The sequence below is a fragment of the Dasypus novemcinctus genome, chromosome 5, assembly GCF_030445035.2.
Source record: "Dasypus novemcinctus isolate mDasNov1 chromosome 5, mDasNov1.1.hap2, whole genome shotgun sequence".
Classification (NCBI taxonomy): Eukaryota; Metazoa; Chordata; class Mammalia; order Cingulata; family Dasypodidae; genus Dasypus; species Dasypus novemcinctus.
In genome coordinates, this window is record NC_080677.1 from 58,052,100 (window position 1) to 58,124,188 (window position 72,089).

Genomic DNA, 72,089 nt, shown 5'->3' on the forward strand with positions numbered 1-72,089 from the left:
GTATTATATTTTTGTTATCATTCATGAGAGAACATTTTCATAGTTGTCCTATTAACCACAGTCCATCATCTACCACTGGATTCCCTGTGTTATGCAATCCCATACTTTGTATAATCTGTTCAAAGTGTTTACTCAGTGGTTCTCACTTTCATCAGACAGTTGTGCAGTCATCACCTCATTTTTAGAATGTTTTCAATACTTCAAAAGGAAAAATCTCATATCCCCACTGTGCCTTAGAATTTATATATCTTCTTTGCCATTGCTGCAAAAATATTACAATAATACAGTTAACTATCATTCATAAGTTACATTTGTTGTAATGTTCTCTATTATCACCATATTCTTTCCACTTTGTAAAAGAACATTCTTATACTATTAATGACAGTCTTCATACACCACCAAAATCAATTATACATTCCCTAGATTCTCTAGTTCCCTTTCAATTGACATTTACATTCACAGACTACTCCTTTCAGCCACAATCACATTTATAAATTAGCAGTATTATACTCATTATAAAGTGTTATCACCAACTCTCTTCATTTCCACTCTTTTACAATTAACCTTATTAATAATGCAACATACATTAAGCATCAGCTCCCATTCTCAATCCACATTCTATCTCCTAGTAATCTATACTTAAGAATTTATCTCTGTTAATTTACACATTGTATTTAGTTCATATTAGTGAGACCATACAATATTTGTCCTTGTGTGTCTAGCTTATTTAACATAATATCTTCTAGCTTCATCCATGTTGTCATATGTATCCTGATTTGATTTCTTCTTACAGCTGATAGTATTCCAGGGCATGTATTCACCACCTTTTGTTTATCTGTTCATCAGTTGATGGACACTTGGGCTGATTCCATATTTTAGCAATTGTGAATAATGCTGCTATGAACATTGGTGTGCAGAGGTCAGTTTGCAGTCTTGCTTTCAGTTCTTCTGAATATATTCCTAGTCACAGGATGGCTAGATCATACAGCAGTCTATATTCAGCTGCTTGAGGTAATACCAACTGTCTTCCACAGAGGCCAGGCAAGGGCTTTTAAAGAAAAAGATTACATAAGTTGTTTGTGACTGGTGGATATTCAGGGTACTCCAAATGTCCTTCAAGTTTAGATAGTTTACTGAATTCTTTACCTTGTGGTTTGTTTATGGAATCTAGATGACCCTTGGCTTTTCAGGAACATTGTTACTTGTGGCTATGCAAATTTTAGCAGTTTGTGGTATCTGACTGAGATCTGTATAGGAGTAACCTCCTGAAAAGCTACTGGACTCCATTTTTTTTTTCTCTGTATTATAAAGGATTTTATATTACAGAAAAATTATAGAAAAAAATATAGGGGGTCCCCATATAACCCACCCCATTCCCCTTGCACATTTTTCCCTATTAACAACATCTTTCATTAGTGCAGTATGCTTATCACAATTGATGAACAAATATTGAGGCATTACTACCAAACATTGTCAATTAGTTTACGTTGTGGTTTACACTTTGCGCCATACAATTTTATAGGTTTTGACAAAATGTATAACGTCTGTAGTCATCATAGCAATATCATGCAGACAATTCCAAAGTCCCCAAAATGTCCCTTGTTACACCTTTTCTTTCCTCACCTCAGAACCTCTGGTGATCACTATCTTTATATCAGCGTTATAAGTTCTCCCGTTACTAGAATAATAATATGTATATGTTGGTCCACAGTTGTAGTCCACTCTTATCCTTGTTCATTCCTCAATCTTGAGTATTTTGGGATGGTGATATCTACTCTATTTCTGATTGAGAGGGGGCTTAGATTCCCAGGGGGCAGATGGATGGAACTGTTTTGTTTGCAGTTACAGATACTCTGTTTTTTGGGATAGGTGTTGTCCATCATCATCCTTTTGTCAGTGGTCCTGGACAAGTCCAATGAATGGGAGAGTAGGTGTTGGCTGCAGTTCTGCTGAGATTCAGGGCTCAACTGGCATATGAACAGACCAAAGGTTTAAGTCTCTGGGACATATCTTTACCAGGTATAGTGCTAATTATAGCTTCAAATAAAAGGGGCAGAAGGACCATGTCCAGGGAAATTATAAATGAGTCTAACTCTGTTACATTGGGGAAACAGATTAACACATATTCCAAGGTAAAGCTTACCAACAGGGTGCCAATTTCCTGGGATTATACGCCCTGCCTGTGGTGTCCAGATGTCTCTAGAGCCCTCAGGAGCACCCCTGCTTGAGGCATTGCATACTATGGCAGTTAGTGAGATATGCCTGAGATGTGTGAAAGTGTAACCCACCTCACTTTGAAGTCTCTTAGCCTTAAAACTCTTTCATATTGGGAAGCGGCTGTGGCTCAATCAATTGGACTCTCATCTACTACATGGGAGGCCCTGGGTTCATGTCCCAGGGCCTCCTTGTGAAGGCAAGCTGGCCTGCACCCGTGGAGATCTGATGTGGTGCTGTGGGGACAGTTACCAAACATTGTATGTCCTCTCATGGCCCACTGGGTGGACTGTGGGAGAATGTGGGCTATAGTGTGGACCATTGACCATGAGGTGCAGCAGTGCTCAGAGATGTATTAACCAAGTGCAATGAACGTCTCATGATGATGGAAGCGGTTGTTGTTATGGGGGGAGGAATGGGGTGAGGGGGGTTGGGGGTATATGGGGACCTCATATTTTTTTAATGTTACATTTTAATGTAACAAATTTTAATGTAACATTAAAAAAATAAAGACAAAGAAAAAAAATAAATGTAAAAAAAAAAAGATGCAACAAAGGGAGACAAGCAGACACACAAGAATGCACAGTGAATGGACACAGAGCAGAGAGCAAGCAAGCAGCAAGGAGGGATAAATAAATAAATAAAAATCTTAAAAAAAACCAACAAAACTCTTTTAAATTCAATACTTCCCCCATTTGGTCTAGGTCTTTTTCCAAGTGCTTTGCTAGTTGGTGCTTCATAATAATCCCTTGGTGCGGGGGAGACCCATCCCTGACAGTCATGTCCGAGGCTGAGGGCTGCAGTGAGCCTATATGGTGAGTTTGGCTTCTAGAGTGGCCACATTCGAGTAACAAGGAGGTTTTCAGGATGTTACTCTTAGTCAATATATATTACTAGGCTGTTTCAAATTTACAAGAATAAGATTCATTAATACAAGCATTAGTATCAAGGGTCTGGCATATTGGTCTGTCCTCTTTCACAAGGCACTGCCTATGTACTACAAAGATTCTTGACACTCCTTTAGGGAATGTAGCAGGACTCCCCAGGATGAGAATTTAATATATTTGTCATTGTGTGGATCTTCACCGACAGAGATAACACCCCGTGACCATATGAACACATTCATATTCCATAGAGGCTTGTCCCAGGGGCATCCTTCCCCACACATGCCCACCACCAACACCGTGCACCAGTGATCCTCCCCTGTCAGAGTGGTAACTTCCATGTAATCCCAAACCTCTGCCAAAATAAAGCTGAAACAATTTTTTCTTGCATTCTAACTTTCATCATTGTAAAATCTGTTATCTTTTATATACATTTACAATTTCTTCTGTATGTTCCCCCAGTGTCTTCCTTTTTTTTTCTCACTTTATTTTCAAAGAAGCTTTAAGTTACAGAAAAGTGCTGAGGGCTACAGAGACACCCAGTTTCTACATTCATGGCAGAGTTCAGTGCCTTGCCAGTGGGACCTACTTTGGAATTTGTGCTCCTGAGTGTAATGAAGTTGGACTCAGATGTGAATTCTCTACACATATCTCTTCTGTCCTGTTTATTGAACCTGTGGTTGGCGCTGGGGTTGGTGTATGCCCAGGAGACTTGAATCTCTGAACTGTTCATGTGCCAGCTGGGCCCTGAGACTCAGAGGTGTTGCAGCACCTACTCTCCAGTTCATTGGACTTACCCAGGTCAGCTGACAAGGAGGTGAGGATGGTCAACCAAGGAACTGAGAGAGTCTACAGCCGTGGGCACAAGAGTACCATCCACCAGCCTTGTGGGATCAAAACCCCCTCTCAATTGAGAGATGGAGTGGGTTTGCCATCCCAGGGTCATCAGGATGGAGGAATAAAATACAGACTAGAGTGAACTTACTGGTATTCTACTATAGAATTATTGTGATTCTAGCAATGAAAGAAATTATATCATTGATGTGGAGACAGTGGCCACTGGAATTCCTGAAGGCAGGGAGAGGGAAAAGGAGGTGTGACATGGGGGCATTTTGGGGACTTGGAGTTGTCCTGAATGACATTGCAATGACTAATACAGCCATCATATATCCTGTCATAACCTACAAAATTGAGTAGAAGAGTGTAAACTACAATGTAAACTGTAATCTATGCTGTGTAGCAGTGCTCCAAAAGATATTCATCAGAAGCAATGAATGTACTATACTAATGAAAGAAGTTATAGGTGTGGAAAAAGTGTGGGATGTAGTGAGTGGAATATATAAGAACCTCCTATATTTTTTAATGTAACATTTTGTGTGATCTATGTATCTTTCAAAAATAAAATATATATTTTAAAAAGACCAAAACAAAAATATATATAGGGGATTCCCATATACCCAACTCCCTCCCCCTCTCACGTTTTCCCCCCTTAATAACATCTTTTATTAGTGTGGTACATTTGTTACAATTGATGAACAAATATTAAGGCATTGCTACTAACCACGGTCAATAGTTTACATTATGGTTTGCATTTTACCCCATACAATTTTATAGGTTTTAACAAAATATAAATGGCCTGTACCATCATTGTAAAACATGGAGAACAATTCCAATGCACTAAAAGTACCCTATCTTCCACCTATTCCTCCTTCACCCACCCCACCCCCCCTTGGAATCTATGGTAACCACTCAGTTTCAATTTTTCAAGAATAAGGTGCATAGTTACATGCATTAATACTGAGGGCATGTCATATTCCATTTTCTTTTATAAAGTTACTGCCTGTGTACTTGAGAGATTCTTGCCTCTCTATTTGAGAACATAGCAGGATTCCCCAGGATGATAGTTTAATTTTTTAATTTGCTGTGTGTGTCTCCACCCATGGAGATAACACCCAATGACAAGAAGAACACATTCCTTTCCACAGAAGCATGCCCCAGGTACACCCTCCCCCCGATACCCTGCACCAGTAACCCTCCCCTGCCATATTCACCAAAAGAACATTTTCACCAATGTAGTTTCAATCACAGACCTATACCTCCCCAGAATTCACCTTTCCTTCCTCCAGTTCCACCCCTAGTTCCACGGATAGTCCAACCCACTCTCCCCAAATCTGCTCACCCTCACATTCCAGCAAAGTCGAGCCCACTCACATTCCTGAACTACCGTCACTCCCATCCACTGCCAAACCACCCTTTTCCACCTTATTATAGGTTCTGTCCAAATTGAGCATTGGCTTAACATTCTACTCCCTTTCTGTCTCCTATTAACCTACCATTCAGACTCTATCTCTGTGAGTTGTTCAATATATTTAGGTCATATCAGCGAGGTCATGTGATATTTGTCCTTTAGTGACTGGCCTACTTCACTCAGCATAAGGGCTTCAAGATTTATCAAAGTTGTTAATACTTCATTCCTTCTTACAGCTGAGTAATATTCCATTGTATGTATATACTACATTTTGTTTATCCATTCATTTGTTAATGGATCCTTAGGTTGCTTCCAACTTTTGGCAATAGTGAATAATGTTGCTACAAACATCGGTGTGCATATGTATGTTCATGCCCCTGCTTTCAATTCCTCTGAGTATATACCTAGTAGTAGGATTGCTGGATCATATAGCAATTCTACAGTTCACTTCCTGAGGAACTGCCAAACCATCCTCCAAAACGGCTGTACCATTCTACATTTCCTCCACCAGTGGATGTGTGTTGCCTTTCCTCGACATCCTGTCCAGCACTTGCAGTTTTCTGTTTATTTCATTTTTAAAGAAGTTTTAGGTTACATAAACGATATATTGAAAACATATGGAGTTTCCCTGTACCAGTAACCCTCCCTTGCCATATTTATCAAAAGAACATTCCCACCATTGTAGTTTTAACCACAGACCTGCAAATCCTGAGTTCACCTGTTCATAACTTTATAATATACTTTAAAGTCAGGTAGTATGATTCCTCCACTTCTGTTTTTCTTTTATGATATGTTTTTGGCTATTCATATCCACTTGCCCATCATAATAAATTTCCCAATTAGCTTTTCCAGTTCAGTAAGAAATGACATTGTAATTTTTATTGGGATTGCATTTAATCTGTAAATCAATTTGGGTAGGACAGATATCTTAATGACATTTAGCCTTCCAATCCATGAACATGGAATATTCCATTTATTTGGGTCTTTTTTATTTCCTTTGACAATGTTGTATAGTTTTCTGTGTACATGTACTTTTACATCATTAGTTAAGTTTATTCATATGTATTTGATTTTTTTTGCTTGCTATTGTAAACAGATTATTTTCTTGTTTTCCTCTATAGATTGCTCATTAGTGTACAGAAATGATACTGATTATCTGTACATTAGTGTACGGAAATGATTTTATGTGTTTATTTTATATCCTGCCACTTTACTGAATGCAGTTAGCAGCTCTGGACACTTCGTTGATTTTTTTTTTTTTTTTTGCTTTCTACATATAGTATCATGTCATTTGTAAATAGTGGGACTTTTACTTCTTCCATTCCAATTTGATGCTTTTTATTTTTCTTGCCTGTGTGCTTGGGCAAGTACATCTAATACAATGTTAAATAAGAGTGGTTATAGTGGGCATCCTTGTCTTGTTCCAGATCTTAGAGGGAAAGTGTTTAACACTTTACCATTGAGTATGATGTTAAACTGTAAATTGTGGGTTTTTCATATAAACCCTTTATCATGCTGAGGAAGTTTCCTTCTATTCCTATCTTTTGAATTGATTCTTATCAAGAAAGGATGCCATATTTTGTCAGAAGCTTTTTCTGCATCAATAGAGATGGTGTCATTTTTTTTTTCTTTTGATCTGCTAAAGTGATGCACTACACTGATTTTCTTATGCTGAACTGTCCTTGTGTACTTGGGATAAAACCTACTGATCATGGTGTATAATTTGTATGATGTGGTGTTGAATATGATGAGGAAGTATTTTGCTGAGGATTTTAGCATCCATGTTCATTAGAGTTTTCTTTTAGCATCCATGTTCACTAGAGGGTTCATTAGAATTTTCTTTTCTTATGATGTCTTTATGTGGCTTTGGTATTAGGGTGATGTTGGCATCATAGAATGAGTTAAGTTATGTTCCCTCTACTTCTGTTATTTTGGAAGAGTTTAAGCAGGATTGGTGTTAGTTCTTTCTGGAATGATTGGTAGAATTCACCAGTGAAGTCATTTGGTCCTGGGATTTTTTTCGGATGGGAGGTTTTTGCTGACAAGTTCAATCTTGCTACTTGCAATTGATCTGTTGAGTTCTTTTGTTTCCTCTTTCATCAATGTAGGTTGCTTGTGTGTTTCTAGAAATTTGTCCATTTCATCTGTCTTTCATGTTGTTGGCATACAATTTATCCTCTTATGATACTCTATTTCTGTGGGATCAGAACTGATATCCCTCTCTTATTTTTTATTTTATTTGTATCTTTATTTTTTTCTTTGTTAATCTAGCTAAGGGTTTGTCAATTTTATTAATCTTCTCAAAGAAACAGCTTTTGGTATTAATTTTTTCTAGTGTTCTTCTTTATTCTCAATTTAATTTAGTTCTGCTCTAATCTTTATTTCCTTCCTGCTTGCTATAGCATTAATTGGTTGCTCTTTTTCTAGTTCCTCCAGGTATGCAGTTAAAGCTTTGATTTTAGCTCTTTTTTAATGTAAGTGTTCATGGCTATAAATTTCCCTTTCAGCACTGCTTTTGCTGCATCCCATAGGTTTTGATATGTTGTGTTCTTATTTTCATTAGTTCCAAGGCAATTACTGATTGATTTTGCAGTTTTCTCCCTTACCCACTGATTATCTAAGAGTGTATTGTTTAACCTCCATATCTTTCTGCCCCTTATATATATCCTCCTTCATTCTATTCTGGTCAGAGAAATTACTTTGTATAATTTCAGTCTTTCTAACTTTGCTGAGACTTGTTCTGTGAATTAGCATGTGGTCTATCCTGGAGAATGATCCATGTGTGCTTGAGGAAAATATATATCCTGCTGTATCTGGGTGTAATGTTCTGTATATGTCTATTAGGTCTAGTCCCTCTAATGTATTATTCAAGGTCTCTGTTTCTTTATTAACCCTCTGTTGAGATGTTCTGTCTAATGTTGATAATGGTGTATTAAAATCCCCCACTATGATTGTAGAGACATCTGTTTTTCCACTTAGTTTTTCCATTGTTCACTTCATGTATTTTGTGGCACCTTGGTTAGGTGCATAAATATTTGATTGCTCTTTCTTCTTGATTACCCCCTTTAAAAAAATGTATAGTATTCTTCTTTGTGTCTTACAATAGTTTTGTGTAGGAAGTCTATTTTGTCCAATAGTAGTATAGCTACTTCTGCCCTTTTTTGGTTATTGTTTGCATGTAAAATCATTTTCCAACCTTTCATTTACAAACTCCTTGCATCCCTGTGTCTATGGCGGGTTTCTTGTAGACAGCATATAGATGGGTCATATTTCCTTATCCATTCTGCCAATCTGTGTCTTTCAATTGGAGAGTAAATCCATTAATAGTCAATGTTTTTACTGTCAAGGCAGTACCTACATTAGCCATTTTTACTTTTGGTTTATGTATGTCTTATTTTGTTTTTATTTCTCTTTTTATACTTTATACTTTATTTCTCTTTTTATAACTTTTATACTTTATAATCTTCCTTTCTACGCTCTTCTCCAACCCTCTCTCCTGTTTTTTTCCTTTCAACCTGCAGAACTCCCTTTAATATTTTTTAAAGGGAAGGATTCTTGTTGATAAAATCTCTCAATTTCTCAAATTTATTGGTGCCTAGGCATCTGTTTATCTTCATGGGCTTATTCAGTTGGTTTGAATCCTTATTTTTAAATGCCAGCTCTGCTGGGTACAGAATTCTCAATTTTTTTTTCTCTTAGCATCTTAAGTATGTCATACCACTGCATTCTTGCCTCTATAATTTCAAATGAGAAATCAGCATTTAATCTTCTTGAGCTTCCCTTATATATGATAGCTCTCTTTTCTCTTGCTGTTTTCAGAATTCTTTTTGTCTTAAGAGTTTGACAATCTATGTATGTGTCTGAGATAGACTTGTTAGTGTTCATACTGTTTGGAGTGCACCGTACTTCCTAGACATGCACTTCCATTTGTCTCATAAGAGTTGGGAAATATTCAGTCATTATTTCCTCCAACACTCCTTCTGGCCCCTTTCCTTTCTCTTCTCTATCTGGGGTGCCTATAATGCATATGTTTGTGCATTTCATATTGTCATTCCCTTCCCTGAGTCCCTGCTGATTATTTTCTCTTTTATCTATCTGTTTTACTATCTTTGCAATTTCAGAAATTCTGTCTTGATATTGCTAATTCTTTCCTTTGTCTGTTGAAATCTGTTATATTCTTCCTGCATATTTTTAATTTCTGGCATTGTGACTTTCATCACCATCAGGTCTGTTACCTTTTTATGTTTATTTACAATTTCTTCTGTATGTTTCCCATGTCTTCTTAATATTTGTTATCTCTTCCTTCACTTCATTATGCTGATTCATGATATTTGTTTGGACATCCTTGATTAGTTCCATGGTCTTTCTGTTTCTTGGTGTGGCTTGTAACTTTTTGTTGGTGTCTAGGCATCTGTTTATCTTCATGGGCTTATTCAGTTGGTTAGCTTCTTTCTAGTCTAGGGTTTTATCATTATGTTCCATGTTAAGGGTACTTTTTGACACTTGGTTCCACTTATTTTATATCCTTGTAGTTGTCCATGTTCCCCCAAGAAAATGTTAAGACCATAAAAAGGGAAAGAAACAAAGAAAACAAATAATATAAAAAGGATCAAAGAGGAAAAATAATTAAGGAAAATAATTAAGTAATAAGAGTGAAAATCATAAATAAGGAATAAGTATAAAAAGGTTGGAATAAAAAAAAAAACAGATAAATAAAAGACCAGGGAAATGGACTTGGCCCAGTGGTTAGGGCGTCTGTCTACCACATGGGAGGTCCGCAGTTCAAACCCCAGGCCTCCTTGACCCGTGTGGAGCTGGCCCATGCACAGCGCTGATGTGCGCAAGGAGTGCCACGAAACGCAGGGGTGTCCCCCGCATAGGGGAGCCCCACGCGCAAGGAGTGCGCCCGTAAGGAGAGCCGCCCAGCGTGAAAGAAAGTGCAGCCTGCCCCAGAATGGTGTCGCCCACACTTCCCTTGCCGCTGACGACAACAGAAGCGGACAAAGAAACAAGATGCAGCAAATAGACACAGAGAACAGACAACCGGCAGAGGGGGGGAATTAAATAAAATAAAAATAAATCTTTAAAAAAAAAAAAAAAAAAAAGACCAGAAAGATGAGATGAGATGAGAAAGTGGAACCAAAGAAAAGTAATGGAAGAGGGAAAAATGTAGGAAAAAAAAAAAGAAGGAAAAAAAAAGAAACAAAGGGAAAAAAAACAGATAAAAGAGGCCTCCCTCTCAGGACACCAGCAACTGTCTCAGGGTGCCATTGCTCACCAGTCTATCACCCTGCTACCTGCCCTCCTCAGGTAAGTTACCTGGGTGTAGAGAAAAAATAGTAAAGGAATAAATAATGTAAAAAATATAAAAATAACCTAAAATAATCCCAGTCTAAGTTCCTTGTTTTGAGGCTGTTTTTCCCCAACATCCCCCTCCCCCAGGGAGTGGGCTGGGTACCTGACAACCAGCTGGATAGCTCTCTGGCTCCTCTTCTGACTAGCTGGGCATCTGATGGTTGCCTCTCCCCGCCCCGTTTCCTTCAGGCCATTTGGGCTTCTAAAGGCTTGCTGTGTACCTCTCTAGGCTTCTGTCTCCCTCAGGCTGTTAGGTGCCTGTCAGCCTACCCCCTCACTAATCTAGTCCCTCTATCTCCCAGGGTGGGTGGGCATGACAGCCCACCTGATTAGCACCCCTCCACCCCTGGAGCTGCTTCAGCACCAGCTGGCGTATTTCCTTTTCCTGGGAACCAGCTGAGATCCAGTCTGCCAGCCCTATCTCCCCCGCTTCCCCCTGAGCCAGCTGGGTGGTGGCCCCCATAGCTGTTTACCCCACAATTCCCCTACCTCAGGAGCATCCTGGGCACTGGTATGTGCCCCTGGTCACCTGGTAGCTTTCCTTACATTTGGAGCCCTCTCTGTGCTGGTCTTTGAGCCAAATTTCTTTCCTGGCTTCCTTCTCCCTCTGAGCAGGTTGTGTGCTCCCACAGCTCCCCTCTCTCCCAGCCAAGTGGACCGCTCCTCTCTGGCTGCCCTCTGAATATCCCAATGGTCCCATGGCTTCCCTTCAGCCAGGTGAACCTGCCTACCTTCCTGCAGTTTCTGGGTGCAGCCTACCATTCCCTACTCTGCCATCTTGGATCTCCTGGACTCCATTTAAAATCTCTTAGCCATAGTAACTATTTTGTTTAATTTCTTTTCACATATGTATACAGTAAATTGTATCTGTTTCTCAAGTTTAGAGTTTTCAAAGTATACATGTTGATAGCCAGCTCTTAGTCCTAAAGTCTTTCAAACAGGAATCCCTGTTGAGCCAAAAACAACAGGTTAATGGAGTCCATGAAGGGTTTAGATTATACAATTGGGGTGTCATTACAGGAAAATAAGTGTTTTCAAAAACTCTGTAGACCCAATAGAACACTTTTCCAATAGAAGGAAAACCACTTTTTTTTTTTGGCTCTGGGCAAAGGGTTCCTAAATTAGAAAATGCAGCATTTTCTTCTAGGTTTATATGTGGCTATGATATAATAAAAGGTAGCAAGACTTGCCCCCATGTGTTTTTGTGCATATCTGCTCCTCAATCAATGGAACTCTATATATAGACATCTTAATAGAAAGTATAAATAGAAATAAAAGAAGCCAATAAAAATGTACATGCATTTTCTATCTAACATATGCACATAAAAATATAAATATTAGGTTGTATTGTCTTTTATTGATTCATCAAGAGAAAAAATCAAATGCTCATTTGCCTCAGTTTCTTCAAATAATCTTGGGACATAATTTTGTCAAATTTGGAAAAATGTCTGTAAATAGGCATACATATGTCTGTAGACAGGTGTGTACATATATGTGTTTTGTAAGACTAAGTTTTAAAAACTTTCATCTTAAACCTTAAAAATGTGGTTTTCCTGATATGTGTAAGAAAAGAAGCTCAATTTTTAAATAATTCAAATAAGAAAAATGAAGATTTAGAGTGTTTATGATATGTTCATTTCCATCAGGATCATCCTTGTTTTCTCCCAGCAAAGACAAAGTGCGTGTGTGTTGTGGAGCTTCAAATTAGAGTTGTTGGTTTTGTTTTGTTTTTGGTGGGAGACAGGTTTTTCTTGGTAGTGCTGAATTGCCTGGAGAATCGCACCTGCCCCCTGCAGCCAGCAGTGAAGACAGTCTTTACTAAGGACTCAGAAGTTATCCTCCTTGTGAAATATTAAGAGTCAAGCTCCACAAAAAATATGATCAATTCATTTGTTTTAAACCTGAGCATCTGTTTTCTGGACACACTATACACTGTTTTCCACAAGTATTATAAATTTGGCTACTAATATTGAAATGAAAAGATTGTCACTTGAGTGGAATATATCTGTGGAATATTGATTTGGTATCAGATATTTTTCAGGACTTTGTTAAATCTTCAGACTCCTCTTGACATTCAGAATATTCTTAAGCTAAAAATACTTTCGTTTACAAAAATGTTGAAGGCAGGAACATTTATTTGCATATCGACATGAGAGTATCACTTGAAAACCACTTCAAAACTAGAAAGTACAGATGACAATTGTGAACCAGTCTGCTAATTTCTTCATCAAGCCAAGATTACATGATTTTTGGTTATGCAAAATATTTTCTTACAATGTACAGATATACTGTTCCATATCCAAGCTTATTAAGAATGTTTTTAAACGAATGACCCCCAGTTAAAACTATTCTTTTCCTTTCCTACCTAGAAATGCAATTGGAATTTGATTCTGTAGATGCATTTCATATTTTAAAGTTTAGCAAAAATCACTAAACAATTACCTGAGCTCTTCATGAGTGAGAGTAAAATTGTATATTGCAATAGATCACATTTGGGGTTTTAACATTTTTCCCTCCTTAAATTAGCACACATTAATGTGAGAAACCAGACTTTGAATCCATTTATTTCTAGACATGTAAAGTGCTTTGAGAGGCTGAACTATAGAAGTGATTTTCCAGTGGTTAATGATACCACCTGCCTGCTACCCCACCCCAAGTTGTCAACATCTCCCAGAGATTGGAAATTTTTGAGTTATGGAAACCTGTTAGGGCGCGGGCCTGTATGATTCTGAGTTCCAGTGGCAGAGAGCAGCAATTAGTATAGAGAGAAGGGATTGTATTAGTTTTCTATCACTGCTGTAACAAATTATCAGAAACTTACCAGCTGAAAACAATGCAAGTTTATTTATCTTAAGGTCTCACCAGGCCTGGTCAGCAGAGCTGTGGTCCTTTCTGGAGGCTGTGGGGAGAAAGTTTCCTTGCCTTTTCCAGCTTCTAGAGGCTGCCCGCATTCTTTGGCTTTGATCTCTTTCCTGTTTTAAAGGCTTACAAAAAAATAAGATCTTCTCATGCTGCTGTCTTTCTTGTTCTCTGCAGTTGGGGAAAGGTCTTTGCTTTTAAAGGCTCATGTAATTACACTGGGCCTATAAACGAGGGTAATCTCCCCATCTTGAAGTCCTTAACATGAATCACATCTGAGTCATCTTGAAATCCATTTCTATTGCATTCTTTTTCCTCTTGGTTATGGGTCACTTTTTTCTGCTTCACATGTCTACAAATTTTTTATATATACTTTTATATACAAAGACATATAAAGATATATAGATTACATAAATGTTACATTAAAAAATATAGGCGATTCCCATATGCCCCGCTCCCTACCCCTCCCACCTTTTCCCCCATTAATTTGTTATAATTGATGAACACATTTTGGAGCACTGACACTAAGCATGGATTATAGTTTACATTGTAGTTTATACTCTTTCCTGCACAATTTTGTAAGTATGACAAGGTATATAATGGTCTGTGTCTGTCATTGCAATGTCATTCAGAACAATTTCCAAGTTCCAAAAATTACACCCATTATTTCCCTCTCCCTCCCCTCAGAACCTTCAGTGGTCACTGCCTCCACATCAATGATATAAGTTCTTTCATTGCTAGAATCACATTAAGTCTATAGTAAAATAACAGTAAGTCTACTCTAGTCCATTGTTCATTCCCCATCCTGAGGACTCTGGGATGGTGATGCCCACTCCACCTCTCATTGAGAGGGGCCTGTGATCCTATAGGGCCACTGGATGGGACTGCCCTGCTTGCAGTTGCAGACTCTCTCTGTTCCTTGGGATGGTTGCTGTCCATCATCATCTCCTTGTTAGTTGTCCTAGGTGAGTCCAATGAACTGGAGAGTAGGTGATGCAACTCCATTGAGACTCAGGGCCCAACTGGCACATGGACAGCCCAAAGATTTTAGTCTTTAGGACACAAAACCTATCAACTCTAGTACCAAGTATAGGCTCAAATAGTAGGGGCAGAAGAGCCACGTGTAGGTAAACTACATATGAGTCCAACTCTGTCACACTGGGGAACATAAATTCCAAAGTAGGGCCCACTGGTAAGGTGCCAAACTCCTGAGCTGTCCTGCGTATAGTGTCTGGATGTCTTCAGAGCCCTCAGTAGCCCCACTCTTTGAGACAATATTTGCTTTGGCTGTCAGTGAGATCCTGCTGAGTTGTTGCATAAGTGTAACCTCGGGATGACCTCCAGTCCCACTTTGAAGTTGCTTAGCCATATAAACTCATTTGTCTTTACCCTTTCCCCCTTCCAGTCAAGATCTTTTTCTGGTCGCATTGCTAGTTGGTGCTTGGTAGTAATCCCTTGGTGCCAGGGAGGCTCATCTATAGAAGTCATGCCCCATGCTGGGGGGAAGATAATGCTTTTACATGCTGAGTTTGGCCTAGAGAGGGGCTACATTTGAGCAATAAGGAGGCTTTCAGAAGGTAACTCTTAGGCACCCTATAACACAAGGCTATGTTTCAATTTCAAAAGTAAACGTTCATAAGTACAGTTATGAATATCAAGGGACAGTCAATGGTCCAACCTCCTTCACTGGTTACTGTCCCTATACTTGGGGGATTCTTGCTGTCCCATTAGAGAATGTGTCAGAGCTACCCAGGATGGGAAGTTGATATTCTTTCAGTTATTGTGTGACTCTCTACCCACTGTAACAAAATTTGAACACATTTATATGCCTTATAGGTAAGCCCCAGGTGAACTTCCTCTCATTCATTCTCCATCACTGACACCCCACACCAATGACCTTCCCCTGCTACAGTTGTAACCTTTCTGTGATCCAAAACCTCCTAAAACATGAGATCAACAAAATAACCAACCACAATTAATGAGAAAATGAAATAATAATGATAGCTTTTAAAATAACAAATAAAATACAAAAAAAGCTTGAAATAATAAAAAAATTAAATTAAAAAATTTGACATTGTATCATTTATCACTGTTATCTTGTTTGTACAATGACATTTTCTTCTGTTTATTCTTCCAGTGTGTTTTTTCATTTTGTCTTCAAAGAAGTTTTAGGTTACAGAAAAGTCATGTACAGAATATAGGCAATTCCCACATATCCAACATTTTCCCCCTTTCCCCCTTTCCCCTATTGATAACATTTTACATTTGGATGGTACATTTGTTATGATTGATGTATAAATATTGAAACATTGCTACTAAATATGGTCAATGATTTCCATTATGATTTACATTTTGGACCATACATTTTATAAATTTTGATGAAATTTAGCATGGCCTGTATCCATCATTTTAAGATGAAATAGAACAATTCCATTACCCCCAAAAAGCCCCTTGTTCCATCTATTCTAGTCCTCTCTCCCCTCCCCTTGGGAATCATGGCAACCACCAAACTTCACTCCTTGAAGAACAAGATTCATAGTTACTTGCAACAACAATGAGATCTTGACATAATGGCCTGTCCTCCCGTCCTAGGCACTGCCACTGCCTAATTTTCAGCCATTATTTCTTGTCCATTAACAGATGAATGGATAAACAAGTTGTGGTATATACATACAGTGGAATATTACTCAGCTGTAAGAAAGAATGCAGTATTAGCACAAGGGATAACATGGATAAATCTTGAAGATGTTACGTTGAGTGAAGCAAGTCAGTCACTGAAGGACAAATATTACATGATCTCACTGATATGAATTAAGCAAATTAAGCAGATTTACAGAGTAGAGTCTGGTTTACAGGAGACAAAAAGGGAGAAGAAGGTTGTGAGCCAATGCCTGTATGGGCAAAATCTATAATGAGATGGAAGGGTATAGTTGTGCAGTGTATGAACATGACAGTAGTGCAGTGACACTATTGTGTTGGGCAGTGCTGGTTTGTGAGGGGGTAGAATGTGGACAGTAAGTTGGAAATGGGAGGAGGGTTGGGGTAGGGAGCAGTTGAACTCTGGATTTGAAGGTATGTGGTTGAAACTACAACATTGAGAATATTCTCTTGGCTATTATGGCAAGGGAGGGTTACTGGAAGTGTTGGATATGGGGGACATGTGGGGCAGGGTGCACCTGGGGCAGGCTTCTAGGGAGCGTGTAGTGTTCATCTTGTCATAGTGTGTTGTATCAGTGGGTGGAGACCCACATAATAAATGGTAAGGTATTGTGACTCCCATCCTGGAGAGTCCTGCTGTGTTCTCAAAGAGAGGGGCGGGAGTCTCTCAAGAACATAGGCAGTGCCTAATTAGTTAGTTAGATTTCTGCTTCTCTACCTAATTCCTGATAAGAGTTACCAATTTTATACTTGTTTATGTTGGGAGAGTAAGCCTAAAACCAATTACTCAGTCCAGGCCCAAAGCAGAAATCTCCTTGTTATATTTGGGTATTATTGCTTCATTATCTAAACAATGAGAGTCTGGAGCCTGTCCTTAGTGTTTGACTACGTATTCTTCAAAAAATGTACAGTCTGAGAGAGGATGAGGGTCACAGCCACCATTTCTGCTGTTGGGTATGAGAAGTAGAGAACCAGATGTGAGAGAGAGAGAGCAAAAACTTAATTCTTTCCCTGTGGTCTCCCTTCATTCCTTTTCTCTATTGCCAATTCTCCCTTCGTGTTATTTACTTGGGTCCTCCACTGATCTCTCTGTTCCTCTATATTACCTGCATTAGAATGTTATTTCACATCTATTTGTTTGGGCTAATTTTCTGCTTCTTACACTGACATCTTAGATATTTACTATTTTGGCACTTGATATCTGCCCAGGTTACTCCAGATTTTCTTGTTTCAGCTTGATACATGCCATGTTTCCCTGGGATGAGTCCATGTCCAAGCACTCCTGAACTCCTGATATCCTACTCACCCTTCTAGAGACTTTGTTAGTGTTAACTTTCTCCCTTGGCTAAACTTGCCTATTAGTTTGAACCTCATAATATGATACTGTCCCATTTTCTGTATTGGAGAGCTAAACTAGTCACACCATTTCTGGGACAGTTTGTATGGCTAGCCCAGTTGTTCCTTTCCTCTATCTATCCTCCCAATTCCCCATACTAAAATAGTGTTACCTGGACTTCCACATCATGCCTTATTTGCTTCCTTTCATACCCCCTGCTGCTTTGTGCCATTGGGTCAAATTACTTGGACTAAAATCTTGTGGATTTTTTCTAGCTTAGTGTGGACAACCATATTTACATAAAACAATTCTTTTTTTTTAATTTTTTTATTCATTTTTTAAAAAATATGAGGTCCCACTCAACCCCACCTCCTCCTTCCCTCCCCCCCCCCCCCCCCACACACACACACACAGCAGCAACACTCTCTCCCATTATCACGACACATCCACTGCACCTGGTAAGTACATCTCCGGGCATCGCTGCATCCCATGGTCAATGGTCCACACCATAGCCCACACTCTGCCACGCTCCATCCAGTGGGCCCTGGGAGGATCTACAATGTCTGGCAATTGTCCCCAAAGCACCACCCAGGACAACTCCAAGTCCTGAAAACGCCTCCACATCTCATCTCTTCCTCCCATTCCCTGCACCCAGCAGCCACCATGGCCACCCTTCCCACAGCAATGCCACATTTTCTCTGTGGACCTTGGATTGGTTGTGTCCATTGCACATCTATGTCAAGAGGAGGCTTAGATTCCACATGGATACTGGATGCAATCCTCCTGTTTTCACTTGTAGGCACTCTAGGCTCCATGGTGTGGTGGTTGACATTCTTCAACTCCATGTTAGCTGAGTGGGGCAAGTCCAATAAATCAGAGTGTAGGAGTTGAAGTCTGTTGAGGCTCAGGGCCTGGCCATCACATTGTCAGTCCAGAGATTCAAATCCCCTAGATATATCCTAAACCCCAGCACCAACCACAATTCCAGTAAAGTAGCATGAAAGTCCTGTGAAAAGAGATCCCATCTGTGTTCAGCTCCATCACACAGAAACACCAGCTCCAAAGAAGGGCCAACTGACATGGCAGCAAACCCCATCTGCCATGACCATAGAACATGTGGGTCTCTTCAGCCCTCGAAAGAACCAATACCTGGGGTTGTATCTACTTTATCTGTCTCTGAGACTCTGCTCAGGTGTGCATAACGGCACTCCTTCTGACATCCTCCAGACTCTTTTTTAGAGACTCATAGCCATATAAACTCATTTCTCCTTTCTATTTCCCCCTTACATTAGGTCAAACAGCATTTTAAACTCCTGTTATTATATGTAGACAGGGATATTCTGCTGGTTCACATTGAACCTTTAATTCAAGGTCATTTTCTAGTTGCAGGGAGTTGTATAGGGCATGTGTCCAGGGTGCGTGGTGATGTTTGGATGTGCTCATAGTGGCAACGGTTGAAGGCAGCAGCTGGGGGGCTACTGGGTTCCTGGCCGGGGGTGCTCTGTTGTGGTCCCTGGGGGAGCAGCGGCAGTCCCCTGGGTGCAGCGGTAGGGACCGGGAGGGAGTGGGGGTCCAGCAGTGAGCCCCTGGTGCTGGTGACTATGCTTGTGAGCCTATACGCCTAGGGTGGGAATGGGGCCTAGAGCAGCACTGTGCCTGGGAGTTTCCTCCTGACAGCCTTCGTGTTGCTTGAATGTGGCCAGTCTCGAAGCCAGACTCAGCATGTAGATGCGGTGCATTCCCCCAAGCATGGGACATGGCACCGGGGATGAGCCTCCCTGGTGCCGAGGGATCACTACCAAGTACCAGCTGACAATGCAACTAGAAAATGACATAAAACAATTCTGTGGATATAGGCAAAATTTGGGGGACCTAGTCTCAAACTATTAGTACAAACTTTATTTAATAGTTTCTCCCTAGCGGCTATATATAATAACTTGATAGATAAGATAATCTAAGGAGGTTACCAAGTGGTAAGCACTCTAGTTGTAACTCCACATATTTCTATTGCACTTAGGAAAGTACATCAAAAAATACATGATAGAAAATGACATTGTAAGGATATCCTTGTACTCATTACACTTTACATAAAATTAATGACTTGTAAAAGTCACTGTCTTATTATAGGTAACATATTACTCTCCTCACAAATTACAGAAGGTTAGCTTAGCCTAACCCAAGACTGAGAAGCAGACCTATAGAGAACAAACTGGTGGCATTTATGCATAAAACTTAATTCCTTCTTTCTATGATCTTTCTTTTTCCTCATCCCTTTTTTGAAATTATTGTAGCTTGGAATTGGTCCAAAGGAAGAGGGAGATCATATCTTGTCTACTTTTCCCCCAACAGCAGTCATTCTCAAATTTTAGGGTAAACAAGATTTACCTGAAAGGTTTGTCAAAACACAGATTGGTGGGCTTCCATCCCTGAATTTCTGATTCAGTAGGTCTGGGGTGGGGCCTTAGAACCACCATTTCTAACAAGCTTCCTATTGATGTTGCTGTTGAGAAACATCATCCAAAGACATTTAAGAATTTCCTAAGCCTGAGAACTCTTTGGGGACTGATTCTCTCTTTAGATATTTCAGATAGGTATGGCTAGTGACTCAGCTTCTGTTGACCTTCTTGCTGAAGTCCCTTATGCTCAGTGTTTCTATCATTGTCTGCAAGATGGAATATATCATCTAAGGCTTAACAATGCTTAGGTTCACATGAATAGTGCTATGGATTTGCAAGTATTTATTTTAAAGTGTTATTTTGCAGATTTGGAAAATTCCCTAGAGAAGTTATAGTTTAGGCTCCATATAGAAATTGGAATCCTTCTTTGCACTCATTCTTGAGTACTGCCTTATTGGGAGAAAATTTTTCAGCTCTATTTTGTAATTTCAGTCTCTGTGAAGGTAAGAATAACTTAAGGTAAACTGTCACTAAATCTTAATGACTGTTGATACATTTGGTCACACATATGAGGGATTTTCAAATCATAAATTAGGAAACTTTTAAACAGCTTTCAAAGGATGTAGGCCTTAAAGTTCAAAAATATTTCAAAAGGATATTCACTATTAATTGGAATAATGATTGTCTCATCTAAACAAAATATTGATTTGATAAGGATGTCACATTACATTGAAAAGAGTGTTTGGGTCAGAATCCTACAGTGAATGTGCTCTCTTTTATCTCCGAAATCAGAGCCTTGACAAAGTTTACTCTTGGCATTCTATGTCCTTAGAGTAATAAATCACTTTGGGCTCAGCTTTTTTCACCTGATATTGTGATATTGTGAAATGCAGCACCATTTCAACAAAATCATTTTGAAGCCTTAGGATTATGCACTGAAAATATTTTTGGACAATGTGAGTTCCTAGATATTTGAAGGACTTATCTACTAAATATTTAGATCATGCAATAATAGAATTTTTAAAGCAACTTTATTGACATATATTCACATACCATGCAAACCTTCCAGAATGTACAATCAATGGCTTTTAGTATAATCAGTGTGGTACAGACATCACCTCAAAATTTTTAGAAGGATTACGTTATTCCAGAAAAACTCCACACCCCTTAGCAGTCACCTTTCCATCTTTCCCCAGACCTACATAACCACTATCTAATTTCATCTTTAAAAATTGATTTATATGTATATGTTACATAAATAGAATCTTACAATATATAGTACTTTGTGTCTGGTTTCTTTCACTTAACATAATGGGTTTTTTTGGTTGTTGTTTTTGGCCTGATATTAACATCTTATAATATTAACATACATTTGTTCAATTTCAAAGAAAAACAGTTTTATATATGCAATATTATCCATATTCATATCTCACATGAGGCTCTACTATCTTATAGAGTCCCTCGCTACATTTTTAAGCTTTCCTTCTAGTAATACACATGACCTTAGACTTTCCCTTTCAACAACAGTCATACCAATATAATAGCACTGTTAGTTAAAAACGCTAATAGAAAAATGTGCTTTCACCTTTTCTATTCATTTCCACAGATAAACAACTTTTTACCAATTCTGCAGAGGTTAACCTTTAGCTTTCCATTGGCTAACTTCATTCTAATTTCTGGTGACCTACATTCTAGTTAACTCCATGGTTTACACAATGTGTTTAGTTCATAACAGTGCAATCATACAGTATTTGTTCTTTTGTGTCTGGCTTCTGGAGAGCTGGTTATATTCTATACTTGATTTGACAAACTTAAGTAAAAGGAAAAAAAACTATCAAAATTGGACAAGACCAACTGCAAAGGATCAAGTAGACCACTATAGAACAGTGAGAAGTTCAATTCATTGGAGAAACATTGTTCTAAACATATATAGATCTAGCTAAAAGGCAGCAAAACATATAAAGCAAAACTTGATAGAAATAGAGGAGACATTCACAAATTCACCATGTCTTTATTTCTAGGACAAGTAGTAACAAAGTTAATGATACAGAAGATTCGAACAAATCAACAAATCTGATTTAATAGGCATATATAGAACCATATTCCCAACAAACAAATACATATTCGTAAGTACATATGAAACTTTCATACAAGACCTTTGCATACTTCAATGCTATCAAGATAGAAACCATACATTAAAGAATAAAACTTACAATCACCATCCATTTTGAAAACATACCTAGGGCTGAATAAAATTTTTGTATATAAAACAAAGCATATTAAGTGTTTTGAAGGTAAGTTACATATTCTTTAATGCTTATAATAGAAGGTCTGAATTTGCTAAATGTTCAATTCAAGATTTTAGAAGAAAAAGATGAGTAGAATAAATCCACAGAAGGTAGAAGAAAAAAGAAGAAATTAATAAAAATAGAAAAAGATAATAAATATTTTTTAAAAGTTATTTTAAAAATTAAAAAATTTATTAGTAAAATAGACAGGGTACAAGTTAAAATACTATAGATAATGTGTTATCAAATTTGAAAACATGGGTGAAATGGATTGATGACCAGAAAACAAACTTATCAAAATTGACTCCAAGAGGAAATCCAGAATCAGTAGTTAAATCTTGCCACATTAAAAACAGCAAGCCTAATTTATCAATGGATTTTTTACATTTTTAAAGAATACAGATGATCTGTCTTCCAGATAATAAACAGGAAACTCTCCACAACTTTTATAATAAAAGTATAACCTTTATAGCAAAATATAGATAAGGACTATATGTGAAAAGATAAAATACAGACCAATCTTATTTATGAATATTAATGCCAAAACAAAAAACACAATATTAAACCAAATCTAGCAGTATATTTAAACTATAATATATCAGACCAGATTGGTTTATCCCAGGAACACAAAGGTATTTTAACATTAAATCAATTGTTTTACCATACTTTCAGATTAAAGGAGAAATACCATTTAATCATCTCATTGAAGCAAAAAAATCATTCAGTATAACTGAACATCCATTCATGATGATCATGCTTTTGAACTTAACCAGAAAAATTATCAAAACCTTATACAAACATGATTCTTTGTAGTGAATTCTGGAAATATTGCCTTTAAAATTAGGAAGAAGACGAGGATTCCTAGTATCACATTTTCTTTTCAATATTGTGTTAGAAGTTTCTGGCCAATGAACTATAAAAAGAGAAAAATGTTTGGAAAGGAAGAGACAACTATAGGAAATATAAAGAAAACTCAAAGAAATACAGATGTAGCTTATTTGAATTAATAAGAAAGTTAGCAAATCGACTAGATATGTGATCAAATACAAAAATCAGCTGTATTTGTAATCTCCAGCAACAAATAGAAAAAGCAACTTCTAAAAAGACACTATTTTCAACATACTTATGCCTGAGTAACAAAATATGTGAAAGGTGAGTGCAGAGAAGATCATAAGATTTCACTGAAACACTGAAAAAAAGAGAGATCCCAATATACAGGTTTAGGAAGAACCCATATTGTTAAGATGCCAATTCTCCCTAAAATGAACTAGGGTGCCAGGGCAAATCCAATTTTTAAAAAAACTTGGTGGAAGCTGAGGAGTTTATGGAAGGTCAAAGCCAGAAATAGCCAAACTGGTCCTCATAAGATGAAGAGAATTGTCCTACTAATTATCAGACCTATTAGGTTAAGCTAAGATAAATGGTAATAATGTAATGATACAAAAGTGATCAGTTGAATAGAAAGCCCAGAAATAGATATTACATATATATATAAAGATAACAAAATATATTACATATATATATATATATATATATATATATATATATATATATAAAGATAACAGTGTTTTTTAAATAAGTGTTACAACAATAATTATCTATAGCGATAGCGGGAGAAAAATCAGAATCCTCTCACAACTTAACCAAAAATTAATTTTGAATAAACTAAAGATAATTAGGAAAGATAAAACTTTACAAACAAGAAAAACATGTTTAACTTTATGATTTTAGGGTAGAATAGGTTTCTTAAACAAATTACAAAAGACCAACCAGGTAAGAAGTATTTGACAAATATTCAGCGGCAGATCTAAACTCCCTTAACTGCAATTCCAAAATCCATAGCACCATGAAATTTGAAAGTTCATTTTCACATGTAGCATTACTTGGTGGCAAAAATGGACATGAAACTATTTATTCATGGTGTTTCTTTATATCAGGCCTCAGTATTAAAATTTTAATGTTTGAATACAGAGTTCTCTCCAGATTTGGATGAGAGTATTCATAAAATACAGGATATGCCCAGTATTATCTTTGTGGAAAAAAAAATCTGTAACAATTCTGGTCCTAAGAGCCGTCAATAAAGGATTGTGGGGCTGAATCCTAACAGAGAATGAAGAGCACAACTCAGGATAGTAGTTACCTCTGGGTAGTGGGGTGAAGGCAAGAGGATGGAGTGTGAGAGGAACGCACAGGTTCTTTGCACAGTATATGGAGATAGGAACATGGAGGTAAATAGCTTGGACGGTCATTTGTGAGTGTCCATTTTACTTTGTTTCCAACTTACATATGTGTTACATATATTCTGCATGTATTATATTAAAAACCATTTAAAACATGGATTAAGAATATTTTAATTCTATCTAGTTTCCCAAAAAAAGTGCTTTCCCCTCCCTCACTCTATTAATTTCATGACCTACTAATAAGTCCTACTCACTTTTTAAAAAGCTACCCTGGAACAACCCTTGCACAGGTATACCAAGTCCTGAATGCAAATATTTGCCATCTTTATTCCTAAGCATTAGAATGGTTGCTTCATGGATGGGCTGTCTTCATGGTACAAACAGTTTGAGCTGGATGCCATCAGAAATAAAAACATTCTTCATTGTCATCTTGAAGGTTTTGATTTATTCCTTCTGTTTTCAGATATGGACTAATTATCCCATGGGTAATCTCCCCTTTTTCATAGCAGGGGCCTGATTGTTATACCTACTGTGTTGTGAATATAATGTCACTGTAGAGAATAAGACAGCCTTGAGGGGAGAAGGAGAAAAGCGTCAAGGCGATTAATATGATCTAGTTTGACAACTTTGATTCTGCAGTAGGCGCTTCTCCATGCTGTTCAGACACTTAGGCTGGGGGATGGCACACTGTGTGTGTGTGTGTGTGTGCGTGTGTATGTGTGGTGTTGAAAAAGACAACACTGCCATAGCAGCGTGCACAGCTGCCACCGCTCAACAGGAAAGGTGTTCATCTTCCTCACATCTCCTGTGCCTTAGTTTAGCCAAATAATCCTCCACATGGTAAACTGAAGTAATCAGAACACAGGAGATATGGCTTCAAAAAGAGAGTCTGGGGCCATTCGGATAACTCCAGGTCCCCCCTCATGAGGTGCTTTGGGGCCTTTGTATGTAAGATGTGTAGACACATCTATGGAACTTAGGAACTTTTGCCCAGACCATCAGAAATAGATTTATCTGAAGAATCACCCCGTCTCCAGGAGATTTCCTGGATGAAATGCAAAAGGGAGTTTCTGGGTGATAGGCCCTCAGGGCATAAAATCCCACAAGATGGGGATATTCTCAAAGAAAAGTAGAAAAGTAGAGTAGCCCTCTTAAAGAGAAAGCCCTCCTATCTGGCAGCAACTATTATCCTTTCCATTTCTGAAAAGGAAGAAGTGATTATACAGCAGATGCTCATGAACTTACGGACTTATTATAAGAAATAAATTTCATTTTAATAATGCTTTAATACTCTGTTTAGCTTTTATTTGAAAGGGTCAGATATCTTTCCTAATTTAGAATCTGATTTGTTAAAAACAATTTACAATTAATATTGTTTCTTTTTTAAAAGTACCTTAATAAACCGGTGAAAATTAAATAGAAATAAATATTAGATGATATAAAAGAACAACTAAAAATTCTTAACCTCTTAATCACCAACTACGTACAAATTCTCTAACTTCTATAGATTTTAGTGTGTTTTGTTTATACAGACATGCTTTTACGTTACTTCATCTATGCTTCCATGGGGTTCTCTTTTAATTTATCAGAATCTCATATAATCCATAAAATATTTGAGGCTACATTAACAAGTTTCTAAATTCAGACTCTGGGTTCAAATCTCAGGGATTGGAATGACCTTGATCAAATTATTTAAACTTTTTGAGGTTTTCTTAGCTATAAAAGTCTATATAATTAAAGGCATTTGATTTCATAGGATTGTTAAGAGAATTAAATAGGCTAACTGATATAACGTGCTTAGAATCATCTACTTGGTACATAACGAGCCTCAGTACTTATTAGTTACCATTATTTCCCCATCTTATTTTTGGTAAATGCTTAATCTTCTTCCATATTGTCAATTTTGATGATATATTGATGATATATGGCTTTGTGGGAAAGGTTTAATAGGAAATTTTAGGCCTATTTCTTTAAAGCCTAGTTTTAGGATAACCAGTGCAAGGAAGCCAGTAGACAAATATTATTAAAATGCCATTCTTTCTTATTGTTTTAAATATCAGCAGTTGACTTTGATCTCTGCCTATCTGGGTTTTGGAAAACATTGAGTTTGCATATAGAATCATAAAATATTAATAAAAGTAACCCATATTTTATTCTGATCTAGTGGGGCAGGTGAAGTTCTGTTCTCTATTCAACCCCAAATGTAAACCAAATAGGTTCAATTCTATTCATTTTTTAATAGCATCCTGAGAAATTTTCATTTCAATGAAAGAAATTTATCAACTAAAGCAACCCCACATTTTGCAAACTGCTCTCTTTGCCCACACATTTCATTAAATAGATGAGGTCACTGAAGAGCTGTGAGGGGCATCATTCGGCTCTCGGCAGTGTGCATTCCCTAGGAGGTATAGAGCAAGGTAATACTTATTTCTAGGTAGTTTTTGCTCCTTATCTTGGATCTGTATCAAATTCCAAGCTGAGGACTTTTATTTCAAAGTTCTTCCAAAATTAACTTTGGAGCATTTGAATTTTTTCCTGAAGGTTTTTGCAAATTGTGGAGAATTGGGTATGACTGATATCTTTCATGAAAAATTTTCTGTGATAATATTTAATACTGATATATACATGTTATATCTTCATGTAGATTTTGTTTAAGCTTTAAACAAACTTCTATATAGATATAACTTGTAAAATTCTAATTTTACAGAGGAGTAATATGAGGTCCAGTATCACCAAGTCAGAGATGAAGCTGGGATACAAGCCCATCAGGCTACAGAATGTATGCTCTTTATCAGACCCATACTATCATTACCACCTGTCATAAGTAATGAAATTAAAACTTGAGTCTTCTGATAGTGTAAACATGATTGTGTTATAATGAAGATTAACAAAAAACATGCAATATAAGTGATTGAGAAATATAACACATGATGCAAAACATTTCATCCAAAGGAATGAGTAGTGTTGAGAATTTTAGGTACCATATTTTCCTAGTGGGGAACAGCTCTTCTTGGTATCCTTCACATCTATTCCACTAACTTGTATAGGACAAGCCATAGTACTGGCACAGAGGCCAATACAATAAACTCAGGATTTTGAGAAAAGAAAAACTTTAATGCAATGTTGACCAGATGGAGACAGGAGACAAGGCTCAAATCTGTCTCCCCAATCTGAGAGTTAAGGGAGATTTTATGGAAATGAAAGGTGAGAGGTGGGGACAGAAGTGAGAAGGTGTGGCTTGGCATAGTCCAACAAGTTAATTATAGCACTGTCCACATGTGGCAGAGTAGATTTTAGGCTGGATCTTCCTTACTGAAGAGCCCTCACATTTGATCTGCTTCTGCATATCCTGTCCTTATAATCTTGGTTCCAAGGGAGGTGATCTCTGTTCTTGGTGTCTCAAAGGTTGTCTGAGAGACAAGAGTCAGTGTTTTCCATGCAGGCTTAGGTTATATGATCTGCACTTAAATAAACTAAGAGGAAAATATTCCAGGAACAGAGAACATCCCCCACCCCCCAAAAATGGTTTTGGCCTGCCCACGGTTTCAGTCCCCACTTGAGTTTTTGAACATTTCTCAGTCTTCAGGGATTCAGGGTGATGGCAGCTGTGGCTGCTTCTTGCTGATTAAAGACATAGATTAGGATGTGAAAAATAGAATGGCTTGGCTTGGAACTGAAGGCCTTCCAGAGTTCCTGGTTGTTCTTGGAGGGACTGGTGCCCCTGGGTTTCAGGGCTTAACTGGCATAGGAACAACCTAGAGGCTTTAAGTCTCTGAGGAACAAACTTAACAAGTAAATTGAAAATCTTAGATTCAAATAAAAAAAAGATCATGATTAGGTGACTTCATTCTGGGGAAATAGCTTTTCATAGATTCCCAGATTGAGCCTGGGTTGATGATTCCATGTAGCCATGTGGCTTGATTGTTGTCTGGATGTCCTTATGGTTTTCAGGAACATTGTTGCTTGAGGCTGTGCAAACTGGAGTCATTTGTGATATCTGTCTGTGGCATGCATACGAGTAATGTCCAGAATGAACTTTCAATGCCATATAAAATCTCTTAGCCATAGAAATTCTATTATTTATTCTCTTTAACATTTCTGCCTTTTGATCAAGATCCTTCTAACAGTATTGCTGATCAACATTTGGTATGACTACCTTGGTGCCAGAGACGCTCATCCATGGGAACATGTCCCACATGGGGGGGAGGGGGGGAGCAGTGGTGAAATTTATTTGCAGAGTTTAGCTTAGAGGCCACGTGTGAGCAACAAGGAGGTTTTCAGGGGGTGACTTTTAGGCATTAGTTATAATTAGGCTTAGTTTTGTAATTACATAGGTAAATTTCATAATTGCAAGCTTCAAGTTCGAGGGCTTGGCTCATTAGCATATTTCTTATTTTTTTGGGGGGCAAGAACCATAAATTCCAGAATTTATTTTTATAGGTCTCCCTGTTGAAGTTCAAATGGGGATAATTTTTTCCCCAAAATTATTTGGGGATAATGTTTCCCCAAAAGAGTGGATTTTAGTTTTAAACCTTGCAAATTTTCTTGACTATAATTTTAGTAAATTGTAGCCCTTACTGAGAAATTAGCAAGAACTCCCCAGGTGGAAAAGTTTACGGTTCTATGCTTTCCTTCCCCAGTCAAGATCCTCAAGCGATCTTGTAAAATACATTTTCATTTTATGTCCGGAAGACTCTGAAATGCATCAGGGTATTAGATCAACCTGTATAAAATGCCAAGATCACATCTGATTCTAGGTTCCATGCCAAATAAATCTGAGTTATGTTGTCCAAATAAACTGACCAATTGAAACTTGCTGTTTAATGTTATTGGAGAAATGAGGGACCTAACTATTGCATTCACTACCCAAAAATAGTTCGAGATTAACAGGGATTCAATTCTGTTCCAGAAAATGTAGTAAAATTGGGTCGGGACCCTTATACCTTCTAAGTGGTCAGTAGGTATAGGTGAACCACTATGTCTGACACTCTCACTTCCACCCCCAAATACTTCAAAAGGAGAAATTGAAATCAATTCAGAAATTTAAGAAGGCAGGCAGGTATTTTCAAAATAAAGGGCTTATATGTATTATCTGAATGATTTTGGGTGCTGTTTTGAGTAAAGACTAGGGCTTTGCTCTCTCAGGGATTTGTCTTGAAATTTTTAATATTTTGCAAGAACCAAGATGAGGCTCATCTTAAAGAAGGGAGGGGTTCTTGACTTTAGCAAATTTGTAAAGCACAATGCTATAATAAGTGATGTTACAGTGGGACAGCCATCCCACAACCTTCATGATAATGGCTATGGACTGGGGGCTGTGACCAAAGGCCTCCAGTGTACAGTAGGCAATGATGAGTGGGAGACAGGCAGCAGCAGGATTATGGAAAATATTTTACGTTAATTGTATACAATCACTTCTCCATTTTATGCTTCAAATGGACCTCTGAGGGCATTTCAGAAACTATGTGAGACCACAGGACAGATGAAGCCCATCTCATCATTGAATTTCACACAAACTTTTAAGCACAGTTGATTATTTTGATCTGAAAATGTATTCACATTTCTTAAGTACAATGTAAAATTCTCAAGACTTCAAAGAAATTTCATTCTTCATAGGTTGCTTTAGGTTATTTCTATAGAACCCTCTAAGGATCCATGTTCTGTGACTTCTGACTTTGAGAAGCTTAATTTGTAAGTAAGCACTCACTGGGGTACAGCCTACTAATTGACAATACCATCTTGAAGACAGGAATAATATTGGAATTCTGAATTGTCAAAGATCTCAGATTGCATCATTTGGATTTTAAGTGAGAGCAAATGAAATTGCTTTCTCTGACAGAACTCATGTATTTTGTAATCTATTTAATAAAGGTAAAGGAATATAGGGTGTATGTTCATTTCCTGTGCAAATACCTTAGGACTTAAATGAACAAAAATTTTTCCTAAAAATAAATACGTCTCATAAGCTTAGGGATTAAACAACAAATTTAGTTTGATATCACTTTTACAAGACTCTAGTCAAACAATTACCAACCTTTCAGAAAGTGTTTTGTGTTCTCATTCTTAAATACAGAAGGGAGAATTTGTGCCTAAAATAATCTGGAACAGAGGTAATTTGATTTTATGTAAAAGCTTTGCCCCACCTACCTTGTCTGGTATGCTTGTTTCACAGGTTTTTAAAAAAATTATTTTTAAGGAAGGTAGGAATGTAAATATTCTATGCTCTCTTTTCTTATTACATCAAAAAGGACACTTTGAACCTAGCTTTTCAATTCTCTGACTACTTAGGTGTACAAGCTTTCTTATCTGACATAGATCAAATTTATCTGAAACTGTGTAATTTAGCTACTAAACATTTATTACATTCAGAATGTTTTTCCTCAAGGAAAATAAAGCATGAATACATTCATATTCTACAATATTCCAGCTGGATCATTAAAAATTTCATTTTATGTATATTTCCATGTCTTTTTCTCTTTGAAGCAATTATCTTGTTATTGGATAAATATAAATGATTAAGCTATGTCTGTGTAGTGATTGTGAAAAGCCCTAATTTCTCCCCCACCATCACCATTTTATGACAACCACCTCTCCCCCCACAAGTGGACCACACTTTCTTCTTCTGAACAAATATTTCTCCTCCTTTATAAAAGTTAACTTGACTATCCTTAAAAGTTAATATCTTCTGTTATATTCTGGTCTCATTTTAATTAGAAAAATGATAGGGGGCTAGCATTTTCATTACACAAATAGGTATTTGAATAATCAATTGCATGTAGAAAGACTCAACAGACTAGATGAAATACTTAGTGTCAAATATACTTCCAGAATTATGAAGCAATAATGTCTGAGGTTCTGGAGCTAGCCCCACTCTTTATTGAGCCTTCCAAAAAAGTGTCTAATGTCCCCCATGCAGAAAATGCTGGGAATGGGGCAGGGGATTATAGAATATCAAGAACTCAGAGTGGGAACAGATGTAGCTCAGCGGCTGAGCGTCTGCCTCCCATATACGAGGTCCCAGGTTCAATCTCTCGTACCTCCTGGAAAAAATAAAAAAATAAAAAACTCAGAGTGCCTGATCCTGAATTGTCAACTTCCCTCAGTTCCATAATCACTTCTGAAAGATTACTTAGAAAATACTAGAAGCTGTGGGCTGCACCTGTTCCACAGATTTCAATTGCTGTAGCAAATAAGTCCCTCTCTCCTGTTGGGACTAGGTTATATTTAATGAAAACACTTTTCTGCATAGGTGACAATGTTGCTGTGGTATGCTTATTAAGTAATTATCCTACTAGTTATTAAGTATTTAGACTCTGTTAGGAAAGAGGACTCAACAGGACTCATGACAATTTTTGTTAATAGCCTTTGCTCTTTAGAAACTGGTTAATTTTTCTAGGAAATAAATGTGCTTATTAACATTAACATTCCTTATGTTTAGAAAGATAAACAGAGTTTCCCTTTCAGAAGTTCAGTTAGAAAGAGCCTATTCTAGGGATTTTCAAAAGACTGCCAATCTCTAGTTCCTTTAGGGAACACTGCCATAACTTCTTCTAGTATTTAACAGTAAGCAGATTAAGCAAACAAAGAAAAATAGATATTTAAAAATCCTTTTATTATAGCATGCAATTGCTTTTATATTTGGCATACCCAGAAGGAAATTGCAATTCAGTAACAAAGAAGGGTAGGTTATCTGCTTTGCTCATTTTAGGCACTGTAATAATATCTACAATTATGCTTGAAATCAGGTGCTCAAATTTCATCTATAATAGAGCCAAAGGTGGTTCTATTAAAAACTTCACAAGATAACTGAGATTAACTGAACTCGTACTGAGCAATGAACTCTGTACAAGTTGTACACTTTTATCATGCAGTATAAATACAAATAGACAATGAAGCTCCGATAGCAACTTTCAGTTGGTCCTCAATAAGAATTCATGAAATCCTGGTCAGATAAGGCCAGGGGATTTACATTGTCCTCATTCCTGTCTTCTTTCTAATTTTTCTACTGTTTCCCTCCCTACTTATATTCCTCACCAGCCTGTATCAGGTAGTGGGATTATACTCCATGAATACGCATTTGTCTGTTTTGTTTACTTCTATATCCACAGCACCTATCAGAGTACCTGGCACTTCTTTTTTTAATAAGCAAATCTGAATGGATGAACAGAGTCCCTTCCTTGATTCAGGGCCCTTATTGTTTTCTTATCTTGCAGACAATGTATCCCCATTGCTATAGTCCCTGCCTTCCTATCTGAGTGTTCTCTGTCCAACCTGCCACTTTTCTTAGCCGATTCTGAATTCACCAGGGTAGTGGGAAGATTTTCTTAAAGTTAGCTTTCCCTCATTATTTTAAAAGTAATTTTATTTGACAGTAACACTATTTATTGAAGAAAATGAATATCACCCATGATTACACTGCCCAGAAATAGATATGTAATATTTTGGGGTATTTCCTTTTTGATTTCTCATGGGCTTATATATTATAATATGTACTTGATTAAACTAACATAATTTTGAACCTTTAGTTTTAAATTTAATATATAGCATTTCCTAGGTTATTACATTCTTCAAATCAATGGTTTTTATATTACTAGATTTGATATTTTATATTTATTATATCATGGATTTTAATCATTGGTTTAACTACTTCATATTTATTCCATTTTCTCTTTGCCGTTATCAATAATGCTTAATAAGAATCTTTATACATATCTTCTGTACTCCTCCTGTAACATTTCCTTAGGATAAATTTCCAGGAATGGAAAGTATGGGTTAAAGAGTAAGAATATTTTATTTTATTTTTTTAAAGGTTTATTTATTTATTAAATTCTTTCTCTCCCCTTCCCTGCCACCCCCCTCCCAAGTAGTCTGCTCTCTGTGTCAATTCACTATGTGTTCTTCTGTGTCTGCTTGTATTTTTGTCAGCAGCATCAGGAAGTGTCTCTTTTTGTTGTGTCATCTTGCTGTGTCAGCTCTCCATGTGTGTGGCGCCATTCCTGGGCAGGCTGCACTTACTTTTTACGCTGGGCGACTCTCCTTCCAGGTGCACTGCTTGTGCATAGGGCTCCACTACGTGGGGGACACCCCTGCATGGCACAGCACTCTTTGTGTGCATCAGCACTGCACATGGGCCAGCTCATCACATGGGTCAGGAGGCCCTGGCTTTCATCCTTGGACCTCCTATGTGGAAGGTGGATGCCCTATCCGTTGGGCCAAATTTTAAAGTTTCTAGATGCACTTCTTCCCAGAAAGACATTATCAATTTACAGTGGTTGGAAGTTTTTCTTTCACTGTGAAGGTAGCTGGTAGCTAGAATTTGAAATGAAGAAGGCTCTGCTACAGGAGAGAAGCTATAAAGCATAGTTTGCATCCCTCTTATACAGCACCTCTGTTTGCAACAGCCTGGGGTTGTAATACATTTCACACCCATTGTTATTTAGGCTTTACCATGTGTGGTAGCTTGAGGCTCTGTACCCCAGAGAAATATGTTCTTAAACTTACTCCATTCCTGTGTGTGTGAACTCTTGTAAATAAGACCTTTATATGAGGTTACTTCAGTTAAGATGTGGCCAGCTGAATCAGGGAAGGTCACAGAGACAGAGAAAGCCAAAAAGGCAGGCAGAAGTTAGAAGTCAATGGAACCAAGAAGTTGGGAGAGGCTACCATGTACATTGCTGTGTAATGGAAAGCCAAAGACCATGGATCACTGGCAGCCATTCCCAGAATGCTGCAGTCTTCTGGGCTAAAGCAGCATGCTTTGACTTTGGATTTCTCCTATACTCAAAACCTTGAGCCAATAAAGTCCCCTTGTTTAAGCCAACCCATTGCAGCCAGGAGACTAAAAGATCATGCCTTTAAAATTTTTATTTTTCAAGATCTTCCACTTGAAACTTCTTCTGGAAATGGCTGGTTCCAGGACTTGAGTATTAAAATTTTAGTATTTTGGCTGTTTTTTGTTTTGTTTTGTTTTGTTTTCCTGCTTGGGACTTATTGCCTTGCCAAAGTGCACATGGAGTGTCTAATCAAATTCAGAGATAGGGTCACAGTTTTATTACATTTGTACCTAGAAAGCTACTGGGATGAGAATCTACTATGTGTGATTAGAGAAAAGGCACATTTACCCTTTTGAAATATCCAATATAATGCATTAAATAGATGAAAGCAGACCATACTCATCAATAGAGTATATTAGGAGTGATTACTAACTTTAAATCCACACAATATGAGTTTGCAAACTTTAGATAAGCAAATAAAGCTGAATCTCATATCATACTATAAGAACAAATAGTACCAAGTTGTTGCAAGCTTATTGTTTCCTACAAAAACAGATGAATCTATGCCATGCATGGATTTTCTTCAAATTGTCTCCCAGGATAGAGGAACACTTTGTTTACAGCCCAGTCTAGGCCTGTCAAGGTTAGTATCCATAGGTTTACATCTGAATACATTCTTTAAATAAGTCACCTTAAAGCAGATACACAGTAATATGACTTTTTTAAAAAAATGTAGGGTCAGGGTCATGCTTTCTATTGACTTTTTTCCCTCCCATCTTCCTTAACTTCTCTACCCATGTTTCTCAGATGCAAGTATAGAGAGAAGATAGAATCATAAAACATAGAATCTTGGAATTGAGGACTTGCTTTGGGAGTTCTGTGGTGCATAAATTTGATTTTCTGATATATAACAATGTTCCACTAGAGTTAGGATGGTTTCAAGTCTCTTCAAGTAATTCACTGATTAAATTGTTATTTACTGCCTGCTTGCTATTTACATAAACACTCTTCTAGGTCCAGGTATAAAACAATGAGCAGAAAGCAGATCTGTCCTTGCCTGTATGTGACTTGCCATCTAGGAAATGAGCATTAATCAAAAAATTGTATTAACATGTATAAATGCAAATATGAAGAGGGCCAAGACAGAGAGGAAATAGAGTGATTTAACCCTGCTGAGAAGGTCAGGGAAAGCTTCCCTGAGAAAGTGATACTTAAGTTGAGAATTGAGAGGTATAGGCTATAACTAGGTTAGAAGAGGTGGATGAGGATTAACAATGAAGAAAACTGTGTTCAAAAGCCCTGCTGAATTGACAGGCTGAAAGAAGGCCAGTGTTACTGGAGATGAGAGAGTAATGGGTGGATAATATGAGTTATTACTAGAGAAGCAAGCAGGAGCCAGGCTATCTATAGTCTCTTGGGTCAGGTTGATATGGGCTGTGGGTGGGGGCTGTGTGTCTCTTCATGAATAACCTGGGCTGTATGTGTCAAACAGTAAAAACTGCAGCCCCACCTTTCATAAGCATGCCAACTACACCAGTCCCAGAAAGCCAATTAAGTGATGTAGGCTCTACAGACTTTGAATATTCAGGGAAGATGCAAACTAAATATGTTAATTCAAACTTATCTGGAATGTGGGAAATATGTGTTAACTCAAGCTTATGTAGCACTCAAACAAAGCACCATTTAACTCTTCACTTCTACAATCTCTGTATAAAAAGAACCCAGGAAGTAGACTTGGCCCAGTGGTTAGGGTATCCGTCTGTGGTTCATGGGAGGTCTGTGGTTCAAACCCTAGGCCTCCCTGACCCGTGTGGAGCTTGCCCATGTGCAGTGCTGATGCGTGCAAGGAGTGCCCTGCCACTCAGAGGTGTCCCCCATGTAGGGGAAACCCATGCACAAGGAGTGTGCCCTGTAAGGAGAGCCGCCCAGCGTGAAAGAAAGTGCAGCCTGCCCTAGAATGGCGCCTCACACATGGAGAGCTGACGCAGCAAGATGATGCAACAAAAAGAAACACAGATTCCCATGCTGCTGACAACAACAGAACCAGACAAAGAAGAACACGCAGCAAAATAGACACACAGAACAGACAACTGGGGTGGGGGTGGGGACGGGGGGGAAGGGGAGAGAAATAAATTAATAAATAAATTTAAAAACAAAAAAATAAAAAGAACCCAAAAATCTTATTTGGGGGTCGGGGTTTTCAACAAGAGTTTCTGAGCCCATCTGGTCATTAATAAATTTTCCTTCCCCAAATTACTGAGCCCTGGACTCCCATAACTCCCATATGCGGTCATTAAATCTCTCTTTTTCCACATTTCTGGGGGCTCATCCAGCTTGCAATGAGTGCCAGAGATAGTGCCACTTGCTGCCCCTTTTGAATATCTCCGAGGAAGCCAGGATGGTTCACGTGAACCCCAAATCTGGGTACCCCTGGACTTCTTTCAGTCCAGAAAGAGGATGTGGGCTCCATTGGAGTCCTCCCTGGAAAATCAGATGCAACAGAAGGTCTAAAAGAAAATTCTTGGAACAAAAAACTCCAAACACAAAAAAAGGTAAGACTCCCCAGTGGGGGGTGGGGGGTGGGCGCCTGATGTCAGGAAAACCTAACTTTAAACATTAGGTTAAAATCTGATCACCTCCCAAGAAGGCCCTAGTAACTCCAAAATTTGGGGGAAGCTATCTTCTCCAGGTCTGAAAGGAAAGAGGAAAAAGCCTGATGTTTAGGCTTAGCTGACTGTAGGTTGGCATCTGGTTACATCTTCACTAAAATAGTGATGGTTTGATTACAGTGGAAAAAGACGTTAATGGCTTTAAGTCCTAATGCATCATGAAAAATTGGTCTGGATTTGGAAAATGTTGGCTACAAAAATGGATTGGTTTTTGTAATAAAAGCTTGGTCTGGATATAAGTTAAACAGTGAAAAGGTTTAGCCATAAATAAGACTTTGTTTTGATGCTGGATTGCAAATCAGCTTGCTTTGTAAACAGCAAGGGTAAGCAAAAAATCCTGTTCAGAGTTTGGTGTTGGAAGTTCTCTCTTCTTAAGGTTGCAATAGTTGCCTCAGGGGCAGCCGTGCTGGAGGGATAAGAATTATGAGTCAGTTTGATGAGCTTTGTGCTTCTATCTGTGTTTATTGGATGCCTCCAGATAGTAATGTTAAATTGTGTGATTGTGTACAGTAGTGAACTCTGGTTAAGCTGGAGCCCTCCCTAGCCACTGGCAAAGGAGTGGAATGATTGTAGTTTATAAATAAGCTGGAGCTAACATGGAGTTGAAGAATGTCAACCACCACACCATGGAGCCAAGAGTGCCTACAACTGAAAGCAGGAGGATTGCATCCAGCATCCATGTGGATTCTAAGCCCCCTCTTGACATAGATGTGGAATGGACACAACCAAGCCAAGGTCAACGGGATGGAGGAATAGAATATGGATTAGAGAGGACTTACTGATATTCTATTCATGAACTATTGTGGTTAGTAATCGAAGAAAATGTGGCATTGGTGTGGAGAAAGTGGCCATGGTGGCTGCTGGGTGTGGGGAATGGGAGGAAGAGATGAGATGTGTAGGCATTTTCGGGACTTGGAGTTGTCCTGGGTGGTGCTGCAGGGACAATTACTGGACATTGTAGGTCCTCCCATGGCCCACTGGGTGGAACGTAGGAGAGTGTGGGCTATGATGTAGACCATTGATCATGAGGTGCAGCGGCGCTCAGAGATGTATTCACCAAATGCAATGAATGTGTCATGATGATGGAGGAGAATGTTGCTATGGGGAGAGTGGTGGGGTGAGGGGGGTGGGGGGTACATGGGGACCTCATATTTTTTTAATGTAGTATTAAAAAAAATAATTAAAAAAAAAAAGAAACTGAACCTGGAACCTCCCTCATGTGAGGCAAGCACTCAACCACCTGAGACACACCCATTTCCTTAGTAATCATTTTAATGAAAATACAAATAAAACATCAAGGCAATTTAAAAAAAAATAAAGCAGACCGGAGTCTGAAGTGCACGCACTTGGGAATTCTCCACGTCTGTGTCCACACTGCACACCCAGGTTTATTAAATCTGGCCCCAGCAGGATGGCTGGGTCATAGAACAGTAGCTTAAATCATGACCCTGCCAAGACAGAGGTCCCCCAGGAAAGCGCTGAGCCCTGGGAAGCTTTTTCAGACCATTTTGGCAGCCTGGGACTTGCCTGCCATTGCCTTCTCCCACCCCCTCCCCTAAGGGGCATAGCAATGGCAGAAAGCCAAGGGCTTACCCCTCCCGGCAGGTCCACCCCTTCATAAACCCATTCCTGTGTAACCACACCCAGCTACCTGAGAAGAAGAAAAAGTAAAAAGGCACGGGGCAGAACCAAAATGAATACAATGGAACGTCCGTCCCAGGGCGGTCAGCAGGTCTGTGCTAAAATGCTTTAAAATGTTTTAAAAACTGTAAAACTAGTAAAGTGCCTTTGTCTAGCAAAAACAAAAACAAAACTATTGCCTCAGAGACCCAGAGCCTGTTAACTGAACAATGAATCTCTAGTCATTTAATAGCCTTTTTTTCCCTTTATTTATTTTTTTAATGTTACATTCAAAAAATATGAGGCCCCCATATACTCCCCACCCCCCTCCCCCTCTCCTCCCCCTAAAACAATAAGCTCCTCCATCATTCTGAGACATTCATTGCACTTGGTGAATACATCTCTGAGCACCGCTGTACCTCATAGTCAGTGGTACGCACCATAGCCCACACTCTCCTACAGTCCACCCAGTGGGCCATGGGAAGACATACAATGTCTGGTAACTGTCCATAGCCTTTTTTTTTTTTTTTTACTGTTTATTTATTTATTTTTTTTTAAATTTTTTATTTTTTATTGACTTTGTAATAATATTACATTAAAAATATATATGTGCCTTTTGATGCCTGGTTTAACTAGGGAACTGTCAGACAATAAAGTCATAAAAAACTGCAGAGAAAAAAATACAGTTTGGCTTGGCAACTTCATGCTAAATTTAGTTAGCCTGTTTCCCAATGCCCCAGAAAAGCAAAGAAATAAAATTCTTTTGTTTTAATCTGTGCTTAAATTTTGTGTTCAACTCTGAAATCTACTTAAACTTTAACAGTTTGCTTGTGCCTAGAAAATCAAATGTAAAGTTCACCTGTTACAAGTTGGATGACAGTAAAAGGTAACCTGAAAATGAATCTTTAAATGCCAATACTGTCTTACTGGTAAATTTAATGCATAACATGCGAATAAAATTTATTTAATTACTGAAAAAGGCAGAAAAACTGCACAGAATTGTTACTAATAAAATTATTTTAATTGCATAATTAATAAAGGTACTCAAATTAATTTTAAGTAAATACTTTCTCAAAACTATGAGTTTAAATCATTTTATAAATACCATTATGTATATATATAAACTAATGACTGAAATTATTACAGTGGAGTAAATGTAGCCTAAATTTCAGCTATTGTAGTAGTGATCTTAAACTAATTTACCTCTGTTTATAGCTACTTCAAGTTTATCTAGTGCTTACTATAATAATAGTAATTATAACTTAAACTTATAGTTATTTTATAACTAATTTCACCCCTAGACTTCAAATATTGTAATGATAATTATAAACTGAATTTGCCTTTGCTTCTGGTTACTGTGGGTGTGGCCCACCCCTTGCCTCTGTTTATAATTCTAAAACAAAGAAAAAAATGTATAATAACATTAGAAACATTTTGGTTATAAGCCAGTAATTAAAAGGAGCCACAAAGGGGGGGAAACCACAAACCCCTAATCTGGAAAAGCCAGCAAAAGAAAACCTTCAGAAAAATCTTTCAAATATTGTTTCACAGTTAAACTTGTTTTATAAAAAGAGGAAGAAAAGTTTTAAGTAACTAAATTGTATTTCCACGTGGGACTATTCATGTCTGCCTATTTGCTCAAATTGTTAAAATTAAATTAGCAATTATATAGACAATGAATGTTCCTAAAACCCAAATTAAACTAAGTGGTATGAAAATCATGTAAAAATCTGAATATAAAAACTATTGGGAAAGCTATAAAAAAAGTCCTTATTAAATTAAAATTGGAATAAATTAAGTGATTACTTTATATTCCAAAGCCTAGAAGTCAGTATGCTTTTAAAATTATTCACAGTTTTAAAATTTTATCAAAAACAAAAGGTTTTTTGTAAAGAAAAAGCAAAAGGTTTCTGTAAAGAAAAAAAGAAACCAACATTCTTTGTTTAAACAATAACAATTTCAACTTATTTAGCTTAAATGTTATCTCTTTGGTTTACAGGGTACCAGGTTAATAGGTTAACATTATATGTATTGAATCTTTAAAATGATAGAAGCTATAAGTTCATGTTTAATAATATTAAACCAATGGAATTAAAAGTAAATTCCATTGGTTGCTAATTGTAGTCTAAGGTAAATTTGCCAATCTGTGGTTGTGGCCAATTATAAAGAATTTGTAAAACATCTTTCAATCTGAAGCAAATCTGAATTGGTATTAATGAAAAAAAAAAGACTTTGTAACAATAAAACCTGTCTAATGGTCACCTCAGTGTAAATATTCAAGTGGTGATAATAAAAAGCTACCTCGATTCCATTGGGAATCTTCAGTTTTCATTTTAAAAATAGGAAAAAGTTATTTTTCCCTTTACTACTAAAGTGAAATGCTTGCTAATTAACATTTTCATGATAAAAGTGTAAAAATAAAAACCAAAGTACTAAAAAGTTAAGTTCATTTGATATGTAACACCTTGCATTGAAAATGTTTAAAAAGTATATAAAAATCAAGAGATAAACTTCAGCATTGTCAAACTCTCTTGTGCATTCAAACTAGGTCTTGAATATATTGCAGATTTCCTCTCCATACGAGTTATTGGCTAGTTTGGTCACTGACCCCTAGTTTGGTCTACTGCATTTCTGGTTCTGCTCCTGAAGTGGATGGAAACTACTTTGCAATTTTGAGCTCCTGCAGCAGCCATCAGTGGCTAAGTACAACCAGATGTACAATGAATATCATCTCCAAACTGGCACTGTTTTACAGTGCCAGAAAGCGCTATGTACCAGGCCAGTAAGATCTACTTCCTAGTTTCTCTTTAGAGTCAATGGTGCTGTAGCTTCTGTGAAGAACATACCAAGTAGAGCCATAATCACCAGGAAACTGTAAGTATAACTTAAATACAAATTGGCATTATGGCCTGCTCCCATGGAGAGATAACATGTAATGTATTGCAAACCTACAGCTCAAAAAAAAAGCTTATGCATTGAGTAACATATTAGTATTAAGTACTTTACCTTTATCCCATTCTAAATATATGCCTGATAAGTATAGTGTTATCTTTTTTATTCTAAATTATGTGCAAAAGTACATTGAACATGTTAAAAGTCCTGGTAAACTTCATTTACTGAGTAGTTAATAAACACGTCTATAAGATAAAAATAACCATCTTGCCTGAGAGCAGTGGGGCCAATGGTCCTTTTGATCTAAAAAGCCACCAGACTGGCTTGGGGGCAACCTCTCACAGTCTTCACCCCATACCAGGTAAAGGATGTGCTTGAAGACAGGGGCCACCAGGGCTTATAGATAGCTGGTTAATTAATACCAGGCTCAATTGCTGGGAATTCCCGAAGTACAAATAAGAGTGTGTCAAACTCTTAAACCAGCCTCCCTACTACCAGTAGAGAACCCAAAGTCAAATCCTGAGGTATTCCTTCTCCATTTCTGCCTCGAAACTCTTAACCAAAACTACTCAAGCAGGCCAGATTTAAAAAACAAACCTCTTGTGAACCCAAACATTAAATGGTTCACAGATGAAAGCAGTTTTATTAAAAAAGAATTTAAAAAGGCAGGCCATGCAGTGGTTTCTCAATTTAAAACCATAAGAGGCCAAATCTCTTCCCCCTGAAAGAAGACCTAATTGCCCTCACCTGCAGTTTAAAGCCAGCAGCTGGGAAACAGGCTAATATTTATAGACTCTAAGAATGCCTGCCTGGTCCTTCACGCTCACTCTGCTGTGTGGCAAAAATGAGGCTTGCTTATTAACAATGGGTCACCTCTTAAACATAAACAAGAAATCCTAAATTTAGTAAAAACCATACTGTTACTTCAAACATTAGCAGTTATGCATTGTCCAGGGCATCAAAAACAAACAAACAATCACTGCTATAGCAAAGGAAAATGCTTGAGCTGATGCAGCCGCTAAAGCAGCAGCACAAGCCCAGGCCTCCCTCCTACCCCTTATTCCAACACCTGTACCAGTACTTAAAGTTCCACAGTATACCCAGGATAAGGAATCCAGGGCAGCTAGCCTGGCATTCACCCTGAAGACTGATGGGTGGCTTGTTAAGAATATTCAAGTCTACCTGTCAGGGGCAGTGCAATGGAAAGTCCTTCATGGACTTCACCAAGCCACTCATCTGGGGAAAGATACCCTGGCCAGCTTAACCAAATGGATGTTCAGGGAACAAAGCCTGGTAAAAACAGTCAGGAAATTTATCAGGAGTTACTCAATTCATGAACTATTGTGGTTAATAATCGAGAAAATGTGGCACTGGTGTGGAAAAAGTGGCCATGGTAGCTGCTGGGTGCGGGGAATGGGAGGAAGAGATTAGATGTGGAGGCATTTTCGGGACTTGGAGTTGTCCTGGGTAGTACCCCAGGGACAATTGCAGGACATTGTATGTCCTCCCATGACCCACTGGATGGAACGTGGGAGAGTGTGGCTATGGTATCGACCATAAGCCATGGGGTGCAGCGATGCCCAGAGATGTACTCACCAGATGCAATGGATGTGTCATAATGATGGGGGAGAGTGTTACTGTGGGCAGAGAGGTGGGGTGGGGACAGTGGGGGTGAATGGGGACTTCATATTTTTTTAACGTAATATTTTAAAAACAATAAATAAAATAAAATTTAAAAAAAAACAAAATGTAAAAACTTTACTCTGTGACTCTAATCATTCTCACAGCTATTGAAACTGAAAAAATATCTACCTTTGTGTACTAATCCTAAGCAAAGTCAGCTGCCCAGGGGTGCCAGTTCACCAGAAGCACCTAACGAAACACAGGGGTACCAGTCATTAAACAGCCTGAAATGAATCTTCAAAAACAAAGCTAAGTACCTAATAGAATTATCTATTACAATTTCTCTCAGGGGGTCAACCAAAAACATAAAATAACAAAAATATAATATATATACTATTCTCCACCAACTTTAAAAAGGTGTCATCTTTGCAGGCACCTAACCTTTTCTACCTCTGTAATCCAATGTCCTCTTAAAAAACCATGTATTCCCAAAATTCTAATTAAGTTTCTTTCAGAATAAGCATCTTGTTAACCATGTGAAAACCTCATCCATCTTCATGCAGAATGCCAGATCCATTTTCCTTTAGTTAAAATAAAATACAGTTTTTACACCTTGTCAGGTAGGAACTATAGCCCATGGTCAGCAGGAAGTAGCTACAGGAAAAAGATCATCTCCCTTCAGCACCCCTTTAAGATTAAAGGTGTGAACTCTCTAAAATAAAAAAATTTAATAGATGGATCTGAAGCCTTGCAAGAAACTCACGTAAGCACCGGTAACCCCCAGGATGGCTGCTGGGGGGCCTGACCCCCAGAATTCTGCTGTCCAGGATGAGGACTTCTTCTGGGAACAGGAAAAAGCCTCAGATGTTGCCCAGCGGTTTTGTCTTTGGGCCCTCACTGGGAAATTGATGAGTGGGGTGATCAATGAAAAGAACAAACAGCCACCCACCTCATACCTCTAACAATAGTAATGCCAAAGCTTAGCAAATTAAGCTGGCATAAAGGGGGAAATGATATCGGCTATGGGTGGGGGCTGTGTGTCTCTTCATGAATAACCTGGCTGTATGTGTCAAACAGTAAAAACTGCAGCCCCACCTTTCATAACCATGCCAACCACTCCAGTCCCAGAAAGCCAATTAAGGGATGTAGGCTCTATAGACTTTGAATATTCAGGGAAGATGCAAACTAAATATGTTAATTCAAGCTTATCTGGAATGTGGGAAATATGTGTTAACTCAAGCTTATGTAGCACTCAAACAAAGCACCATTTAACTCTTCACTCCTACATCCTCTGTAGAAAAAGAACCCAAAAATCTTATTTGGGGCTCGGGGTTTTCAACAAGAGTTCCCAAGCCTGTATGGTCATTAATAAATTTTCCTTCCCAAAATTATTACTGAGTCCTGGCCTTCCATACGCGATCATTGAATCTCTCTGCTTCCACAAGTGTTATATATATTTTTATCTTAATTTTAAGAGAATGTGGAAGATGTTTGAAGGATTCAAGCAATGAAGTAGAATTATCAATTTATAATTTGAAAAAAGTCACTCTAGTTTTTGCATAAAAACATTAGAGGGAGCTCAGGGTGAATGGAGTCCAACTAGAAAATCATTGCATTAATGCAGGAGAGAATTCATGGTAAATTGGACTAGAGTGGTGGTGGTATAGATGGAGAAAAATGGACAAACTTGAAATCATGGAATGCAGTGGGAGGGAAAGGGAGGTGTCAATGAAAACATGTAGTCCTATGGTTTGTGCAGATGTATAAATGGTGGTGTCATGTCTTAAGTTTAAAAATATTGGAAACTGAACAGTTTTGGAGGAATATGTTGAAATATCTTTGAAATATCCTGTAGGAGATATGTAGATGGTTGAATGTGTAACTCTTAGCTCAGAGGAAATGTATGGATTGATTTATATGCCAGTCATGTGGGTACAACTGGCTATTAAGGATAGAGATGCAGTTACCAGGATGAGAAGTTATGTGAGTGAAAAGGACAATGCCTAGAACTAATCTGCTGTATTCAAAGGTCATATTTCTCTCCCAGGTCACTAGATAGTGAAGATTCTTGAGTTTCATTCCTAGGCCTTCTCATCTTCTCATCTTCTCATCTGTCAAAGAGATCACAGTATTTCATGAAGGAGTGAGTGCATGGTCAGTGTCATGAGATCTTTGTTGAAGACTCAAGATGAGAAGTGAAAAAATGTTAGTTGGACTAAGCATTATTATGGACATCTGTTAGTTTATGAAGAGCTATTTTAGGGAACTCACAAGGCCAGATAATAGATTGCATTAGGCTGATGAGTGAAGACATGAAGTAGAGACAAAAAGTGCAGATACTGGAAAAATATGACTGTGAAGGAAAGGAAAGATCAGGACAGCAGTTAGGATGTAACAAAGAGTTGATGAGTTTTTTCATTTTTATTGGCAAAAATTTGGTTGTATAAAACTCAAAGTCAAAGTCTAGTTGTAAGGGAGCAATACTGAGTATAAAAGATACAAAGAAAATTGGTAGCAAAAGTTTCTTAACCATGTGGGAGAACATGGAATCCAAAGCACAGGTGGAAGACTTAGCTTTAACAAGGAAAGAGACAGTTCTTTCATTAACCCAGGGTAAAAAAAGACTAAGATAACTGAAAGTGTTGGTGTAGGTAAGTATCTGATATCGAGGAAATAATGTAAATCCCACCTAATAGCTTCTATTTTATTTGCAAAATTCCTACATCTCTTCAAATATGTGATTTGCTGAGTGAGAGATGAGAGATTTGAAGAGAGCAGGAAACTTTTGACATAGTCCTTGAAGATGATACTGAATGAACCAGAGAAAATTGGTGAGATTACTAGGTGTTGTTAAGGTACCATTTGAGGCTGGTGCTTGTGAGTTTACAATGGAGCTAATCTGGCCTATTGTGTGATTTTCTTTTATTCTGCACTCAGAGTTGTTCAGAGGCGACATCTAGAAAGCAATAGTCACACACACTCAGGTTTGGGGTTTCCTTAGAGTGGAGGGATGAATAAAGCAAAAAGGCATTGAAATGTATGACATTGTTGAGTATTATTGAAACAATGGCACACATAGTTTAAACTCAGAAGAGAAAAAAAGGAAGAGGAAGATGAATTAGAAAGATGTAGAGGAAGCATTATACTGCAGACCATGATGAGGCCAAAGAATAATTGTAGTAGAAGTAATTAAAAAATCAAACTGAAAGGAGAGGCATTTGTGGAAAAGAATATGTTTGAATTATTGCTTTCTACATAGAGAAGTCCAATGGAAGATTATGGGGGTGGCTGGCTGAAGTGCTCATTAGAGATACAAAGACTAAGGAACTAAGAGGCCAAAGCATTGGACAACATCCTTATGAGGGTTTGAGAAGGTAGAGAAGATTATTAGCCAGGCATCAAATTCAAAGTGATCCTGCCTTTGGAAGATGGCAGCATTTAAGAGGTAGAATGCAAAGTGTTAATAATAGGGTGGTGTAGCAGTTTGATATGGTTATGAATTCCAAAAATAGATATTGGATTATGCTCTGTAATCTGCATGATTGAGTTATGATTAGGGCATTGAGTCCCCACCCCTTGGTGGTTGGGGCTCATAGATAAAAGGCATGGCAAAGAACAGAGTTGAGGGTTTCTGATGTTGGAGTTTTGATACTGGAGTTTGATGTTGAAGACTTAAGCTGGAGCCCTAGGAAGTAAGCTCACAGAGGAAAGAGAAGCCAGACCCAGGAAGAAAGGAACCTTGAACCCAGAGAAAAGCCCCAGGAATGTAGGAACGTACGAACTCAGAAAGCCTGAACCTTCACAGACATTGGTAGCCATCTTGCTCCAAATAGACCTTGGTAAGGGAAGTAACTTATGCTTTATGACCTGGTATTTGTAAGCTCCTACCTCAAATAAATACCCTTTATGAAAACCAAACAATTTCTGGTATTTTGCATCAGCACCCCTTTGGCTTACTAATACAGGTGGTATATGGGAATCCTGTATTTTATGCATGATTGTTCTACGAACCCACAACTTCTTTAATAAAAAAAGAAAAAAAAAGAGGTGGAGACTTTGTGATTAAATGATATAAGCCTCAAAGTAGTATTCATCTCCCCTTCTCCCTTTTTCTTCTTACTCTTTTCTCTTCTTTCATTAAAAAAAGAAAAGAATGTATAAGTAATGATCTAAAGTAGCAGTGGAGAATAAGACCATCAATCCTACTTCCTAAATTGAGGGTAGGTAAGTTGTGTGAAAATAATGTAAAGTTATCTCTTTAGACATTTGAAAATCTTCTGAGCCAGGTTGCAGATAGATCAGAAGGTGGACCAAGAATTTGGAGAAGAGCTCAATGATACAGAGGAATTAGCTAACTCTGGAATGAAAATTTGATAGGGTCCACTGGAAAAGTATGAAAGATGGGATTAAAGAGAGGGGCTGTGTCAGGGGCAAGACAATTATAGAAATTTTATACAGTAGAGGATTGAAAGTGAGGGCTTCCATTTTTGGGAGTTAATTGAAAAGGCTTTAGTAACAAGAACTACTTCTGATGACAGTGAGCACTGGGCCCATTAGCCAGGGTGCAGAGGGAGCTTTTCTCACTAGGAAGGGTCATGGTAGAACCAGAAACTATAGACTTCCCATGCTTTTGCTGAAGATAGCGGATTCAGAATTTTAGGACCTTCTAGAAATCAAGTGTGGTGAGTCTTTACGTGTAATGTTCATTGAACTTGGCTTTGGTCTAATCTTGTTCTTGTGCATGTGCGTGCATGTGATTGTGTTTTCTTATTCCTCTGACTCCCCTCTTCTTGCTACTGTTGAGTATTTAAAATGAATGGGTTGATTACTCTGGTTCTCATAAGCTCAACCCTGGTAGAGTCTTCAAAACATATTATGCTACTCACTCATTTGAGCTGGATTTGTGGCTATTTTCCATGTGAAACCAAAACTGAAGTTAATTTAAAGACCATGTGTTATCAGTGAAAGTTACAATTACAAGCTGAGGATAGGTGATTAAGTCAGACCAGGAATGATGAAGAGGTCAGATGGTAAATGAGAATTAGAATTTGGCGGGTAGTTGTGCATCTGTTTCCTTTTTCTTGAGGCCTCCAGAAAAGAGGCATGAACAACTATGAGCTGACGGGATGTTGGTTTGGCTCAAGATGTAGGGTATTTCCTGGATGGCTCAATCCACTCATTTCCTGCCGTGGAAAGATTTGGGATCACCCTGCAGTTTTGATACCCTCTTACTTCAGTGTATTATCTCATTATTTCTTAAAGTGCTGAATATATTCAATAGAATATTATGCCACCATTATTTTACATACATAAATATATATTATATTTAACTTAAATAGGTGTCCATAAATTATTGAGAGAAAAATGTAGATTACCAAATCAATATGTGGTTATTTTTATGTAAAAACCTATCTGTTAAATGTATAGAAAAGAGTCTGAAATGTGCAAATCAAGCAGTTGATAGTGGTTATTTCACGGGGTGGTGATATGACATTTAACATACTGCCTTAATTTTTTTCATCTTTTGCATCAACCAAATATTAGCAATATAATAATATCTGTAAAATGCTATGTATTTGTATTCATCTATCTTAAAATTGGTTAATCTTATATTGTTTTTGTGTCACTTTTGAGGGTCATATTTGATATTGAAATCACTGATTCAGACAATTGGTATCATAATTTAGAAAATGCTACTGTGGTGACTTGAAGCTATATGTACCCCAGAAAAAATCTAATCTGTTGCTGTGGGCGTAAACCCATTTTAAGTAGGTCTTTTTGATGAGGCTATTTCAGTTAAGGTGTGACCCACCTTATTCAGGATAGGTCTTAATCCTCTTACTAGAGTCCTTTATTAGAAAACAAACTGCAGACAGAGAAAGCCATAAAAGCAAGAAGCTGAAAGCAATGAAACCTGGAAGAGAGAGACCAGCAGACACTGCCATGCACTTTGTCATGTGGCAGAAGAACCAAAGATTTCTGGCAGACAGTCTTTGGGAAGAAAGCATCATCTTGATGATGCCTTGATTTGGACATTTTCCCAGTCTCTAGCCATAAGCAAATAAATTGCCATTATTTAAGCCAAGCCATTCCATGGTATTTGCTTGGACCAGCTTAGGAAACTAAAACAGGGGCAGACTTCTTTTTTTGTCTTGCTTGTTAGCTCACACATACGTACGTACATTTCTTTATTCTTAAGTTATGCTATTTGAAAGTTTGGGGAGCAAAAAGGTGTTTTGTGCCTATAAGACAAGGAAATTCATGAATTTCATTACGTGAAAATATGACAAACACTGAGCAGTTTTAAAAGATAAATTGTGACAAGGAGGTACTTAAAGATCTAAAAACTGGGTGTGGGGATCCAGTAAGTCCCCTCCCTAAGGGAAACTTGGCCCAGAACCCAAGCACCTGTGTGTCCCAGGATACAAGTTAAAATATAACAAACTGCCTCACAGGAAAACAATACAGGTGGCATCATAGACTATATTTTTTCTTCAGGTTGTACACTTCTTTTCTACAGTAACATTACCAAATGCCATTTATATGCTTCACATGACCCTAGGAGAAATCTGTTATGAAAGGTTTTTGTTGTGGGACCCAATAGATGCCTATCATTTACTTGCCTCTGCAGAGTACTGCTTTCATTCTTTGGCCTGCAGTCACTGTAGACCCTCTCCTGTCTCTAAGTCCCAATAAATAAAGCTCATGCCTGACACCTTGCTGAGTGCAACCTTTGGCCTTGCAACTGCCTGACACATGCCCTTCAGGAGCTGGGTTGTAACAATTGGTGACCCAGCCAGGAGACCAAAGACTGCTGGCAGTAGCAGGTGTGAGCTCTGAAAAGGGAAAATCTGCAGGGAAAGTCCTGGGTTGGCCTATAATGTTCATGTGGAGAGCGGTGACTGCCCTCCAGGATGAGTAAGAACTGCTGAGAAAGTATGGAAATACACAAAAAACTTCAGCAGGTACATTGGCTGTGCTACAGCAGGTAGCAAAGCAGCTGCATAAAAAAAAAAAAAAAAAAAAAAAAAAAGGCTGCCAGATAGCAGCAGCTATAGCATGGCCCCTGTTAGGAGCCTTGCAGGTGACTACAGAGGCAGAGCAAGTGGTAAATGCCTCTGTGCATCACTTAAAAGAGAAGTTAAAGTTAAAAAGGGACAGGCACCTGGGACAGGCAAAAATAAAAAAATTCTTTAACCGATCACCTGTGTCTGGTTAATAATCAGTTTAAAACCTAGCTTATAAATACGCTTGGGCTAGGGGCTGCCTGGATACCTTAAGTCAAGGTCCAGAAGATATTAACTAAGGCATAGAACCCTATGAACTCCTCCTCAAATAAGGAAAAGGGAAAAAAATGGGAAAAGGGCTAAGTGTAACAAAATAGGAAAATACAGGCTGGGGAATTAAAAATCATAGTTTGTCCTGTAATTCCCCAATTTAAACACTCTAACAAACTTAAAATGAGGATAATTAATCCAAATACCAAATTTCAGTAAGTGAAAGTCCTTAAAAGCTATGGAAAGATCTTTTCTAAATTATGCTTAAAACAAATTAAAGTATAATATATTCCAGAACCTGACAGTCAGTATGTTTTTATGAATTTTCACAATTTAAAAATTTTATTAAACATGAAAAAAAGGTTTTAGCTTCCTGTAAAGAGGGAAAAAAATTCTTGCGTAAACTGTAATTGTTCCCTAAGCCTATGAAATACTAATAAAATAAATGACCATTATGTGTATTAAATCTTTAAGACAATAAAAATTGTAAATTTGTGTTAAATATAAATATATCCTAAAGTGAAATAACTAGTTTTCATTAAAAATAATAAGAAATATAAGACAAAACTTAAATGAATAAAAATAAATAAAAACCTGAATTAATATTGATAACAAAAAGTAACTTCATAACAGGAAAACCTGTCAGAGGCCACCTCAATCTGTATATTAATGTAGTGGTAGGGAAAGACAATTGTAATTCCACTGGGACTCTTGGGTTCTCATAAACTATTAGAAAAGTTAATTCCCCCCCCACCCCCCGTACTGCTAAAATAAAATACCTGTTAATTAATATAATCATAGTTAAGGTATAAAAGTAAAAAGTAAAGTGCTAAAAATAGTTAAGTTTATTTAACATATTATAACTGCATTAGAATTATCTAAAAAGTATATAAAAATTTTTAAAAAACAGACTTCAGTATTATTAAACTCTCTTGTGCATTCAAACCAGGCCTCAGAACCCTGCATAGTGCCTCTTCATTTGAGTTATTGGTTAGGTCAGTCACTACAGCCCCTAAAATAATAAAAGCATCTGCCACATCTCCAAACATGGTGTCTGAAGTGAATGGAAACTACATTGCTGTTTTGGACTCCTGCAGGAACTGACAATGTCTTAATATGGCCTAATTTTGCCTCCACACTGACTGTTTCAAAGTGCCAAAGGGTACTGTGCACCAGGCTGATGGAACACAGGACTTTCCCTCCAAAAGCCAACAGCACTGCAGCAAGCTGGCTGCATACCAAGGGAAGCAATAATTATCAGAGTAATATGAATAAATCTTAAACACAATTGGCACTATGGCCAGCTCCCACAAAGAAATAGCTTGTATGTGGGAGGCGGACTTGGCCCAGTGGTTGGGGCATCCGTCTACCACATGGGGGGCCCGGGGTTCAAACCCGGGGCCTCCTTGACCCGTGTGGAGCTGGCCCATGCACAATGCTGATGCACGCAAGGAGTGCCGTGCCATGCAGGGGTGTCCCCCGCATGGGGGAGCCCCACGTGCAGGGAGTGTGCCCCGTAGGGAGAGCCGCCCAGTGCGAAGGAGAGTGCAGCCTGCCTGGGAGTGGTGCTGTGCACATGGAGAGCTGACACAGGATGGTGCAGCAAGGGGAAACACAGGTTCCTGTGCAGCTGACAACAACAGAAGCGGACAAAGAACATGCAGTGAGTGGATACAGAGAACAGAAAACCGGGCCTGGGGAGAGAAGGGGAGAGAAATCAATCAATCAATCAATCAATCAATCTTTAAAAAAAAAGTGCATGTTTGATATTGCAAAACCGAAGCATAAATCTATTAACTGCAGCTCAAAGAAGATCTTGTGCATTAAGGAGCATATTGATTAGTATCATCTATATATATATACCGAGTAAATATAATGTCTCCTCTATTCTAGCTCAAATGCAAAAAAATATTGAACATGTTAAAAGTCTTTATAAACAATTTGTTTTGTAAGTTTATTTCCTCCAGAATCAATGCCTTTCGAAACAAGGTGTGAGTCATGCAGGGATTTCATCCAATCCTAACTGTGGTTCTGGACCCACCTTTGCTCAACCTCAGTAGAATAGCCAGAGAGTTTCACATCCCATCAGGCAGAAACCGCTGCCCCTGACCAGCAAGAAGCAGCAACAGAAGAATGACCATCACCCTTCAGCTCCCCCTTAAGAATGACAGTATAAACTCCCTGAGGGAAAAGTTGAGGCAGGTTAGTATAGGAATCAGGGAAGGTAGCAGGTCAGAATAAAGCCCACAAAGACCTAGTCACAAGATTCAGTTTAGAAGTCCTGGACTCAAAAGGAAAAGTCCTGCATAACTCCAAACAGAAAGGCTTCCCCATTGGTTCCCTAAAAGCTGACAGATAAAAGTAAATAGGCAGCCAGTCAGAACAGCAAATAACTCTGTCTATGTAGACTCTCCTTACGCCTAAACTAATTTCTTATGTCACCATAGAAAACTCAAAAAATTTAGAAGAGGAAAATGTATGATATTGGAGACCTCCTCATAGAACTCCCCTAAGTAATACTTTATTGTCTATTAATAAACATGTTGCTTGTATTCTGTTAAACCGGCACAATCTTCCTTCAACCACAACTTCTGCAAATTGGACAGCATGGGGCAACTTACTGGCAAGGCAGAATACAACCCATCCACAAGTTTGGAACAAGACATTCTCAATAAATAATGTTCATTGTTGTGTATATATTCCTGATCACTATTGTAATGTCCCACACATTTAAAATCATATGTAAGAGCACATTAGTCATATTGATAAACTAGCTATTGATCCTCTGTCTAATTCGTTTAATTCCCTCTCTTATCCCTGGCAACATGTCCTTGTAAGTCTAGCAGCTTTTAATGGAAGACTTAGTATTTTGTTGTATGTGGTACTGTTGTAAAATATAAATGCAATATATGTCCTACAGGCAACACAAACTGTTGATAGGAGTAGATAGTGGTGGCCCAGCAAGTCCCCTCCCTAAGAGAAACTCAGCCCATAGTATGCAGCCACCTGCATGCCCCAGGACACAAGTTAAAATGTAACAAACCTCCTCACAGAGAAACAATGTACAGATGGTATCGTAGACTATAATTTTCACCAAGATGTACAATTCCTTCCTACAGTAACATCACCAGACCCCAGTTATGTGATTCATGTGATTCTGTCAGAAGCAAGCTGTTATGAAATGTCTTTGTTCTGAGGTCCTATATATTGTCCCTCATTTTCCTACCTCTTTGCAGAGTGCTACTTTCATTCTTTGGCCTGCTGCTGCTGTAGCCCTTCTCTTGTCTGTAAGTCCCCATAAATAAAGCTCATGTCTGACACTTTGCTGAGTGCATCCTTTGGTCTCACAGTCACCCAACCCATGCCCTTCAGGAGCTGGGTTGTAACACTGGGCAAAGGCTCGGGGCAAGATGGTGGCAGAGTAAGGAGCTCCAAGAGTCAGCTCATTCTAGAGGCAGTTAGTAATCAGCCAGCACTATCTAAATCACCTGTCTGGGAAGGGGGGCAAGGTCACCAGAAGAGAATTCTACAACATCCTTGAACGAATGGAAGTTGGAGACTGCCCATCTTCAGTGAAGCTTCATGAGTAGAGTACTCCATGCTACAAAGGCCTGTACCCATCCTTTGCTGGCAATGTATGCCACCTCAGGAGCTATTCCCTGGCTGGGTTTGGAAGCTCCATTCCCAAAAACAGGGGAGGAAGAAACAGTTGGACACTGACTTCAGCTACTTATTAGTAAAATCATCTGACTAAAGTATAGTCTAAGAACAGCTAAACTTTGAAAGTGTCTTAGTCGGAAAGAGGACTGTACCCTCCATTTTAACTCTACCTATGACATGAGGGACAGTAGGGCTGAAGGAAAATCACAGTGAAGGTAGGGACTGGCTTCTTTCCACCCTCGTTAGATTGTATGCCAACAAACTTGACAATGAAGATGAAATGTAAAAATTCCTAGGAATTTATGAATAACCTGCACAGACCCTAGAAGAAATAGAATATTTTAACAAACCAATCAAAAGCAAAAGTGTACACTATGGACCATAGTTGGTGATAATAGTCTGATCTTGTTCTTTCATAATCTGTAACATGTTCCGCAACAATGTAGAGTTTTGGTGGGGCAGTGATGTACAAAAATTCTGTGTACTATGAGTGATGGTTTTGAAGGCCACAAGTTCTCTGATTAAAAGAATGGAAGAAAAATAACTGGGGTAAATAAGGTAATAATAAGGAATAGAGGATCTTGATATTTGTTAATAAGGAAAAGGAAGAGAGTTCTGGGAATGCACAACAAATTAAAATCTTTTACATACTCATGATTTATTATGTAAGCACCTTAAAACCTTTATCCAGATGATATAGCATGATTTGGGTGCAGCAAGGGGGGAGGAAAAAAGCAAAGGAGCATCTACCTAAGTTTCAGGAACAGAGGAGGCATTAGTGAAGACTTTCAGAAGGGATTCTTAAAGGATGGATAGGAGTTAGCAAGTATATCATTGCTGGCCTTCATATTTGCTGTGTGGTCATGCTACTCAACAGGAATCCTCTACTACAAAAGCCATGTTCCCTGAGTAGGGCCCAGTGCCTGGAATATAACAATTGGCTCTTTGTAGAAATGTGTAAGTGAGTGAATAAGCATTGGAGACTGCTTGTGTATGTGTATGTATGTGTGGAGTGCAGTTTTCATCTCCTTTGTCTTATACTTAGTGATGCTGAACATGGGTTAAGCATCAAGTGGAGACTTGTATCCTGACACCCCCATTCTTCAAGCAGCAACATGGTGAAAAGGATGGCAAGTTTTAAGGAATAGACCATTGTCAATTGAACAAACAAAAGATATGTGTTTGGATTTTGTGAGAAACTAGGTCGATTACATAAGAATTTAAATGGAAATTTAGCTAGATATTAAAAGCAAAACAAAACAGAGGCATTCTGTAAGCTGTAGAATTGTGTACTCCCCAATTTTAAAATCCTTACTATGGATAGTAAATTCCATATTTCATCAGTTCATTGGAAGCCTATGAGATAAAATGTCATTACTGAATTTTGGAGCTGAAGGAGAAAGGGCATCTCCCTACGGCTTTCCAGGTCATGGCAGTTAATAATACCTTGGGGACCAGGAAGCCTGACTTGGGAATAGAGCAACAACCCCATGATTTCATCAAGGGCTGTACACTGGAATTGCCTGGTGGTCTTTTCAATATTGGTACATCAGAGTTCACTCCAATACTTAAATGGGGTCCATTTTAAAGCAGTTCCACAATGGATTCTTCTGCACAATCATGGTTGAGAACTACTGAAAAGAGTGTACAAATAAGAACAACCACACCAACAAATGTTTTACGGTTTATAAAACACTTTCAACTACATTTTCATAATAACGCATTGAGCTAAAGAAAATCAAACTCATTTTACAAAAGAAAAAACTGAGGCCCAGATGTCCAGTGTATCTCCCAAGTTCCCGTAGCACAGAAAGAGCAGAGCCATGCTTAATACCCAATCTTCTGACTTTTCTTGTATTTGAAATCTTTTTTGTTATGAGGTTCTTTGTACCATACAGATCATATTTGAAGGATTTCTTTTTCCTACTCCACTCAGCATAGCTCCTTCCTTATATATGCCCTACCCAGTGGAATTCCATTCTGGAAAGCCATGTTTCCATATGGATATATTGGCAGGATTCTAGGAATTTGGGGTTTGTAACCTAGCCTTAGGATGAGCAATATTGGCAACTATAGCACTTCGATAATCCTCTAATAATTTCTTGCCTTTTTTCACATGAAGTACATATGCCAAAGTCTTTTCATTGCAAAAAATATACTGGGGAATTCCAGGGACCGTTTTAAGGGAATTTCCAGAAAGGAGATTGTCATATTAATATTGAACTAAAGTAATAGCATTAAAGGCCTAATTTGAATTTTCCTAGCCTAGTAATTACCCAATATATATACTAGATATTAACTCCTGAACCCAAAGCTTTAAGAAAAAATATACAGATGTTCTTATTGAACAACTTCAATTTCTGAAGGTAATTTCTCAAAAGAATAAGAAAATCATTTTGCAGTTTTGAATTAGGAACTCTCAAGTTTTAAGGATTAATATATGTTTCCTTTTATATTTTAAAGGAATTCCTTGTTTGGGTAAGCTTTCCTTTTCATCTTCCCTCAGAGTACAAGCTTTTCTTTCTGAGCAGGATTCTCTTTCACGCACATATTTATTACATTTATTACACTTAATCTTTCTGTAATCTCACTTTTCTTTTGTGTTTTGACAACCCTTACTTTGCCCTTCATTTCATGGGGATTTGCCTGTATGAAATAATGTTTCTTAGTGTAATCTGGAATTTAAAAAATCTTTTAGACATTTCTCAAAGTGTCGGGAGGGTCAAAGAGAATAAGTTTAGAATTCAATCACAGTGGCAATCTAGCCCAGGATCATGGAGGGGGCTCCTTTGAATGAGACATCCTGAGGAGTGACTGCAAGACTTTATTATGAAGACATTATTCAGTGACAGCTTTAACTTAGAACTAACACAGCTCCCAAGTGTGTTAGTTTATCCATTTTTATAGTTTTAACTCCTCTTTATATTTTCTTCTAACCTGTCATTCAGGGTGGCTAAACTCAGGACTGTCACTGATGTTAAATACTGAAAGGCAATTTGTGGAATGGAACCATCTAGTTCATATTGTTCATGTACCTGTGGGAAATAGACTGATAAAGCAAAAAAAAAAAAGAGAGTCAATTCTGATACCTATATCTTAGAGCCCTTACTGATACCTTTTTTTCTGGATGCCCTGTCTAAGGAATAACTTGTACTCCAAAAATATCCTCTAAGTCCTAGTGTAAATGGGAGAGAGGATGGACTACTTGGGCAAAAGAAGACTTGCTTAAAGACTCCTTTGTTGGAAGTGGACTTGGCCCAGTGGTTAGGGCATCCATCTACCACGTGGGAGGTCCGCAGTTCAAACCCCGGGCCTCCTTGACCCGTGTGGAGCTGGCCCACGCGCAGTGCTGATGCGCGCAAGGAGTACCTTGCCACGCAGGGGTGCTCCCACGTAGGGGAGCCCCACCCGCAAGGAGTGCGCCCCGTAAGGAGAGCCGCCCAGCGTGAAAGAAAGTTCAGCCTGCCCAGGAATGGTGCCACACACATGGAGAGCTGACACAACAAGATGATGCAACAAAAAGAAACACAGATTCCCATGCCGCTGACAACAACAGAAGCGGACAAAGAAGAACACGCAGCAAATAGACACAGAGAACAGACAACTGCGGGAGTGGGGTGGGGAGGAAGGGGAGAGAAATAAATAAAATAAATAAATCTTTAAAAAAAGACTCCTTTGCTTATTTCTTCAACTTATTTTTGACTGAAAAGCTGACATGTAAGTCCTAAATTCTGTAATATTTTGCTCTCCTTTAGACTCTGGGTGCTTTGAGTACAACTGCAAAAGCTACCTAATGGGATTACAGGTCCACTGTCCAACAGCACATGTTCTACTTTGAGATTTTTATTCTGATTGAGAATTGAGCCAGGAAAAAAATAGCCCACTTAGAAAGTGGAAACTTTGTATGGAAATTTAAACTGTAAAGTCTCAGCTAGGCCATAATTTTGTGAATAATAACAATCTGATGGAATACAGTTCTTAATATAAATAATATTAGAGGCCATATTTATCATTTCAGGACAAGTCATAATCATCTTGAAATAAGATCTTTGAAACTCTAGTGAGGAAAGAATATTGTCTGTACCGTAAGATAATGAGAGTAAGATAACGCAGAAGATATCCCATATGGAAAGTATGTAAAAATGCACTTGAATAATCCTTTATCATACACTATCTTAAAAGTTTCAATGCATAGTCCAAAACACTACAATAATAGAATAAGCATTTAATTCATGAACCTGATTATGATGAATGCAAGACAGAAACAGGGCCAGTTAAGCAACAACAAAAAGATTATAGTGAAAAGTGTGTCCATGAAAATGTACGTATCCAGTGTAGAAATTTTAGGGATTGTTTTAAGCTCAAAAAAATGGAGCTGAAAACTGTCTGAGTATCTTCTTAACTTGGTTGGGTAGGAATGGGAAATAAAAATGAAACATACCAACCATGTGTTAAAAGAAAAGAACAAAGAAAATAACAAATCATAGACTGAAAAATTATGAGATGACACAGGATAAAACTAAACATATTTGTTGTAACAACAAATATAAAAAACTCAAAAGAAACATTCTGAATTTAGGTTAAGAAAAAAATGATTTAAAATGTCTAAAGGTAAATGAATGGGAAAAGACATAGTATGTAACTGCAAACTACAAGAAAGGAAGTATGGGTGTCAACATTGTATCAGCAAAATTGAATTTAGGATTTCAGAATGATTAACTGTCTGAAAGTATGACTTTATTGTAATGAATTCTAGTAATAATAATATAACAGTAAAGTAAAAAGAAAATAAACCAAGTCTGAACAAAATGAAATAGAAAAGCCAAGAGTTTGTAAATTATGGAAAAGCTTGAGAATAATAAAATATATAATCCTCTAGCTAACTTAATTTCATAAATATTAATATATACATAGGCTAGAATCAATAAGGAAGAAATCATTAAAAATACTGAATTAAAGAAATAAAAACAAATTGTATTCTATGCTAATATGCACAAAAACATGGAAAGGCTAAATAACTTTTAGGTAGAAAATAGAAAAACTGAGACCTATAAATATAGAAGTTGAGAAAGAAACCACAAGTCGTCAATCAAAAATAAAAGAAAAAAAAGTCATCTCAAATATAGAAAAAGCTATTGACAGATCAAATCTCCATTCCTGATAAAAATTTTTAGCAAATCAAGATAGAAAGAAACTTCTTCAACCTGATAAAGGGCATGCAAAAAAACCTACAGCTAACTGCATACTTAATGGTGAGACCCAGAATGCTTTTCTCCAAGATCAGAAACAAGGAAAGGATTTCCATTCTCACTATTTCTATTCAACCTTGTATTGGAGCTTCTAGTCAGTGCAATAAGACAAGAAAAGGAGTAAAAGTTGCTCAGTATGGAAAGGAAGAAGTAAAACCATGTTTCTGCATCGATGATATGATCTTTTTGTGTAGAAGCTCCAATGACATCTGTGCCAGCTGGGACCTGAGCCTCAGCAGAGTTGCAACTCCTATTCTCTGGTTCTTTGGATTTACCCAGGCCAAGTAACAGGGAGGTGAAGATGGTCAACCACCACACCAGGGAACTGAGAGTATCTACAACTGCAAACAGGAGAATCACATCCAACAACCATGTGGGATCTAAGTCCCCTCTTGTTATAGAGGGGGAGTGAACATCACCATCCCAGTGTCCACATGATGAAGGAATAAAATATGGATTAGAGTGGACTTACTGTTTTTTTTTACTATAGAACTATTCTGACTCTATGACTCTAGCAATGGAAGAAATTGTATCCCTTATGTTGACAGTGGCCTTGGTAGTTGCTGAGGGCAAGGAGAGGGAAGAAGAAATGTGATATGGGGGCATTTTTGGGACTTGGAGTTGTCCTAAATGATATTGCACAGACAGATGCTGGACATTATATATCCTGCCATAACCCACTGAATGTACTGGGGGAGAGTGTGAACTACAATGTAAACTATAATCCATGTGGTACAGCAGTGCTCCCAAGTGTATTCAGCAAATGCAATGAATGTGCCATAATGATGAAAGAGGTTGTTGATATGGGAGGAGTGGGGTGTTAGGGTGGTGTGGGGTGTATGGGAACCTCTTATGTTTTTTAATGAAACATTTTTTTTGTAACCTATGTATCTTTAAAAAAACAATTAAAAAAACTATTAGAAATAACTAGTGATTTTAGCAAGATTGTAAAATGTTAGACCAATAATGAAAAAAAATCAATTGTATTTCTATATGCTAGCAACAAATATAAAGGGAAGTTAAAAATTACTATCATTAGCAATAGTATCAAAATATTAAATGATCGTGTGCAAATTTGGCAAAAAATGCACAAAACACATATACTGAATTCCATGAAATGTTCCTGAAAGAGATTAAGAACAACTAAGTAAGTTAAAAATATGTAAATAAAGAAGATCTAAATAAATGAAGCTATCACCTGGGTGAGATGAATCAATAAGATTAAGTTATCAATTCTCCCTAAATTGTCTGTCGATCTAATGCAATTCTAATCAGAATTTAAGCGGATATCTATTAAACAGACTCTAAAATTTATATGGAAAACCAAACAATTTAAAATAGTCAAAGCATCTTTGGAAAAGAACTTTAGAGGATAATAATTAATGGATTTCAAGAATTGTTTTTAAGACTGCAATGATCAAGAGAGGCTTGAAGTAAAGGACAATCAGATCAATGGAACAGAATAGAACATTCAGGAATAGAGCCACACATACCGGGAATACTGGCTTTTGCTAAAGGTTCAAAAGCACTTAAGTGAACAAAGTTTAGAACTGTTGGATATCCATATGCAAAAAAACAAATTTACTTTTGACCCATTCTTTTCATCATATGCAAAAATTAACTCAAAATAATTCCTAGAAATGAATGTAAAACTCAAACTATGAATGTTCTGGAGGACACAGGAGAGAATTTTTGAGAACTTAGTTTAATCCAGTTTCTCATTCTCGGCACCACTGACATTTGAGACCAGATACTTCTTTGTTGTAGGAGTCTGTCTTGGGCATTGCAGAAAGTTTAGCAGCATCCCTGGCCTCTATCCATTAGATGCCAGTGGGACTTTTCCAGTTGTGACATCCAAAAATGTCTCCAGACATTGCTAAAAGAAATCTCCTGGGAAACAAAGTTGTTCTGGTTGAGTACCAATGAGTTAGGCAAAGACTTCTTAGTTTTGAAAACCAAAGCATGACCCAAAGGAGAATAGATTGGATTTAATGAAAATTAAAGCTTTTTCCTCCTCCAAAGAGAATGAAAATTCAACCCATGGACTGGAAGAAAATATTTATAAATCATTTATTTGATAAATGATTTATCTAAATATATAAAGAGCTCTTGAAACTCAATACTAAGGAAACAACCCAAAAATAAATGGGAAAATATTTGAACATACACTTCACTAAAGTAGATATACAAATGGCAAATAATCACATAAAAATATGCTTAATATTATCATAACAATATGGAAATGTAATTTAAAACACGATACTGCTGCACAACTGTTAAAATGGCCACAGTTATAAACAGTGGCCAAAGCAAATGTTAGTAAGGATACAAAGGGACTGTAACTCTCATATGTTTGCTAATAGAAATATAAAATGACAGCACTTTGGGGAAGAAAACGTTTGGCAGTATCTTATAAAGTTACACATATACTTCTTGTGTGACCCAGCTATTCCATTTCAGAGTATATATCCTAGAGAACTGAAAACATATGTCCATACAAAGATTTGTACAAGAATGTTCATAGCAGCTTTATTTGTAATAGCCAAAACAGGAAACAATTAAAATGTCCATCATCAGGTAATAGATAAACAAATTATGGTATACTCATATCAGGGAAACTACTCAGCAATAAAAAGGAACAAACTGTTGATGCATGTAACAGATAAATCTCAATTACGGTGAGTGAAAGAAGCTAGGCAAAAAGGAAAACCTACTGGAGGATTCCATTTATATAAAGATGGAGAAAGTGCAAACTCATTTATAGTGATAGAAAGCTAAGATTAGTGGTCACTGGGGAAGGAGTGTGGGGAGTAGAGTAGAGCGGGTGGCAATTGAAAAGGGCACCAGAAACTTCTGTGGTTAATGGATACATTCACTACATTGTGTTGTTGCTTTCATGGGTGTGTACATATGTCAAAACTACCAAATTGTACAGGTTAAATAAGTGCCATTTATTACATATAAAATAATAGAAAAATGTGTCATTCACAACAACTACACAGATTAAAAGTTACTTAGGGAAAAACTTAACAAGAAATTCTGAGGAAACTTTAAAATTCTATTTAGGGATATAAAAAGAAAACTTGATGAAACAGATGAAGCTTTAATTTTGTTTTTAACCATGAGTAATTTGTTCCGATGTTTATAAGGAAAAAATATGTGAGCGTAATTAGAAATTTTTTAAAAACTTTGAGAGGTGACTTTTCCCTACTACATTTTAAGACCTGTTATAAAGCTTGAGGAATTAAAGAAGAGTCAGTCTGGTGCATAAATAGATAAATAAAGTATATCAGAATTCAGAAATAGAACCCATATATGGAAAGTAAGCATTTGGTAAAAGTGGCATTAAATTTAGGAAAAAAGATGGATTCTTTAATGAACAGTGTTGGGATAATTAGCCATTTGAAATAATAATAAACTTGGAGCATTAGTGCACACTTCATAAAAGTAAATTCTAGTTTGAACAAAGATGAAATAGTAAAAATGAAATTATTATAGAAGCTGGAGATTTAAGGGGTACTTTTATAATCTTGGAGTGGAAACAACCTTTTCTAGCCTAAAATTAAAGCCAGAATGAAATATAACAAAGGATAAAAAATTTGAATATGAAAATTCTAAACTTTCATACTATAAAAAGCACCATAAAAATCTTGATGAAAAATGTGTGCAATTGTGTGATAGAAAAAATGTTAATATTTGTAATATACAAAGCACACTTAAGTGAAAAACAGTAGATGATTACTTTAAGGAAATATAGGCAAAAAGATATAAACAGGCAATTCAACAAAGAGAAATATAAATGGCTATATATACTTAAATATATGTATATATAGGCACACACATATATATATATGTATGTACAGCTTCACTATTAATCTAATGAATACCAAGTAAACACAACAATGAGATATTGCCACCTACACTGGCATATTTTGAAAGATTGTTAGTACTAAGATTGGCAAGAGAATGAGAAACTCTCTCTCATGCATTATTGAAGGGAGTACAGACTAACACTTTTTTCCAGAACACAAAATGACAACATATGTCAAAATGTGAAACATGTAATTACACTTTTAATCAATTATCCTAAGTAGATAAATAGTCATGGACCTGAGGATTTATGAAAAATGATGTTCATTGCCGCTATAATTTTTCTTTTTTTTTGTGCATTTTATTGTGGAAACTTTAAACACAAGGGCAGAGAGAGAGAGTGCTATAATGAGCTAATAACTAATTCACTGGTTTAAACAATTATCAACATGTTGCTAATTTTGTTTCATCTGTCTCCCTTCCACTTCTACTTTGTGTGTGGCCTACAGTATGTTCAAGTAAACTCAAAGCAATATAACATGTTCTACAAATATGTTAGTATATATCCTTATCAAATAAAGACTTTATAATGGAACATAACTAAAATAAATTATTAGTATTATCTAATACTCAGCCGATGTTTAAATTTCCTTGATTATTTCTAAAATGGCTGTTTAGAGTTAATTTGCTTGAATCAAGTTCTAAAGCCCCATGTATTGCATTTGGTTATGTCTCCTGGGTGTCTTTCTCTTTTCTTTTCTTTCTTTCTTTCTTTCTTTTTTTTTAATCTGCAATAATTCCCTCTTCTTATTTCATGCCATTTATTCATTGAGGAAACTTAATTGTACTCTAGACTTTCCCACACTCTGAATTCCAATTGCTTTTAATAGCCATTTAACTTGTTCTTCATTTTCTTATATTTGCTGTAAAAAGGTAATTAGATATTGTATTAGTCAGCCAAAGTGGTGCTGATGCAAAACATTAGAAATCTGTTGGATTTTATAAAGGGTATTTATTTGGGGTAGAAGCTCCAGTTACCAAGCCATAAAGCATAAGTTACTTCCTTCACCAAAGTCTGTTGTCATGTGTTGGAGTAAGATGGCTGCTGACATTCAGTCTTCCTCTTCCTCTTAAGGCTCTTGGTCCCAGCTTCTTCCAATATCAGCTATAGGCCATCAGGGTCTCTAGGCTTTGTCTCTCTCCCGGGATCAAATCTCTCTGGGCTCAGGCTGACTTCTCTCCACAAGGTCAGCTGTAGACTATCAGGCGAATGGCTCATCTCTCATCCCAGGACCACTGCCCTGTCTATGGAGTCATCTCTATTCCTCCATGTTCTTCTCCTGTGTGTTTACTTCCCTGGCTTTAGCTCAAAACTCCAACCTCCCTTCTCTGGGGTTTCTCTGTGAGTTTTGTCCCACCAAGGGGGCAGGGACTCAACATCCTACTGATGTGGCCCAATCAAAGTCCCCATCATTTTTTAATCAAGTAAAAGTGAAAGCTCTGAATCCAATATAACCTAATATGCCCAGAGGAATAATAAGTTTACAAACATAATCCAATAGCTATTTTTTGGAATTCATAAGCAATATCAAACTGCTACAGATATATAGGTTTTATTTTTTTTAAATTTTGGCAATAGCATCACAGAAGGGATCCTATGTACTTCCTGTTGCAAAATGTCTGCTTGTTCTATTTTTAGTGGTATTTATGACACTCTACTGTATCCAGGTGATGTCAACCTGATGCATCCATTATAAAATTTCCCAAGAATGTTTCACTATTTGACTTCGCATTTTGCTGATAGTTGCATAGATCCGTTATTTCATTAGGGATTGCAGAACTATAATTTTCTACTTCTGTCATTCCTTTATCATTTATTAATTGGAATCCTTTAAAGAAGCACTTTCCCTTTCCAATTAATTTGTTACAGTGAAGTGTATTTCGTACAAGAAATGCTGGTTTGATTCATTCCCATTTTTCCCTATTTTTTAGAATAATGTGTTGGTTTCTAAAAATCCCAAACTGTGACCATTGAGGGTGTGTGTATGTGTGTGTGTGGGTGTTAATATAATTTGAACTCATGGATTTTCATACACTTAATGTTTCTCAGTTTATTGCACTCATTCTTTGGATGCATCAATTACCTATCTTGGCCTAAAGGAAACCCCTTCTAGTGGGCTCTGTTATCCTTTTCACATAATCTCAGGTATCTTTGAGAAGTTTCCTGCCTTCTAGCATGTATAGCATGTAGTCATTTTATACATTTCTTACTCCAGAATCAATGATTTTTCCTAGAAATCCTGGTATTTTCTTTGATGGGAAATGGTATTTAAATATCAGAATCTTATCACTAAGGTGCTTATTGTGCTTGAATTGTCATCACTGCTAGGACTTTTCAGTGAAACAAGCTAGAAATTGTGCATCTTTTAGAAAGAGAAAAGAAAATACTGATATTATAAGTTAAGTTTATAGGACTTTATTTAACTTTGATTTTATACTTTCATCTCTTTTTCACTGAAAATTTTGATCTCTAATGATATTAACATTATAACTTATTTGTCAGGTCCTGCAATATACCTATAATAGATTTAAAATAACAAAACTTTTTCATTTAAATTATTTACATGGTTCCAAGCCAAACTATAAAATAAGGTACATCCACAAAAAGGCTAGCTTCCATCCTATCCTCTCCATTCCGTTTTTTTCCATATATCAGTAAGTCATCATTTTTATTATGTTTTGGTTTATCCTTCCATTGCTTACTTTTGAAAATACAAACAATATGTGTGTACATGTATCCTGTCAACTCTCATAACAAAAGCGCATACCCTATAAACTATTTTGGGCCATTCTTTTTTTCAGTTAACAATATATACTGTAGATCATTTCATGCAAGGACACTAAAATTTTCTCATTTCTTTTACAGCTGCATATTACATTTTCATATGGATGCCCCACATTTTACATAGCCAATCCTTTGTTAATGGAAAAATAAGCCACAATCAATAGCGTTATGCATATGTCATTTTATACTTTTTAGCATACCTTTTAGACAGATTCCTAAAAATGGAGCTCTTGTGTCAAAGGTTAAATTATTTTGTAATTTGCTAGATATTGTCAAATTCTCCTTCATCTTATATTTTCATCAGGAATGTTTGATTGCACCATTTTATTGTTAATAGTAAAAAGAAAAGAGAAAAAAAACATTGAATGACTTCAATTTGGGATTGATTAAATAAGTTAGGATAGGTCTTTCTATTAGGCAGTGACTAAAATATTCATATGGAAAATCATTTATTGAATTAGAAATATATCCACAAAATATTGTTAATATTGTGGGTACATTAACTACATTAATACTATCTTTCTTTCACAGCTATAGGGCTATTTAGGTTATCTAATTTTTCTTTAGTAAGCTTAGGTAGCTGCTATCTTTCAAGGAATTTGTCTTTCATCTAAATTTTAAATTTATTGGCATAAAATTGATCATAATGTTCCCTTATGATCTTTTAAATATCTTTAAAAACGGTAATGATGTCATCCCTTTCAGTCCTGGTATTGGTCATTTGTGTTTTCTCTCTTTTATTCCTGACCAATCTGGCTAGAGGTTTATAAATTTGATTATCTCAGTAGTAAAAGAAACTCCTCAGCTCATTGACTCCAGCTCCGATTTTTATTATTTCCATTCTTCCACTTATTTTGGATTTAATTTTCCCTTTTCTAGTTTCTTAAGGTGGAAGCTGGGAACATTGTTTTGAGATCTTTTCTAATATAGGCATTTAGGGCTACAAATTTCTGTCCTCGTGAACTGCTTTTGTACCATCACAAATTTTGATATGTTGTGTTTGCGTTATCATTTTCATTCAGTTCATAATACTTTCTATATTACACTTTTGTTTCTTCTTGGACCTATGTGTTATTTAGAAGTGTATTATTTAGTTTCCAAATATTTGGGAGTTTCCCAGAGATATTTCTTTTATGGGTATCTAATTTAATCCCATTGTAGTAAGAGAATGTAGTTTGTATGACTTTAATGCCCTTGAAAATAATGTATATTCTGCTCTTGGTAGGTGGAATTGTTCTATAAATGTCAGTTAGGTCGTGCTGGTGGATAGTGTTGTTCAGATCTTCTAAATTCTTATTGATTTTCTATCTACTTGTTGTATTGCTTGTTGAGAGATTGAAATTCCCAACTATAATTGTGGATTTGTTTATTTCTCCTAGCAGCACCATTCACTTTGCTTCACGTATTTTGAAGCTCTGTTATTAGGTGAATAAATGCTAAAAATAATTTCCTTTTGAATGCACTGAGCAATTACAAAGTTCTTATATTGTGATTCAGCCTTTATATGATAGTGCTGCTTAGTAGCTTCATAACCACCCAAGTTACTTTTTAACTTCTCTAAGCCTCGGTTTTCTTCTCTTTAAAATGGGAATTATAGGTACCTCATAAGATTGCTATACAGAATAAGTGCAGTATTGTAGTCAAATTACTTAGTATAGAATTAAACCCATTGTAGTTACTGTATAGAGGTAGGTGATGATGTTACTGACATTATCAAATGTTTAAAGATGCTTTTGCCTGAATTAACTGAATGTACACTCTTGGGAAAAGTTCCATAATGGTTCTGAAGCTTAGTTTCCTCATCTGTAAAATGAGAAAACTGGGCCAGATTATATGATAATATTAGAATTCTCTACTTTTGTGATATTAAACATTGCCTGCCTCCTGGAATATACAAATAAAGATATAGGAAATTGACCACAAACAAACAGAATTTCACTTGGCATAGTGAACAGTGATTATCTCCAATGTCTAGAAAGATAGGGATACAACGTGAAAATCTGGGGAATCAGTGACCCTAAATAGATATGAGCTATTTGCTTTCTTAAATAAACTTTAAAATATACAACTGTTTCTTTCATTACTAGTCTTACTCATGCAAATATGGTGGATTTTAGAATCTAGTTTATCATGATTAGTACATTCTCTCTTCCATTATCCCAGACAACTGTTTCATACATTTTTATTTTTTCTTGTGAACTCCTACCTCCTTTTTTATCCTCATATTGACTGACAATCTTGCTTTATACATTACAAAAAAAAAAAAAATTGAAGAAACCAGAAGAGAACTTTTATATGCTCCCACTGCCACATTCACTCATTCATCTGCATATATGCCCATAAACTCTCTCTTCCCCCCCAGGTGCTGTGGAGAGAACTGTCCTTGTCTCTAGCCATAGCTGGCCTCGATGTATGTGCACTAGTGTCCATCCCCTTTTACCTGCTCAAAGACACTTGCATTTATTCCCTTTCATCTATTCTTAATTTCCTGGGACACTATCAATTTCTTACTCTCTGCTGATTATTTCTACCAGCTTCAAAATATGACTGGAATATTCCCCCTCTAAGTTCTGAAAGGCTCCCTTCCTCACTTCCTTTACTTCTTTACGTCCCTGGCCACCCTATCTAAATGCATGGATCGTCTGTCTCCTCCATTAGAATTATAGCTCCATGAAAGCAATGATTTTTATTCTTCGTAATTTCTCTTTCTCAAATGTCTCAATTTCTGGCACATAGTAGGTGCTCAGTAAATAGTGTTGTATAAAAAAGTACCTAGAATGCATTAGGAGTTCTACAAGTTCACAAAGATAAGGGTGATATGGCCCTTGTGAGAAACTGTTGAAATGTGGAACAAGCAATATGCCATAGGAGATCCCTGTAGAGTGTTCATAGTCACAACTCTGAACATTTTGACATTCAGTGAATTGATGAATTAAAATACATCTTTGGAAAAATATTTAAGTTACAATAAATAAACTAGGCTATTTGAAAAAGGAGTAGAAAGATTATTTAAATTCTAAGACTGATGTGGGCTCTGTTTATTACAAAACCAGAGCCTTTTTTCTTTATCATAAACAACTGTGAAAAATTGGCTCAATATTTTCTTTAGTTATGCTCATAATATATTTTAAGCAACATAATAGGCTTATATTACCCATCTCATTTTCAATATCCATATGGCAACCATTATGTAAATGTTCCTTAAAAATAAATGATGCTGTTTAGTAAATAATGTATGTTGTGTGCCACCAAAATCATGATTATATGAAAGAAAAAAAATTCATGGACTCATCCTGAAAAAAGGATTACATTCTATGATAATTAAAATAGGAAATAGCCAATATGATTGAACTAATGTCAGGAACACTTAACTTGAATTCATCAAGATGACAGAAGTTGGAATATGATTCAAGATGACAGTAAAACACATTTGTTAAGTTTTTCAAGGAATAAAGTTTAGGAAAGACTGAAAACTAGCTGTTAGAAAAAATGAAATGCTGTGTAGGAAAACTAAGATTTGGAATGAGGTAGCCCAGGATGGTATTTTGCTCTCAAAAACCCAAATAAATGCAATGAGGAGAGGAACACATGATTAGTAATAGTAATTTTAGATATTTCAGGATATGCAAAGAGATGGAATTTAATGAGTTGTACATTTCTCATTATTCCAGATTTTGTGCTTTCTTTTGTTGATTTGAAACTAAGAATTTTGGTCAGTATTTGTTGTCTATTCAACTGAAAAACTCTATAGAAGATAAGAAGTATTGGATTCCAAGTCAAGCAGTCAGAGACCATAGTAAAGATGATCCTATATCTTGGCTAGTTTCTGCTAAGAGATGCTTCAAATTTTATATTTTGAGATAAATGGTGTCTGATGATATTGAGTTACAGATACATTACATCTTGTCATTTAGTTTAATGCCTTTGTTACACTTGGAAAAGTGTGGAACTTTTCCATGGTCACATAAGCCAGGTTATATGGGAACAAGAGGAGACCCCATCACACCTATGGTTCCATCTACTTGCTGTGATAAAACATATCTTTTGTTACTAGGTGAGATGGTTAAATAAACACACACCCAGGCACATATCTTTTGTTACTAGGTGAGATGGTTAAATAAACACACACCCAGGCACAGATTCACATATACACATGTACACACTTATTTATGTTGCTTAATTCTATTCACAATGGAGAACCAGGTTCACAGGTATCTGATATGTTAGTCATATAAATGGTTAGCATGTGATCTTAGTCTATTTCATAAGGCACCAAATTTTCTTAGCAGTGCCCAGAGTCTGGGATTTATAATAGCACTCAGCACTTTTAAGGCCAGTGAAATGGCATATGAGTCCTTTTATTTTTCTGGTAGCTTGCATGTAGAAAAGATGAGAAGCAAGTAATGACAGTTGCTACACACACAAGTATCTAAAATTGTCCTATTAAGTTAGAAAACAAAAAAGAGATGATGGAAAAATAGCTTATTTGCTGCCTCACTACCTTCAGAGATCGCGCATAAGGAGTGTGAACTGTTTTGCCAGGATAGTGTCCTTAAATGACATGTTTATAAACTCAGTTGGAAAAAATAACTTAAAAAAAGAAAACAGCACATTGCTGAAAGGTGTGGCTGTCAAACTTTTCTTTTTCTAACACTATTCTTCCTAAAGCTTAGAAACTATACTATAAGCCCTCTATTATCATGATTTCCTAAACAATATATTCTGCTTTTTATAGCTTTTGAAAATGTTCCATTAAATATCTGGAAATTCAAAATAAATAATAGTAGTTCATGGTAATTTCATTTGATTTGTCTTCGCTTACGTGAACTGTTCAATTATGCATTTAGTAATCCCCAAAGACAAGTTTCTCTAAGCAGTGCATCTACCTTTTGTAGGCAAGTAGATTTTTCTACCTTTCAGAGAGGGGTGTTGACGGTTTAGGTCAAGTAGGTAAAATTGCAAAAGGACAAGCATAAGGACTGAGTAGTGAAGGATCTTAATGCTGTCCAGTACCCTGTAAGTAGAAAATCCCAATGACAGAATTTGTTGACCCCAAGGAATTGCAATGGCGATTCTGCGGCTGGATTAGGACAGTGAATGTCAGCACTGTGGGAATATCCCTCTGTATGAAAAGAAGACTAAGAAACCTTATACTTGTTCCCATCTGCATCTCCCCAAATCTGGAACATCATAAAAATTCTGGCACTTTGTTAGATTAAATACAAATAACAACTCTTTTGATAAACTAATAGCTTATGAGAGTCCAAAGGAGCATTAGAAAAAAATTAACTCTCAAAAAGTGCTATAATTATGAAGTTAAATTTAGAGGCTGGACTGCCAAAATAGATAATTTTATTTTTTTAATTTCTTGCTTGTTCATTTATATGTAACAAAACAAAACTGGAATTGTAATGAGGGCACATGTTTAAAAGAAATACATTTTAAAATGTGGGAAGATCCTTCCACAAGAGTAGAATAAACCACAAGGACTTTTAAACCTTAAAGTGAAATGCTGATGAAGGCTGTGCAGTTTGCCCAGGAATGCTTTCTTGGTTATAGTGGATATGCTGGATTGGCTTTTCTAACATCTGTTTAAGGGTTTAAGCTCCTTCTAATAAGCAGCGGCTTAAAATGCAAAAACCAAAACCCAAAAAACCCCACATTCCCAGATGTGTTTGAAGTTAGGATTCCAGTCATGATCGAGGTCCTGTCACTCATGCTCTTAAATGACTCACGTTCAGAACTGAGTTAACCAAGTAGCAAGACCCAGTGTATGAGACATTCATTCTGCTGATGCAGAATTAGCCAGATTCGTGTGACTCTGGGTCCAACAGTGGCAGTGGAGGATTCCTGGTTCCAAATTATGGCTGAAGCAAGGGTGGTCCTGGATTCCCAGAAATTGCAGTTGTCTTTGCAGGCCAGCTCCCATGCATGTTTCTAGAAGTCATTCCTGGAGGCCCAGCCTAGACCTGCTCCTACAGCTTTTGTAACAGTGTTTTAAGTACGTAATTCTTGGCATTAAATTATTTCCTGATTAAATTCTTTGAAGTATTTTCTGTTGTGTACAACTGAACATGTCTGAATCAATATGAATCTTTATCATACTTCCAGGGTAGTCCTGCCAGAAGATTATGAGAGGAAAGGACTAAATACATTCAAAGACCAGACCCCACCCCTCCTACCCACCCTCACTGAAAGAAAATTGTTTCTCTCTCTATTTTGTCCTTCTGGAATCAGAACCAGATCAGATCTT